A 70,656-nucleotide genomic window follows, 5' to 3' on the forward strand; every position below is an offset into this window, starting at 1 on the left:
TGTACGGCGTCACGGACGTAGACGGACGAGATATTTGTAAAGTGAAAGCGCCTCCACAAAATCTTTCCTAACCACATCTCGGAAAGCCAAGCATGCTATTGGATCGCCACACTATGGACAGCCAGCAAGATGAGGCGGGACGTGGCATCCGATAATTCGCTAGTCCTGGACCATTAGACCAATATGTTTCTGCCACGTCAGAGGGTACTTTGACCGGAGATGAGTGGGTGCTTCACAGCAAATTACTCCTCGGAAACGGCCTTGTGCCCCACCCACCCCACCCCCCGGGGAAAAAAAAAAGGTTTCTTTTTGTGGCGCCTCTTAGTCGGGCCGTTGTATGGTATGCGTCCACAAGCCGTGTCTTCCATCTCTCTGAAAAACCTCACAAAAAACCTAACAGTCGCCGCGGTCCCCGAAGCAGGCTGGAGGGAAGACGAGGCCGCAGCTGGGAAATAAAAGGTAGCTTTTAAACCCTGTCTAAAAATTAGAAATCCCTACTTATTACCCCCCTAGTTTCTGTTAGTCTGTCTTCATTAAACGCTGAGAGATAATTTCGAAATAAATATCGGGAAATAAATCCAACCAAATGACAGAAATGGAAGGAGAGAGAAGCCAATCGATAAGCGGTGGAAATCCTTGAAATTTCCGCCCTTTTATAACTCAGAGATGAGTTTCACTTTTTAGGGCAGAGAGAGGGCAGAGAGAGAGAAAGAGAGGGAGAGAGAGGATTCCCATTTCAGATCTATACTCTTCTCTTCCACTTCAATCTCTTCTCCCTTCCAGCTGCGATGGAGGGGGAGCAGAAGAGACACATTTCTTCGGACGAGCTTCGAAAACACGTTGTGGCTACGGATCTGTGGATCTCGATCCAGGGCAAGGTGTACGATGTCACCGGCTGGCTGAAGGACCACCCCGGGGGCGACCTGCCGCTCCGCAACCTCGCCGGCCAGGACGTCACCGACGCCTTCGTCGCCTACCACCCCGGCTCCGCCTGGAAGCACCTCGACCGCTTCCTTATCGGCCACCTCTCCGACTACCAGGTCACCGACGTCTCCAAGGACTACCGCCGACTCCTCGCCGAGTTCTCCAAGATGGGACTTTTCGAGAACAAGGGCCACATCTCGGGCGTCTCTCTTGTCTTGATAGCCATCCTCTTCTCCGCCGCTGTCTATGGTGTTCTCTTCTCCAGCTGTGCGTTGGTCCATCTGGTCTGCGGCGGGATGATGGGGTTCCTCTGGATCCAGTCCGGCTGGATGGGGCACGATTCGGGGCACTATCGGATCGTCGAGAATGCCAAGCTTAATCGCTTCACCCAGATCCTGACGGGAAATTGCCTCACGGGGATAAGCATTGCGTGGTGGAAGAGGAACCACAACGCCCACCACATCGCCTGCAATTGCCTCGAGTTCGATCCAGATCTCCAGCACATGCCCCTTTTCGCCGTCTCCTCGAGGTTGTTCAGCTCCCTCACCTCTTTTTATTATGACAGAAAAATGAATTTTGATGCAGCTGCTAGATTCTTCGTTAGCTACCAGCACTGGACTTTCTATCCTGTCATGTGTTTCGCAAGAATTAATCTTTTTGCTCAGTCGATAGTGCTTCTGCTGTCGAAGAAGAAGGTGCCCAATAAATGGCAGGAGATCCTTGGGCTCATGGTTTTCTGGGTCTGGTATCCGCTCCTTGTCTCATGCTTGCCGAATTGGGGTGAACGGTTGATGTTCGTTGTTGCGAGCTTCGTGGTCACTGGAATTCAGCATATTCAGTTTTGTCTGAATCACTTTTCGTCAAGTGTATTTGTCGGGCCTCCAACCGGAAACGATTGGTTCGAGAAGCAGACGATGGGTACGCTTGACATCTCTTGCTCCCCTTGGATGGATTGGTTCCATGGTGGATTGCAGTTCCAGGTGGAGCACCATCTTTTCCCTCGCCTGCCGAGATGTCATCTTAGAAAGGTTGCTCCTTTTGTGAGGGAGCTCTGCAAGAAGCATAAGTTGCCTTACTCGAGTGCTTCATTCTGGGAGGCAAATGTGATGACTGTCAGGACTCTTAGGGCTGCTGCATTGCAAGCTCAAGACTTGGCAAAACCAGTTCCGAAGAATTTGGTATGGGAGGCTGTTAACACTCATGGATGAAAGGTTCTTAGGCCTCCTCTGCTGCTGCTAATACTGCACTTGTGCTTTGATTTCCTTGGTTGGTTTTGATTAGGCTGGGATGACTGACGATCATTCTCTATCTTACTGAAGTTCTTGTTTTGGTTCATGCTTCCAGTTTGACTCTGAGCAATTCTCCAATGTATAAGCTATGGGGATTGTTTTAGTTGCATTTCTCTTTTATTAATAATGGTGTTGTGAATTTATATTCTGATAGGGAATTTTGGTTATAATGGAGACCAGATTTACTGTCAATTCAGCGAGAGTTTGCTCTTGAGCTGCTTTTGTTACTAAATTTTCTGGCACTGTTTGTTAGGCCAGCAACTTCCATTCTCATAGTCCAAGGGATGTAAAGGATTAGCTACATGGTTTATTATCAGTCCTTTTCCTATGCAGTGGTTATCTGTTTTGGTATCTGGTTCTTACTGATATCTTTACATGATAATGGTTGTTGATGTTTTGCTGTCATTTTAAAGTGGAGAGCTGACTCTTGCAGTATAATGATTCATGAATCTTATATTCATACTTTGATAGGTAAATAGCAGTGGTTTTTCTTTTTTCCCCAGGTAGAGACATCTAATTAGTTCTCACGTCTTATTGTTATCCCTAGGGAATATGTGGACTCCCTGTAGTTTATTGATGGAAGAATCCTTTAATGTGAATTAGAACGAAGTTTGTCTGAAATAAACCAATTTGTCTAAATGTTTGTTTCTTATAAAATTTGATTTTATTCCTGGATTGGAACTAGTTTGAATTGATAGTCAATAAACTTGTTGCCATCTAATGGCTTCTAAGCTCATGCGAACTGAATTAGAACAAATTTTGTCTGAAGCAAACAAATTTGTGTAAATATTTATTTCATGTAGACTTTGATTTTATTCCTGAATTAGAATTAATTTGAATTTGATAGTCAATAAACTTGTTGCCATCTAATGGCTTCTAAGTTCATGTGAACTGTTCTGCGGTCCTTTAACTTATGAACCATCCAGACAGGTCCGCATTGTCTTGCTTCGTTAACCTAAAAAACATTAAAATTTACATATCCATGACTGCAACTGATCCTGTTGCTATCTTATATAACCAAATTAAGAACTAGCATTGGACCTAGATGTTTATTGGTGATGTGGCTTGTTTGTAAGACGTGAGTCGTTACAAGACAAGGACTGGATTTTTCTTCCCCAGACACTAAGACAATTTGTCTAACATGTTGGCACACCTGTTTGGTTGCTTGCAATCTGAGAAATATGATCCATAAACTTTAATAAATATATATAATGAAGATAATGTGAATTATGAAAATGCTAAAGTACCAGAGATCTTTCGCACAAAAAAAGTTACATAGATGATGCATGTCATTCTTATTGGTCCTCTCCCTGACAGCTTGTGCCATATTGGGTTGTGGCTTACAGTAGAGTTTGCACGGCAAGGCTTAATTTCTTTGTGAGATTTCCTTGATGCTGTAGCACCGCTCTAAGAATTAAGCAGAGTGTAAATTAGAGTTAGAGAAAGGTTGCATATTCTCCATGTATTTGTGTGATCCGAGTCTGCAATATGCTTTTATTTAATAATGTTTTGTTTCTTTCTAATTGCCCCCATAGAGGATTTTTAGGTCCTGATCATTTTGTACTTCAATTTTTATCATGACATTTTTAGATTAAGTAGTCAAACATCTGAAATTAACTCCAAAGTAGAGGATGATTTGTGGCCTCTGCAGCATTGACAAGAGCGTATCACGTTCTCAGCCAATGTGTATTTGGCACTGTAAAAGATACAGAAACCAGCTGATGTTCATTTAGAAGACCTGATTACAACTATCAGAATAAGACAAATCAAATATAGGAGGACAAGTTACCCTGGATCTGGAAAGGAGCTTTAGTTCAATAGCTTGAATGGATTATGGCAGATTTTGATAAGTTCTTCCTGGCATATCGGTAGGTTGAAGTACCATTAAATTCTTTTACTAGCACCAAACCAACCCCTCAACCCAACTTACTAATCTCCCACATCTTCCCTTTCCTGACGTGATTTAGGGGTATGATGAGGATTTCTTTATGCATATTATTCATGACTCCATGATCAGGCAGCCCATGCATGTTGGAAAAAAATTCAATTGTCGGCGTAATCATCCAACATATCTTGTGTGGCACACTGTGAAATGATTTTTTGGAATAACCGTAAATCGGTGAATAGTCCTATGTAGTATGTGAGAATGTATATTTCATTTCTTAGATTTTTTAGTATAAGGTTCATGGCTGTATTGATTTTGTTTCTTGACTGTTCTACCGATTTGTTTCTGATATCTTTTTCAATCTCAATACCTTGTGTATGTTGAAGACTGCTTAGCTATGGTGGAATCCCTTCATAAGTCAATGGAAGGATGCCAGCATCTGTGATGTTTTAATTTTTGATAATGCCCTCTAGATTAATAGGGACCTTGTCTGTCTCTATAATCTCCAAATGAGACAATGAGAGTGTGATGTTTTTCCACATTGTTTTGTTGATCATCTCTCTAAAAGTGATGCAGAATCATCTATCTAAGCTGACCTTTCATGGTGCTTAATCTGCATTTCTTCCCACCTCATTGTGAAGCTGATGTTTTTGTGAATTGTTGCTAAAATTGTTGGTGCAGCTGCAACTACATTAGAAATTTGTGATTGTTCAATATTCATGGTCCGAAAAGGATTTGATGGATCTTCATTTTTTTTTTCCATTTTCTGTTTCTATGCCCATCTACATGCACAATTGGCAATGTATTGGAATGACGCCACTTCATGTAGGCCTTTGATTGGAAAAATGTAGAAATAGACATTACAGAGAAGAAGGTATAACTTGAGATACCCAGCTTGAGCATTCAGGAATTTGCTTTGATAATTCCCATCTATTATCTTAGTAAATGATGCAACAAGCCATGGCTCGGCTATTCTTAATGTAAAGCCACATAACATATTTGTTACTACATAATCTTCTTAATCTCATATTCAGTGTTTCCAATTTTTTTTGAGTATCATAACCACCAAATATGTTTACTTATAAATAAAATTCTGAAGCCGAAAAGGAGCTAAAATGATTGTACGATCAAGCTGTGCGCCTGCTAAGGCTGATGACTTTACATCAATACTAATTTTAGGTTTTCCTCATGTCTCTCTCCATAGGCCATGTCAAATCTGTATCCATCTTTATCCAGGTATTAGATTTGCATGTCATATAGTTGACTCTAACAAACTATTTCCTCCAGAGTCGCCAGGTAAGTATTGTTTGGAATTTCAGGTTAATTTAAGCACCCAGATACCCTTTTTTTCCCTTGAGAAAAGCACCCATATAATTCGAAAAAGCTTTTCCTATAAAAAATTTCCCTGTCTCTATGTCCTGATGAACACTGAAGGCAGAAAGGAAAGAGAAAAATAACTAAATTCTAGAATATAAGCGTTTGCTCGTTGACAACTCAAACAAGGAAGAGACGAAGCTCAAGGGGAGAGATAATTTTTTTATTTGTGCAAGTTTAAAGAGAAGCTTCATGAGCAATCTCTCCCCTTTTTTTTAACAGGAAGGGAGGAAAGCCCAAGCTGATGTAAATTATCTGGTCGAAATATTTGGGGACGTAGCACCTAAGACTCAAACCCATGACCTCAAATGTCACCACTTTTAATGATCCCTTGCCGACCATTGGAGATTTTTTCAAACATTTGAACTTTGAGCCCCGGTTGCTCAACTACCAAATTACACCTGTGAGGCCACCCTCCTCATTCCCTTTCTCTTCCTCCGATCATCATGTGCATTTTTTTCTCACAACATAAAGTCCTCATAGATAGCATGCACTCACAAACACCTGCTTATGATCCGAGCTCTTTGAGATCCATTCATCAGCCAACTTCAGTCCATGGCTTCTCATAGTCTCGCCATACTCTTTCTAATGCTTCCTCAGCTCGCTCACTGCTTGACAGGCAGCATACCGCTAAATTCGGAACTGTCAGCACGAGAAAACCAATCTTGGGTCTCTGAGAATGGAACTTTTGCATTTGGATTCACCTCCACAGGTGCTGGCGATCTGTTGCTATTAGCTATATGGTATGCCAAGCTTCCAGGTGATCCAACCATAGTGTGGTCTCCTAACAGGTAACACTTTGATTCCAATATAATCTTTTCCTCTGCGATGATTTCATGAAATGATAACATAGCCCCTGCATTACCTACAGAGATTTTCCAGTTGGGAGAGAAGCCGTGGCGAAGCTGGACGACATCGGAAACCTTGTACTAGTTGATGGAAACAGCACTACAGTGTGGATATCCAATACCTCCAACCTAGGTGTCGAGTATGGCGTGATGTCGGACTCTGGGAGCTTCATTCTATACAACGGAAGCAGCAGCAATCGCCAAGTCGCATGGCAGAGCTTCTGGCACCCATCAGACACCCTCCTACCAGGCCAGCATCTCCCAGTCTCCCTCGAGCTAACATCACCCAAGTCTTCTCTTGGTCTTTACTCTCTCAAAATGCTTCAGCAGCGCACCTCCCTTAGCCTTGCCTTAACCTACATATCTCCAGAGCCCTACCTCCCTTCATTGGGTTCTTATGCCAACTACTCTTACTGGTCTAGCCCAGAAATTTCGAATGCTACAGGCGCCGTCATAGCAGAACTGGATGAGTCGGGCAGTTTTGGTATCAGGTATGGGACATCTTCAACTGGTGTAATGTATGTCCACAAGAATGATTCTGCAGGGAATCAGTCAATTCTTCGAAGGATTACAATCGGCACAGATGGAAATCTGCGACTCTATCGATGGGATAACCAGTGGGTGGCTGAGTGGTCTGCAGTGTCTAATCCATGCTTGGCTGCTGGAATTTGTGGCAGTGGGGTCTGTAATTTGGATAGCAGCAAGAGCAATGCTAGCTGTACATGCTTGCCGGGAACTTCTCCGGTAGGCTCAGGTAGCAAAGGGTGCTTATCAAGCTCGATACCATCACCGCAAGGGAACTGCAGCGGGACTCGAAGCATGCCGGTCAGGATGGAGACTTTGCCACAGACCAACTACTACTTCTCAGGAGCTTCTACAATTTCAAATTACAGCAGCGTGTCAAGAGGCTCGGAGTGTGCTGAATTGTGCCTTGCAGACTGCAATTGTGTGGCATCAGTTTATGGGCTATTGGACGGAGAGACATATTGCTGGACTCTGAGGAGAATGGTATTTGGAGGACAGCAGGATCCGAGTTCAACCCTCTATATGAAGCTTGGGATTAATAGCTCTGGGACACAGGAACAAGGACCGCCAGGAAAAGGGTCTGGTGGGGCAAGATCGGATTCGCTGAAGGGTAGCCAACAACATGAACGGGTGCTTCTTCCCTTGCTTCTCTGCATCTCTGTTCTGGTTGTTCTCCTGAGCTTGCTGTTATGTTACAGCATCCGAAGGAGAAGAATGCAACGGCAGCAGGGAATGATCGGTGGTTCCTTGAGCCTGCCAGGAGGTCCGGTACATTTCAGTTTCCATGATCTCCAGACGGCGACGTCCAATTTCTCTCGATTGCTAGGAACTGGTAATTTACTTTCACTTGCTATCACTGACTGTTTGCTGTGTCTCAAAACTCTCTTTTGTTTTCAGGATTATGTTCCTAGTGATTATTAATGCTTGAACTAGAACTGTGGCTAACTGTTTGGTCTGTTTTCAAGTGAATTAAAAGTCTTGTGGGTTATGTTTATGTTTTGTTTGACTACTTATTTAGTTATTAAATGCATACATAGTTATTTTTATTTTAAAAAAAAAGTTATAGAAAACCTCTTCAGGAATTCTGATTCCTGTCATAGTAATCATATGTACTATTTGCTTTGTGACTCAAAGTATTAATATGTCCTTGTGCTTCTTCTTACCACTGTTATCAGGAGGGTTTGGCAGTGTGTTCAAGGGAGCCCTCAGAGATGGAACTTCAGTTGCAGTGAAGAAACTGGACAAGATGTTGCCTCATGGGGAAAGGGAGTTTATTACAGAAGTAACTACTATTGGTTCCATGCATCACATGAATTTGGTTAGCCTTTGTGGGTTTTGCTCTGAGCGATCGCATAGGTAAGCAGTCCCTCCATCATTCAACTAACAAAAGAATAATGCAAAAGCTCAGCAAAATTCTTAAGAGATCTATTCATTTTAGCCTCACGTAACTATTCATCATGTTTCTATATGCTGCTTCCAATGAAACAAACTAAGTACTTCTGATTGGTGATAGACCTTGAGATGTATATGTTTAATTCTATAATGGAAAATATGAATCCAATGAGCAGGCTCCTGGTATACGAATATATGAGCAACGGATCATTAGACAAATGGATATTTCCTTCATATAATGGGCAAGAGAGATTACTGGACTGGCAAACTCGCTTCAGCATAGCCACTGCCATTGCTCAAGGGATTGCATACTTCCACGAACAATGCAGGAATAGGATCATCCATTGTGATATCAAGCCAGAAAACATTCTATTAGACGAGAAATTCTGTCCCAAAGTATCAGACTTCGGACTAGCAAAACTAATGAGCAGAGAACACTCTCATGTGATCACCATGGTTAGAGGCACAAGAGGCTACTTGGCTCCAGAGTGGATAAGCAACCGGCCCATCACCGTTAAAGCCGATGTTTACAGCTATGGCATGCTACTTTTGGAGATTGCTGGAGGTCGGAGGAATCTCGACATGTCATTGGATGAAGAAGAATTCTTCTACCCTGGTTGGGCTTTCAAGGTAATCTAAACCTCAAAATATGCATGCGCTATTTCCTTAATTTTCTTATAAAACCTATAAAAAAAAGCTCATCTTGTTTAATTAATCACTTCAGGAAATGATGAATGGGACACCATTAAAAGCTTCCGATAAAAGACTGAGGGGGATTGTGGAAGAAGCAGAGTTTCTCAGGGTTCTGCAAGTTGCCTTTTGGTGCATTCAGGAAGACGCATGGATGAGGCCTTCAATGGGAGAAGTGGTTAAAATGTTGGAAGGATCGGTTGAGATCAATGTGCCACCCATGCCTCAAACAGTACTAGAGCTGGTTGAGGAAGGGTTGCATGGTGTCTACAAGGCCATGAAAGGGGATCATTTTAGTCAGCCAACAACTTCTTCCGCGATCACCTGCCACCGATCATCAAAGGCAACCTATAGTTACTCCACCATGTCACCTAGATAGGAATGGCTCCAGTGAACTGTACCATGAATTAAATAAAAGCTTATTTGTCATAGACAAGCATATCAGCAATAAAGATCATGAGATCAAACCAACTCGCAGCCTGATTTCTGAAAGTTGGTATAAGGAGGTCTAAGTCCGAGATTCTGTCATAATTTTTTTTAAACTTAGCTAGAGCCCCTTTTTTTATGAAGAACCAAGGGAAGATGCGCACGGTTTCAGGGTCTGTTTTAGTTTCCATTCACAGAATTTTTACTTGGTTAGGACTCTAAATTTTAGGAGAAGAAAGGTCTATTTGAAGGAGGTAACGTCGTGTTTAGATGCAGTCTTGTTTTGATGAATAAAATCTATTTTTTCAAGTTTATGAAGTTTTGGAAATTGTTATCAGAATTACTGGTTTCAGCATTCGCTGAAATTGATCGTTGAGTCTTATTAATTCAGCGTTTGCTGAATTCTTTCCCCATCATTTCCACTGTCACGCCCCGAACCGAGGCCCGGAACGCGAGCAAACGCCGCGCACCTGTAGGACAGACCCCGCAGGCACGCAAGGCAGATAAATCAAATCAACATTCATTAACTAAATAAAGATAAATTCCAGTTTTCATATCAAATGTCCACATATACATATCAAAAGAAAAGCCAATATCTACTAGCTAAATACATCATGATCACTCCATCCCGTAATCCCTATAATCATATATCATCACCTGCAAAAATGTAAATAATAGGAGTGAGCTAACAGCTCAGTAGGCAACGTCATGCAATAAAGTTATCATATAACATGTCATGGTGCATATACAAAGCAGCTAAAACTCATGAATCCAAAAATCCACACGACAATCTGTAAATCCGATCCGAGACTCAAAATAACTCAACCGCATGACTACGGCCACATCACCCAGTGGTATGGTTACACCGAAGTGCCAATACAACTCTCCGCAGAGCCGCTCCACTGAGCCAACGCACCACTGTGCCGCACCCCCTGGTGCTAATCTCACGCTCCATCGAGCCGCTCCGAAGAGCAAAACGCACCCCTGTGCCGCCACAATTCTATCACCGGTGGTCGCGGTGTCGGAACTAGTTCCTCAGTACAAGTCAACAGGGCCAACGTATCATCCCATTGGCGGGGCCTAGACTATAGTCACGCGAATTTTTTAAAAAATCAATAAATCAACTTTCCACATGGTAAATTTCCAAATTAAAGTCATGATCATACTCCCAATAGTAAAGTACATAACAGTTTATGAAATTAAATATTTAATTCTAATTCTAACACATAATGCCAATAATAAATCATAACATCAACATATGCAAGATACATATTAAAATTCTACTTTAAAGCAATAAGTCACCTACCTGGGCTAGCTTAACAATCCCTGCCACAGATATCACGAAACCCTGATTAAAACATAAACATTAATTATTTAATTAACTAAGAAACATAATTTAAACTATTTCCAATCCCTTAAACTCCTAAGTTCATAGATCCAAGAATGGGCCCCCAAGATCAAACATAGACCCTAAGGAACAAGTAAGCCAAAATCCCAAAATCAGAATCCTTTAAACCCAAAACCAATTGTGGCCCAAAACAGATTAGGCCCAATTGAACCAAACCAGATAACAGGTCCAGATCAGATTTCGGGCCCAAACCAAACCAGCCCACAGATCCAATTAGGTCCAACTCAGCCCAAAAACAGATCCCCAGCTCAACCCAAACCAGATCTGATCAGACCAGATTAGATCAAATCTTGACGAACCAGATTACACTCAAATCAGACTAACCCAAATTTCTGACTCAAATTCAGTGTCACGCCCCCGCCTCTGCGAGGCACGTGAGGCACCTAGTGCCCACGTGGGGGCCACATGAGGGGGGAACACGGGGCTCCCCTGCCAGATATTGTCCGGTTCTAGGGCTTCACGCAAGCGTCCTTCACCCCTCCCCGGTTTTGTTTTCCTCCCAAAACGCGTCTACAGGATTTGGAGACACCCGCCTCATATGCCCAGGCTCTGGAACGAGTCTTTCCGATGTGGGACTATTGGGCCTCACACCCTTCCCACCATCGGACAAGAGCCGTCCTCGGCTCTGATACCAAAACCACTGCCGCCGAAGAGGAAGAGAGCCGTCGAAGAGGGTCATCACAGTTCACCCCCGAAACCAGGTAAGCCTCCCAACCACCTCATTTTCCCTTTCCTGCATTTTCTCCTCCCAATCCACTCGGGAGGATAGATCATTTCAAAAGAAAAGAAAAGAAAAGAAGAGGAAGAAGAAGAAAAGGAGAAAGAAAGAAGAGAGGGAAGAGGGGGCTTACCCGTGTGCGGCTGCGAGTTTGTCGGCATCACGGGGAGCATCCACGGACGTCATGGAAGCCTCCAGCCTCGGCTCGGCCGTGCGCATAGGCCGCGAGCATCGGCTGCAAACGCGATCGAGGGCACAGCGGGCTCGGCTGGAGGCACTGCCGGTCATGGCCTGGCCCCTCCCAAGCTCGCCTTCTCCCTCCGTAGGAGAAGAAAGGAGAAGAAAGGGGGAGGGTTGAGAAGAATATGAGAAGAAGAAGGGAAGAGCTGAGAGAAGAGAAGGTGAATCGGGAACGGAAGAAGAAAAAAAAAAAAGGAAAAGAAGAAAGAAGAAGCGGGGAAAGGAGAAGAAACAGAGAAGAGAGAAGAAGAAAGAAGTCGGAAGAAGTTTCTGGAGAGAAAGAGAAGAAAAGAAAAAGAGAAAAGAAGAAGAAGAAAAAGAAAAAAAAAGAAAAGAAAAGAAAAGAAAAGAAAAGGAAAATAATTTAATAATAATAAAGAAAGAGAATGGTTTACGGGTATGAACCCAAACTCGGGGTGCTAGGCACTCCTGCGGGGCCAGCCATGGGAGGATATTAAAAATTTAAGTCTTTATATATATTTATTGTGATGAATTTTAAAACATGAATACGATTTTTGAATATTAGGTTCTGGAAGGGATTTGTGGAATTAATTGGATTTGTCGTGGATCGCGTTCGCAAGGTAAGTGATGTAACCTCTTTACTAGATTTATCGGCAAATTATGTATATGTTTTACGAATTGAATTGTTCGTGATTTCGAATTTGATGCATGGATATATGTGTATTTTTAGAATATTATATGATTATGATTGAACGTATTTGGTTCTGATTTGAATTGTGTTTAATTGCTCTGACATTGTACCTTTTGGCTTGGAACACTAAACATAATGTAAGAAAAGATTATGACTTGAAATAGATTCAGACTTGCAGTCGGGCTATGTTGAGGACCCTGCCAATGGGGGCTAATACATTGGTACCGCAAGATGAATAGTCGGTGATATGACCCTACCACAGGGAATATGTGGTCATAGTTCCTGGCTATTGAGTTGAATCCGATAAATTGAAAGAAATTAAGTTATGAACGACATTTGGTTTTGACATTGTATGATTTTTCTTATATATAACTGAAATATGGAATAGAGAACAAACTGAACTATCGACCTGGCTATGTTGAGGACCCTGCCAATGGGGGCAGATACGTTGGCAATTGACTGTCCTGAAGGACTCACCGCAAGAAGATTAGTCGGTGTTGATGACCCTGCCACAGGGAACATGTGATCATAGTCCAGGATCGACATGATAAATTGAATATGTGAAAGAATCTTGAAACCGCGAAAAGAATCTTTTGAATTTAAGAAATATTTGACTTATACTTTGGAACTGCATATTTATTTATTTTTCACATATTAGTGCTTGATTTATCTAGCTAGAGTGTTCATTACTTACTGGGCTGTCTAGCTCATTATACCATCTCTTGTTGTTTTACAGATTTCGAGAACTAGTCTATTGGGGATTCAAATTGGGAGAGCGACTAGAAGGATTGTGGCATAAGTTATCTTAGATTAGGGTTATTTAAGTTGATTTGTTATTATGGACATTTATTATGATTGGTGGACTTTTATTATTTTAAGAACTAGGTTTCTGCATGTTGGTAAATGATTATTCCGCTGCATATTTAGACTTGTGAGACATTTTGACTTGAGTTAGTCAATGGAATAAGATTTCAATTTATTCTGTTAAATTATTTTGGAATTTCATAATTGAGGTGTTTGGTTTAGATGCCTTGCATGCTCGTGGGGAGAGTTTCCTACGGGTGTGCGGCGGTTGGCGCGACCCCCGGCCCGCGATCTCGGGACGGGGGCGTGACAACTTAAGTGGTATTAGAGCATAAGTGGATAAAATCTAAGACAAAGAATCTGACATAAGATGAGTGTAGGTGGATAAACACTAAGGGCATTGGACGTGAATCCATGTCAATTGCATTGTAAGCTACTTTCAAGATTTTCTATTAAGCCTTGTGATAGATTATGTATGAGAAGGTTACTAGGAAATTATGATTGAATTTACTTATGAGGTTTGATACATTATGGAAGATTGGGCAATCTATGAATCAAGTTATAATTAGTTAGATTTGGATCTAGATTAAGTGCAAAAGGATTGGCCATGGAATATTATCATGCATTGTGATTATTTATTATTTAAGTGAACTTGTAAACTCAAAAATTGATATGGAGGTATACTATGATTTTGCTTAATTTTGAAGACAATTTTTTTAGAGGCAAATTAAGATCCATTTATATAAAGTTGTTTAAGATTTGGGCTATGAAACCTTTTTACAGTGCTTGATTAAAATATTCTTCGAGGATTGAAAATTGTATGTGGATCATGTATGAAACTCCTGTGTAGATGGAGAATATATTTGGGATAAAATTCTAGAATTAATTTAAAATTACAATATAGATTGGGATTATGATTGGAAGTAATTTAGTAAATTATGAGAATACTGGTTGTTTAAATTATTTTAAGATGATCAACGATATTAACTCTATGATTGGAAAATATTTTCTGATGGGTTTCCTTGTTAAGGAGAATTTCGTTGTCAAAGAAAAGAATAGTATTTTTGATTTTGACTGGATATTTTCATGTTATTAATAGGTTCTTCTATCTGTTGTAAAAAAGAGAGAGAGAGAGAAATCTGGCATCCCAAGTCTAGGATTAATTTAGCTGATCTTTTGGAATGTTTTAGCCTAGATCTCTTTTCTCTTAAATTTGTAGCTTATGCTTTTGACAGAATTAAGAAATAATTATCAATCTTGAAGAAATAATTTTATTGGAGATTTTAAAGTATTCATCTCTGTGGATTATTATTAATTTAAATTATCGTCTTTGGATCCAAATAATAGATCTTGTTCCTGTCTATCAGAGACTATGTGATGTATATAAAACTTCAATTCAAAGTTTGGATTTAAGCCGATCTAGGGTCTTTTGTCAATATTGTTGCGGTTGCTGATAAAAATCTAGATTTGCATAAAGAATTTGTATTTTAGAGGCTTACATGGTTATGATGAAGGATCTATGATAAATGCTAAAGATCTCGATGAAGAAAACGTTAGGAGGGATGGTTGAGTTGGTTTTACTCATTTGTATTGATTTAACGCCTTCTAATTTGGACGAGCATTGAGAGAATTCTTCTGGTTGATTTTACGTGGAGTTTGACTTAGAATCCTCTAGTTGAACTGATAAGAGAATTAAGATTCAATTAATTTTGACCCGAGGGTGAATCTAGACGGATGGCTGGAGGTAAAGTAGGGGACGAGAATCAAAGATTTCTTTTTAGGCTTTACGTGGAAATTGAAATTTTGGATCTCTTTAGTTCATAATACAAAATAGTATTTTGATCAAAAAATTATTAGTGAATCCAAAGAATTTTGGTAGTTTGAATCAGAGTGCGCAACGAAAGCGTAGTGGTCTGAACTATTTTTCTAAGTTGGTCAGAAGTATTATTCCTTTAATTCGGCAAGTTTTAATAACAAAAGACTTGATTTGATTTTGAATTTTTGGATGTCGCTGCACTATCTTAGGTTCTCTAATTTTATGTCATGCTAAGGAAATGATTAACATCTTGAGACTAGAATTAATAGATCATCGATTTTGATTTTGGATCTGGAATATTTTGGTGTAGACCTATTTCCTCCTAAATCTGAAGCTTGTACTTCTTCAATTAATATCAACCCTCTATTTGAAAGAACTTGAGGTTGTCAAGTGACTTTGATGAATATTCCACTAGGGGTGGATTAGAGTTATTTATGACCTAATTTTGTGATAGATCGATTAATCAAGAGTAGTTGATATTTTGACAAAGAAACTTGATGTTCTTATTCAAATTAAGACGTTGATTTTTTATTTATGAGAGAGAGAAGTTTGATTTACATCACCTATAAAAGAACCAAATCTGGAGGTATTGGACCTTATTCTTATGATAAGATGAAATTATATTGATAAGTAGAACTGTTGGAAGACTGAGGTTAGTCTTCTAGTAGAGAAGAATGTTGTTGGTTCTATGAATAATCTGAAGGTAGCTATGTAATTTTCATCAGTGGGGTTTTCTATTGTTGACAATTCTTGGGAGAATCTTGGGCATCTTAAATTTAGTATTAAGCGGATTGATGGTTACTTGGTTGGACTTAGACCTGGAATACTTTAACATGGATCTCTTATTCCTAATTCTGACGTTATTAATCTATCTATTTGAAAGGGGTTTGAGGTTTTTCTAAGACAAAGGTTGATCATTATATGAAAAAAAAAGAAAAAATGAGGAGCATTTGATGCTAAAGCTTTCTCCTACTTACATTTAACCGATTAAATTTCTACGTAGAATTAATCAAGAGCAATTAATTTTTTTCAGAAAAAGAATTATGGCATTTTAATCCAAGGATGGAAGGTTAGTCTTATTTCGAAAGAAATCAAAAGAACTTGCTATGAATCATGGATGGAAAAGATTGAGTTTTGAGATGCCATATTTTTGCCAAAATCTTGTGAGCCTGCATTTCGAGATGGGGATTGTTTATAAGCTCAGGAATAATATGATGTTTTCATACTTTTCAAAATTTGAAGCCTTAAGTGAGTTAATTTCGAGGACGAAATTATTTTAAGGGGGGAAGAATGTGAGACCCAAGCCTTTTGGCCTCACGTGTGTCGCACGTGAAGGCACACGATGAAAGGGGAATCATCACGATCGCGCGAGGAGATGGAAACCCCTATTTTTTTTAGGGCTTCTTCTCCTCATTTGAAAGCCACCTGAGGTAGAGCCGCCACGCCGAGTCCCCCTTCCGGTTGGGTGATCTTCTTCCTCGCTTGCAGCTGAAAAAAAAAAAAAAAAAAAAAAAAAACTCCACTGCCGCCGGAGAGGAAGAGAGCCGTCGAAGAGGGTCATCACAGTTCACCCCCGAAACCAGGTAAGCCTCCCAACCACCTCATTTTCCCTTTCCTGCATTTTCTCCTCCCAATCCACTCGGGAGGATAGATCATTTCAAAAGAAAAGAAAAGAAAAGAAGAGGAAGAAGAAGAAAAGGAGAAAGAAAGAAGAGAGGGAAGAGGGGGCTTACCCGTGTGCGGCTGCGAGTTTGTCGGCATCACGGGGAGCATCCACGGACGTCATGGAAGCCTCCAGCCTCGGCTCGGCCGTGCGCATAGGCCGCGAGCATCGGCTGCAAACGCGATCGAGGGCACAGCGGGCTCGGCTGGAGGCACTGCCGGTCATGGCCTGGCCCCTCCCAAGCTCGCCTTCTCCCTCCGTAGGAGAAGAAAGGAGAAGAAAGGGGGAGGGTTGAGAAGAATATGAGAAGAAGAAGGGAAGAGCTGAGAGAAGAGAAGGTGAATCGGGAACGGAAGAAGAAAAAAAAAAAAGGAAAAGAAGAAAGAAGAAGCGGGGAAAGGAGAAGAAACAGAGAAGAGAGAAGAAGAAAGAAGTCGGAAGAAGTTTCTGGAGAGAAAGAGAAGAAAAGAAAAAGAGAAAAGAAGAAGAAGAAAAAGAAAAAAAAAGAAAAGAAAAGAAAAGAAAAGAAAAGGAAAATAATTTAATAATAATAAAGAAAGAGAATGGTTTACGGGTATGAACCCAAACTCGGGGTGCTAGGCACTCCTGCGGGGCCAGCCATGGGAGGATATTAAAAATTTAAGTCTTTATATATATTTATTGTGATGAATTTTAAAACATGAATACGATTTTTGAATATTAGGTTCTGGAAGGGATTTGTGGAATTAATTGGATTTGTCGTGGATCGCGTTCGCAAGGTAAGTGATGTAACCTCTTTACTAGATTTATCGGCAAATTATGTATATGTTTTACGAATTGAATTGTTCGTGATTTCGAATTTGATGCATGGATATATGTGTATTTTTAGAATATTATATGATTATGATTGAACGTATTTGGTTCTGATTTGAATTGTGTTTAATTGCTCTGACATTGTACCTTTTGGCTTGGAACACTAAACATAATGTAAGAAAAGATTATGACTTGAAATAGATTCAGACTTGCAGTCGGGCTATGTTGAGGACCCTGCCAATGGGGGCTAATACATTGGTACCGCAAGATGAATAGTCGGTGATATGACCCTACCACAGGGAATATGTGGTCATAGTTCCTGGCTATTGAGTTGAATCCGATAAATTGAAAGAAATTAAGTTATGAACGACATTTGGTTTTGACATTGTATGATTTTTCTTATATATAACTGAAATATGGAATAGAGAACAAACTGAACTATCGACCTGGCTATGTTGAGGACCCTGCCAATGGGGGCAGATACGTTGGCAATTGACTGTCCTGAAGGACTCACCGCAAGAAGATTAGTCGGTGTTGATGACCCTGCCACAGGGAACATGTGGTCATAGTCCAGGATCGACATGATAAATTGAATATGTGAAAGAATCTTGAAACCGCGAAAAGAATCTTTTGAATTTAAGAAATATTTGACTTATACTTTGGAACTGCATATTTATTTATTTTTCACATATTAGTGCTTGATTTATCTAGCTAGAGTGTTCATTACTTACTGGGCTGTCTAGCTCATTATACCATCTCTTGTTGTTTTACAGATTTCGAGAACTAGTCTATTGGGGATTCAAATTGGGAGAGCGACTAGAAGGATTGTGGCATAGGTTATCTTAGATTAGGGTTATTTAAGTTGATTTGTTATTATGGACATTTATTATGATTGGTGGACTTTTATTATTTTAAGAACTAGGTTTCTGCATGTTGGTAAATGATTATTCCGCTGCATATTTAGACTTGTGAGACATTTTGACTTGAGTTAGTTAATGGAATAAGATTTCAATTTATTCTGTTAAATTATTTTGGAATTTCATAATTGAGGTGTTTGGTTTAGATGCCTTGCATGCTCGTGGGGAGAGTTTCCTACGGGTGTGCGGCGGTTGGCGCGACCCCCGGCCCGCGATCTCGGGACGGGGGCGTGACAACTTAAGTGGTATTAGAGCATAAGTGGATAAAATCTAAGACAAAGAATCTGACATAAGATGAGTGTAGGTGGATAAACACTAAGGGCATTGGACGTGAATCCATGTCAATTGCATTGTAAGCTACTTTCAAGATTTTCTATTAAGCCTTGTGATAGATTATGTATGAGAAGGTTACTAGGAAATTATGATTGAATTTACTTATGAGGTTTGATACATTATGGAAGATTGGGCAATCTATGAATCAAGTTATAATTAGTTAGATTTGGATCTAGATTAAGTGCAAAAGGATTGGCCATGGAATATTATCATGCATTGTGATTATTTATTATTTAAGTGAACTTGTAAACTCAAAAATTGATATGGAGGTATACTATGATTTTGCTTAATTTTGAAGACAATTTTTTTAGAGGCAAATTAAGATCCATTTATATAAAGTTGTTTAAGATTTGGGCTATGAAACCTTTTTACAGTGCTTGATTAAAATATTCTTCGAGGATTGAAAATTGTATGTGGATCATGTATGAAACTCCTGTGTAGATGGAGAATATATTTGGGATAAAATTCTAGAATTAATTTAAAATTACAATATAGATTGGGATTATGATTGGAAGTAATTTAGTAAATTATGAGAATACTGGTTGTTTAAATTATTTTAAGATGATCAACGATATTAACTCTATGATTGGAAAATATTTTCTGATGGGTTTCCTTGTTAAGGAGAATTTCGTTGTCAAAGAAAAGAATAGTATTTTTGATTTTGACTGGATATTTTCATGTTATTAATAGGTTCTTCTATCTGTTGTAAAAAAGAGAGAGAGAGAGAAATCTGGCATCCCAAGTCTAGGATTAATTTAGCTGATCTTTTGGAATGTTTTAGCCTAGATCTCTTTTCTCTTAAATTTGTAGCTTATGCTTTTGACAGAATTAAGAAATAATTATCAATCTTGAAGAAATAATTTTATTGGAGATTTTAAAGTATTCATCTCTGTGGATTATTATTAATTTAAATTATCGTCTTTGGATCCAAATAATAGATCTTGTTCCTGTCTATCAGAGACTATGTGATGTATATAAAACTTCAATTCAAAGTTTGGATTTAAGCCGATCTAGGGTCTTTTGTCAATATTGTTGCGGTTGCTGATAAAAATCTAGATTTGCATAAAGAATTTGTATTTTAGAGGCTTACATGGTTATGATGAAGGATCTATGATAAATGCTAAAGATCTCGATGAAGAAAACGTTAGGAGGGATGGTTGAGTTGGTTTTACTCATTTGTATTGATTTAACGCCTTCTAATTTGGACGAGCATTGAGAGAATTCTTCTGGTTGATTTTACGTGGAGTTTGACTTAGAATCCTCTAGTTGAACTGATAAGAGAATTAAGATTCAATTAATTTTGACCCGAGGGTGAATCTAGACGGATGGCTGGAGGTAAAGTAGGGGACGAGAATCAAAGATTTCTTTTTAGGCTTTACGTGGAAATTGAAATTTTGGATCTCTTTAGTTCATAATACAAAATAGTATTTTGATCAAAAAATTATTAGTGAATCCAAAGAATTTTGGTAGTTTGAATCAGAGTGCGCAACGAAAGCGTAGTGGTCTGAACTATTTTTCTAAGTTGGTCAGAAGTATTATTCCTTTAATTCGGCAAGTTTTAATAACAAAAGACTTGATTTGATTTTGAATTTTTGGATGTCGCTGCACTATCTTAGGTTCTCTAATTTTATGTCATGCTAAGGAAATGATTAACATCTTGAGACTAGAATTAATAGATCATCGATTTTGATTTTGGATCTGGAATATTTTGGTGTAGACCTATTTCCTCCTAAATCTGAAGCTTGTACTTCTTCAATTAATATCAACCCTCTATTTGAAAGAACTTGAGGTTGTCAAGTGACTTTGATGAATATTCCACTAGGGGTGGATTAGAGTTATTTATGACCTAATTTTGTGATAGATCGATTAATCAAGAGTAGTTGATATTTTGACAAAGAAACTTGATGTTCTTATTCAAATTAAGACGTTGATTTTTTATTTATGAGAGAGAGAAGTTTGATTTACATCATCTATAAAAGAACCAAATCTGGAGGTATTGGACCTTATTCTTATGATAAGATGAAATTATATTGATAAGTAGAACTGTTGGAAGACTGAGGTTAGTCTTCTAGTAGAGAAGAATGTTGTTGGTTCTATGAATAATCTGAAGGTAGCTATGTAATTTTCATCAGTGGGGTTTTCTATTGTTGACAATTCTTGGGAGAATCTTGGGCATCTTAAATTTAGTATTAAGCGGATTGATGGTTACTTGGTTGGACTTAGACCTGGAATACTTTAACATGGATCTCTTATTCCTAATTCTGACGTTATTAATCTATCTATTTGAAAGGGGTTTGAGGTTTTTCTAAGACAAAGGTTGATCATTATATGAAAAAAAAAGAAAAAATGAGGAGCATTTGATGCTAAAGCTTTCTCCTACTTACATTTAACCGATTAAATTTCTACGTAGAATTAATCAAGAGCAATTAATTTTTTTCAGAAAAAGAATTATGGCATTTTAATCCAAGGATGGAAGGTTAGTCTTATTTCGAAAGAAATCAAAAGAACTTGCTATGAATCATGGATGGAAAAGATTGAGTTTTGAGATGCCATATTTTTGCCAAAATCTTGTGAGCCTGCATTTCGAGATGGGGATTGTTTATAAGCTCAGGAATAATATGATGTTTTCATACTTTTCAAAATTTGAAGCCTTAAGTGAGTTAATTTCGAGGACGAAATTATTTTAAGGGGGGAAGAATGTGAGACCCAAGCCTTTTGGCCTCACGTGTGTCGCACGTGAGGGCACACGATGAAAGGGGAATCATCACGATCGCGCGAGGAGATGGAAACCCCTATTTTTTTTAGGGCTTCTTCTCCTCATTTGAAAGCCACCTGAGGTAGAGCCGCCACGCCGAGTCCCCCTTCCGGTTGGGTGATCTTCTTCCTCGCTTGCAGCTGAAAAAAAAAAAAAAAAAAAAAAAAAACTCCACTGCCGCCGGAGAGGAAGAGAGCCGTCGAAGAGGGTCATCACAGTTCACCCCCGAAACCAGGTAAGCCTCCCAACCACCTCATTTTCCCTTTCCTGCATTTTCTCCTCCCAATCCACTCGGGAGGATAGATCATTTCAAAAGAAAAGAAAAGAAAAGAAGAGGAAGAAGAAGAAAAGGAGAAAGAAAGAAGAGAGGGAAGAGGGGGCTTACCCGTGTGCGGCTGCGAGTTTGTCGGCATCACGGGGAGCATCCACGGACGTCATGGAAGCCTCCAGCCTCGGCTCGGCCGTGCGCATAGGCCGCGAGCATCGGCTGCAAACGCGATCGAGGGCACAGCGGGCTCGGCTGGAGGCACTGCCGGTCATGGCCTGGCCCCTCCCAAGCTCGCCTTCTCCCTCCGTAGGAGAAGAAAGGAGAAGAAAGGGGGAGGGTTGAGAAGAATATGAGAAGAAGAAGGGAAGAGCTGAGAGAAGAGAAGGTGAATCGGGAACGGAAGAAGAAAAAAAAAAAAGGAAAAGAAGAAAGAAGAAGCGGGGAAAGGAGAAGAAACAGAGAAGAGAGAAGAAGAAAGAAGTCGGAAGAAGTTTCTGGAGAGAAAGAGAAGAAAAGAAAAAGAGAAAAGAAGAAGAAGAAAAAGAAAAAAAAAGAAAAGAAAAGAAAAGAAAAGAAAAGGAAAATAATTTAATAATAATAAAGAAAGAGAATGGTTTACGGGTATGAACCCAAACTCGGGGTGCTAGGCACTCCTGCGGGGCCAGCCATGGGAGGATATTAAAAATTTAAGTCTTTATATATATTTATTGTGATGAATTTTAAAACATGAATACGATTTTTGAATATTAGGTTCTGGAAGGGATTTGTGGAATTAATTGGATTTGTCGTGGATCGCGTTCGCAAGGTAAGTGATGTAACCTCTTTACTAGATTTATCGGCAAATTATGTATATGTTTTACGAATTGAATTGTTCGTGATTTCGAATTTGATGCATGGATATATGTGTATTTTTAGAATATTATATGATTATGATTGAACGTATTTGGTTCTGATTTGAATTGTGTTTAATTGCTCTGACATTGTACCTTTTGGCTTGGAACACTAAACATAATGTAAGAAAAGATTATGACTTGAAATAGATTCAGACTTGCAGTCGGGCTATGTTGAGGACCCTGCCAATGGGGGCTAATACATTGGTACCGCAAGATGAATAGTCGGTGATATGACCCTACCACAGGGAATATGTGGTCATAGTTCCTGGCTATTGAGTTGAATCCGATAAATTGAAAGAAATTAAGTTATGAACGACATTTGGTTTTGACATTGTATGATTTTTCTTATATATAACTGAAATATGGAATAGAGAACAAACTGAACTATCGACCTGGCTATGTTGAGGACCCTGCCAATGGGGGCAGATACGTTGGCAATTGACTGTCCTGAAGGACTCACCGCAAGAAGATTAGTCGGTGTTGATGACCCTGCCACAGGGAACATGTGGTCATAGTCCAGGATCGACATGATAAATTGAATATGTGAAAGAATCTTGAAACCGCGAAAAGAATCTTTTGAATTTAAGAAATATTTGACTTATACTTTGGAACTGCATATTTATTTATTTTTCACATATTAGTGCTTGATTTATCTAGCTAGAGTGTTCATTACTTACTGGGCTGTCTAGCTCATTATACCATCTCTTGTTGTTTTACAGATTTCGAGAACTAGTCTATTGGGGATTCAAATTGGGAGAGCGACTAGAAGGATTGTGGCATAAGTTATCTTAGATTAGGGTTATTTAAGTTGATTTGTTATTATGGACATTTATTATGATTGGTGGACTTTTATTATTTTAAGAACTAGGTTTCTGCATGTTGGTAAATGATTATTCCGCTGCATATTTAGACTTGTGAGACATTTTGACTTGAGTTAGTCAATGGAATAAGATTTCAATTTATTCTGTTAAATTATTTTGGAATTTCATAATTGAGGTGTTTGGTTTAGATGCCTTGCATGCTCGTGGGGAGAGTTTCCTACGGGTGTGCGGCGGTTGGCGCGACCCCCGGCCCGCGATCTCGGGACGGGGGCGTGACATTCAGACCATAACCAAAACCCATTCCCTCAAACTTAGGTCAAACCCAATTTACGGAATAGGTGGAACCGGTTTATAGCCTCAACCGGTTCAGGTTCTGATCCACAATTGAGGCATGGAAATCAAAGCAAGAACAAACCCAGGGAGAAGAAAGAAGAAGAAGAAAGAGAAGAAGAAGGGAGAGAAGAAGAAAAAGAAGAAGAAGGGGAAGAAAGGAAGAAGGGGTGGCTGGTGGTTCCGATCGGCCTTCGGCGGCCGACCGTGGCCCTCGGCGGCGGCGCTCGGCCAGCAGCCGTCAGCCACAACGCTATCACGAGCGGCGCAGAAGAGAAGAAGAGAAGAAGGAGAGGAAGAAAGGGAGGAAAGAGAGAGACCGGGGCTGGGAAGCCCGGCCCCCGTTCGCCCACCTCCGGCCGAACTCGTTTCGGCCTGATTGACCCCGGCCGACCACCGTCGGCCGGCCGAATCTCACAAAACTTCCCCGAAACAGGGGAAGTGCAACCGATAACATCCCTCATTCCTCTCCCCTTAAATCCATAAAAAAAATAATGAATAGGTTGTCTTTCTCACCTCCGGTTGTCGACGAGTGGATTCCCGGCGGCGATGGCGGCTCCGGCGGCGACGGTGGCTCCGGCAATCCTCTCAAGAAAAGGGGAAAAAGGAGAGGAGGAAAGGTTTAGTTTTTTAGAGGGATGGGGGCTCCTCTGAGAGTTCACGAAGAGAGAGGGAGAGAGAGAGAGAGGGAAGAGGGGGGTGCAGGGGTTTCGCTGGCCGTTCGGCCGGCGTGTTCATCGTGGGGATGACCATGATGAACAAACTGAAGTCGGCATCCCTTGCCGACTTCAGTTCGTTGGGCCCAAGGACGGGCCCAATTCGGATCTTTACATCCACTGCATCACTTTTGAAAAGCTTGAACCTTTGCAACACTTCTGCAAATACACTAACTCTTCAGAGATTTAAAAATATTAGTGATTTTCCAACTTGTAGTAAGTCCTGTGAAGCAAAAATATTAGTGACTTAGTGAAATTTTTTGAGGCAAATGCTTATCCTGATACCACATTTGTAGTGAATTTACAGTCCATAGATACAAACTACCAGGCACACAGAGCTGGTGATAACTAGCAATTTACTGGACTCCAAAAAATAAAACTACCCCAAAGTACACATGATTTTTTTTAAAAAAAAAATCTTTGGACATTCCGCGGAGGCTTCACGACGACATCGATTCATGTATTAATGTTCTGAGTATTTTGAAGCTCATTCGACAAAGTCGGTAATCGGTAGGATATTCTACGCCATCATCTCTTAAGGATATTCTCCACTGTAATCTCTCAATAACTATGGCACAGGTTCATCTACATATTTCTGCTGGTGTCAATTTTTGACATGTATCAGACCCTGCAGCATTTCTGGATGCTTAATTGGACCCAACTGACAAAAGTACTTCTCTTTTTGAACCAAAATCTCTACAGAGAACCAATAAACTCCAACCTTTGAATAGTGTCCATTAGTGTCCCCAAACGGCTGTTGTTCTTTACGACCTTGTCACGCCAATGAGGAGTAATAACAAAGAGCTACATCTGTGTGTCACCATTTGATCTAGATCCAATAAGCTCGATTGCCTCATATTAATGCCCATCCAAATGTTTTTTTTTTCTTTTCTTTTTAATGTAGCAGTACTATTCTTTGAACTAATGTTCCATCCACATTCCCGTGAAACCAATTCAATGCATCCAAATCCACACTTCATTAACTCCCATCCCCCCGTTCCCCGTGACGGCACTTAATTCTCCTGAACCCGCGGGACTGGGAGCCTATTCCCTTCCCGCCAACCCAATCATATAAATTGCCACCTTCCCTCCATTCCCAACGGTCTCTCTCTCCCAATTCCAACACCAACAGAGAAAGATGACGACTACTCTCTTATCCCTCCCATCAATCTTAGCTCTAGTGATGCTGGCGGCGATCATGCCGTGCCGGGCCGAGTTCACGGTGGTCCTGCCGGACTCGTCGGCCCTCGTCGACGCCCCCCAGAACGGGTTCTCCAACTTGGCCCGGACCGACCCGGCCGAGCAGCGCGCCGTGTACGAGATCATGGCGGCCACCGGCAATGCATGGGCCACCGCCATCCCAGACGTGTGCCGCGGCCGGTGGCATGGAATCGAGTGCATGCCCGACCGCAATGACGTCTATCACGTCGTCTCCCTCTCCTTCGGCGCCCTCTCCGACGACACTGCTTTTCCGACCTGCGACCCCGCTCATGCCACCCTCTCCCCAGCCCTCCTCCACCTCCCCTACCTCCGTTCCCTCTTCCTCTACCGCTGCTTCTCCGGCGACCACCCCCAGCCGATCCCGACCTTCCTCGGCGGCCTTAGCCCCGCCCTCCGATCCCTCGTCCTCCGCGAGAACGGCCATGTGGGGCCAATTCCGGCCGAACTCGGCAACCTGACGTCCCTCCGAGTGCTCGATCTCCATGGCAACCAATTGAGCTCTTCCATCCCCGAGTCCCTCCAACGGCTAACTCATCTCCAGTTTCTGGACTTTAGCTATAACCAATTGAGCGGACCAATTCCGAGCCTTAGAAATCCCACCTTGAACGTCCTGGACCTCAGCCATAACTTCCTCCACGGCCAGATCCCGGCCACCTTCGGCCAATGCGATTCCCTCATCAAACTCGATTTGAGTAGGAATCGCCTTACAGGTTCCATTCCAGACTCTCTCGGCAATCTAGCGAGCTTAATTCTACTTGATTTGAGTCACAACTCACTCTCCGGTCCTCTGCCGACCTCTCTCGGAAAATTGATTTCCCTGAGAGCACTAATCCTCAATGGGAATTATATGAGCTCGGCGACGATTCCAGAGGATGGTTTCGCTGGGCTAAAAGAGTTGATCACGTTGGTTCTATCCAACATGGGGCTGCAAGGACCGATACCAGAGTCCATCGGAGGATTGCCGAGCCTTCGAGTTCTCCATCTCGATGGCAACAAGCTCAATGGTTCGATACCGCAGAGCTTCCGGAGATTGGAGAAGCTCAGTGAATTGAAGCTGAATGATAACCGGCTGTCGGGGCCAATTCCTTTCAGTAGGGAGATGCTATGGAGGATGGGGAGTAAGCTGAAGGTCTATAACAACTCGGGGCTTTGTTATGATGCGAGTAATGGAAGGTCTGAGGGCATTGATTCGATGTCGGGCATTAGTTATTGCGAGCCACAGACCAAAAAGGTGGTGGTCGGAGCTGCGAGCGCTAGTATTAGCGACCGCAAGACGAAGCATCTGTCGTCGAGGACCAATCGCAGGCCACCTACCAGACTCAGCTCCCATGCTCCAACTCATAGATCTGGAATTCTCCGACTGCTTGTTCCGATCGCTGGGCTCCTGCTCTCTGTTCTTCCATTGTTGTAACCTCCTTTTGAGCACCGTGGACGTACTGGTTGTACGTGTAGATACATCTTTCTCCAGAGAATGTAGCAAGCACCGGAAATGTTTAAAAAGTACAATTACTGCGTTTCCTACAAATAGTTTGAGTATTTTGAACCACAATCTTGAGAGTTCGGCTGCTCGGTATGAGAAAAAAAGAAAAAGAAAAGAAAGGTTATTTTGATGTTGAGCAAAATAGCTAAGAAATATGTTCTTGCAGTCACTTGGGTTCAGCTTGACTCCGCCCACATGTGATATAGACATGCATGATGTAGCATAAGGTATAGCAAAAATTGAGATAAAATTGGTTACGCTGAGATTTCATGCATATGATTACAATAGTACTTAGGCATTAAATCAAGACAATATTGTACTTTAGCAGTCAAATAGGCTGGACTGTTTATGTATTATGTTTGGGCTTAAATAAGAAATCTGGCCTAGTCTTCCTGCTTTCATGAGCCCAAGCTCAAGTTAGAGCACCATGGGTGGGAGTGGAACTCGCCATATTGGGAAAAGGATCAGCTGGACCAAGCTCGGACCAGGCTCCCGCCGTATAGGTGAACCTTGAGATCACCTCTACCCTTTCGCATGAAGGAAGAATTCACCTTCTTTCACTCAAATCTATTGTTGGATCGTCCACTACTCGCTTTGAGATGTTTGAAGAGTGTTCAAGAGCTGTGCCATGGGAAACCGAGTAAAGCCACTACCTCTTAAAGAACCAGCCAGGCTCGGAGTGGACCCACACGGCAGAACCTGGTTTGTCGCCAAACAGAATCAAAAAAGGACTCACTCCACCGCGCTATTCGCCCATCCCCCATGGACCGATGTACTCGCCATCCTCCATGAACCAACTCCGCCACCGCCGGCACCTCTCCGCCACCGCAACCATTATACCGTGGACCACGTGATGCCAGCAGAAAGAAAGAAATAATGGTGGACAATGGTGGCGGCGGAAATGGTAACGATTACAGTGACGGTGGTGGCCACTATGTCATGGCTGCTAGATGTGTTGGTTTTTAATTTTTCCGAAATAAAAGCGAGAATGTGTCACCATTAGGATCTCTCTTAGACCATACGATGAGAGGAAAGTTTCAAAAGAAAGAAAAAAATTAATTTCTAGTTCAATTCCTATCTAATTTGATTCACATCTAATCCGATTTTTACCTGATCTGACTGCATCCGATTGCCGTTTATTGATGTGGACATCCATGGCGCGATTGAACCATCCAACCATCTGGTGCCACGAGACAGGATTATGAGCGCATGTGGCAGCTTCTGCTAAAAGGCAGACTCCTGTAGTTCTCAGGACCCTATATAATTGGTTAATCTCCATCGTAAAGAGAGAGGGGACCACAGTTGCCGCGCCGGAGTGATGATGATGATCTCTTTGCCAAGAGATGCTCCATATTTCGTCAACGGAAACTTTGGACTGGCATCTTTAGAAAGGGGGAAGCACCAAGATGCATGATAGCCTAGTGGTAAGGAAGATTTGGACTCTATCTGAGTTGTTCGGATTCGAAATACGCGGACATCGATTAAATCAGAGAACCGCATACTCTATGTCCGAATGGCTCTGTATGAATATACTTTTTTTTTCAATCAGTACTGAGATGGCGCTGGAGTGACGTACTCATACGTGAATAGCCTAGTGAAATTTCCCACGAATTGAAAAGAATATGCGGAAACTTGCGATCCGCATCGAATATTCTGATGGGAGAGAGAGGGGTTCTGTCCCTCTCCCTTTCCGCCTATTTTTTCACCAAAAAAAAAAAAAAAAACTTGGCTGGGCTCGGCAGCAGCTCAATTCGATTGGCACGGATTGGGGAATTGACTTTCCCATCCCTCTAAAGACTCCACTGTAACAAAAAGTCCTTGTTAATTAAATCTAAAACAACCGGTCCAGAAATTTTCCAAACTGTAATTCCCGGTCCCTGAGCCTCTTTTATTTTGAAATAAGATACCGAAAATGCCCCTTCCCTCATGATCTCCCATCCTTCCGAAGAAGAAGAATTTCAGAGACTTTCCAAACTGTAATCTCCCAGCCGCGGCTGCTGCCGACCGCGGCCTGCCCCCTCCCACGGCCGCCGCCGGCCCGGCTCGCCTCCTCCCGAGCCCCCTCCCGCGGCCGCGCCGCTGGGAATGCCTCCGCCCCAGCCCCTATGGTGGGAAGGTGCCGAAGAAGAGGAAGAAGGGCGCCGTCCCGCGTCCTGTGGCTGTCGCCGGCCACGACCCGCCCTCCTCCAGCGTCCGCCGTGGCCCAGCCCCTTTCCGGCGCCGCCGGCCTCGCGGGAAGAGAAGAAAGAAGAAGAAGGGAAGAAGAGAAGAAAAAAAAGAAAAAGAAAAGAAAAAAGTTTGAACTGGGGTCGACTCCTGCTCTGCTGGGGTCGACTCGTGAGAATCTTGGGTCGACTCGCTCACTTCTACAACAATTTTCTAAGAACACTTAACTGTGTGCACAGTCCTGTTAACTGTGTTCGCAGACAACTTAACTGTGTGCCGCCAGCTCGCGGAAGGAGAAAAAAGAAGAAAGAAGAAGAAGGGAAGAAGAGAAGAAAAAAAAAGAAAAAAAAGAAGAAAAAAAGGAAAAAATAAAAATAAAGTTAAATAAGCTTGGAACAATTAAATAAGTTTGGAACACACTTAATCTAACATGACACACGGTTAAATAAGCTTGGAACATATTTAAATCATCCCGGAACACACTTATTCTACCCCAGAACACAGTTATTTCGACTGTGCACACAGTTAAGTGTTATTAGAAAATTATTGACCCCTGAAGAGCTGGGGTCGACCCCTAAAGAGCTGGAGTCGACCCCTGAAATCAGGCAAAAAAACAGCTCTCTGGAAAGCCTGAGAGAGTCGACTCCAGGTGAGCAGGGGTCGACCCCAGGTCTATGAACACAGTTAAGTTGTCTGTGAACACAGTTAACTTGTCTAGGAACACAGTTAACATGTCTAGGAACACAATTAAGTTGTCTGTGAACACAGTTAAGTTGTCTAGGAACACAGTTGTTTAGGAACACAGTTAAGTTGTTTGGTAACACAGTTAACTTGTCTGGGAACACAGTTAAGTTGTCTAGGAACACAGTTAATTTGTTTAGGAACACAGTTAACTTGTCTAGGAACACAGTTAAATTGTTTGGGAATACAGTTAACTTGTCTAGGAACACAGTTAACTTGTCTAGGAACACAGTTAACTTGTCTAGGAACACAGTTAAGTTGTCTGTGAACACAGTTAAGTTGTTTAGGAACACAGTTATCTAAGAATACAGTTAAGTTGTTTGGGAACACAGTTAACTTGTCTAGGAACACAATTAATTTGTCTAGGAACACAGTTGTCTAGGAACACAGTTAAGTTGTTTGGGAACACAGTTAACTTGTCTGGGAACACAGTTAAGTTGTCTAGGAATACAGTTAACTTGTCTGGGAACACAGTTAAGTTGTCTAGGAACACAGTTAACTTGTCTAGGAACACAGTTAAATTGTTTGGGAACACAGTTAACTTGTCTGGGAACACAGTTGTCTAGGAACACAGTTAAGTTGTTTGTGAATACAGTTAAGTTGTTTAGGAACACAGTTATCTAAGAATACAGTTAAGTTGTTTGGGAACACAGTTAACTTGTCTAGGAACACAATTAATTTGTCTAGGAACACAGTTGTCTAGGAACACAGTTAAGTTGTTTGGGAACACAGTTAACTTGTCTGGAAACACAGTTAAGTTGTCTAGGAACACAGTTAACTTGTCTGGGAACACAGTTAAGTTGTCTAGGAACACAGTTAACTTGTCTAGGAACACAGTTGTTTAGGAACACAGTTAACTTGTCTAGGAACACAGTTGTCTAGGAACACAATTAAGTCGTCTGTGAACACAGTTAAGTTGTTTAGGAACACAGTTATCTAAGAATACAGTTAAGTTGTTTGGGAACACAGTTAACTTGTCTAGGAACACAGTTAATTTGTCTAGGAACACAGTTAAGTTGTTTGGGAACACAGTTAACTTGTCTGGGAACACAGTTAAGTTGTCTAGGAACACAGTTAAGTTGTTTAGGAACACAGTTATCTAAGAATACAGTTAAGTTGTTTGGGAACACAGTTAACTTGTCTAGGAACACAGTTAATTTGTCTAGGAACACAGTTAAGTTGTTTGGGAACACAGTTAACTTGTCTGGGAACACAGTTAAGTTGTCTAGGAACACAGTTAACTTGTCTGGGAACACAGTTAAGTTGTCTAGGAACACAGTTAACTTGTCTGGGAACACAGTTAAGTTGTCTAGGAACACAGTTAACTTGTCAGGAACACAGTTGTTTAGGAACACAGTTAAATTATTTGGGAACACAGTTAACTTGTCTAGGAACACAGTTGTCTAGGAACACAGTTAAGTTGTCTGTGAACACAGTTAAGTTGTTTAGGAACACAGTTATCTAAGAATACAGTTAAGTTGTTTGGGAACACAGTTAACTTGTCTTGGAACACAGTTAATTTGTCTAGGAACACAGTTAAGTTGTTTGGGAACACAGTTAACTTGTCTGGGAACACAGTTAAGTTGTCTGGGAACACAGTTAAGTTGTCTGTGAACACAGTTAAGTTGTTTAGGAACACAGTTATCTAAGAATACAGTTAAGTTGTTTGGGAATACAGTTAACTTGTCTAGGAACACAGTTAATTTGTCTAGGAACACAGTTAATTTGTCTAGGAACACAGTTAAGTTGTTTGGGAACACAGTTAACTTGTCTGGAAACACAGTTAAGTTGTTTAGGAACACAGTTAACTTGTCTGGGAACACAGTTAAGTTGTCTAGGAACACAGTTAACTTGTCTGGGAACACAGTTAAGTTGTCTAGGAACACAGTTAACTTGTCAGGAACACAGTTGTTTAGGAACACAGTTAAATTATTTGGAAACACAGTTAACTTGTCTAGGAACACAGTTGTCTAGGAACACAGTTAAGTTGTCTGTGAACACAGTTAAGTTGTTTAGGAACACTGTTATCTAAGAATACAGTTAAGTTGTTTGGGAACACAGTTAACTTGTCTAGGAACACAGTTAATTTGTCTAGGAACACAGTTGTCTAGGAACACAGTTAAGTTGTTTGGGAACACAGTTAACTTATCTGGGAACACAGTTAAGTTGTCTAGGAACATAGTTAACTTGTCTGGGAACACAGTTAAGTTGTCTAGGAACACAGTTAACTTGTCTAGGAACACAGTTGTTTAGGAACACAGTTAAATTGTTTGGGAACACAGTTAACTTGTCTAGGAACACAGTTGTCTAGGAACACAGTTAAGTTGTCTGTGAACACAGTTAAGTTGTTTAGGAACACAGTTATCTAAGAATACAGTTAAGTTGTTTGGGAACACAGTTAACTTGTCTAGGAACACAGTTAATTTGTCTAGGAACATAGTTGTCTAGGAACACATTTAAGTTGTTTGGGAACACAGTTAACTTGTCTGGGAACACAGTTAAGTTGTCTAGGAACACAGTTAAGTTGTCTGTGAACACAGTTAAGTTGTTTAGGAACACAGTTATCTAAGAATACAGTTAAGTTGTTTGGGAACACAGTTAACTTGTCTAGGAACACAGTTAATTTGTCTAGGAACACAGTTGTCTAGGAACACAGTTAAGTTGTTTGGGAACACAGTTAACTTGTCTGGGAACACAGTTAAGTTGTCTAGGAACACAGTTAACTTGTCTGGGAACACAGTTAAGTTGTCTCGGAACACAGTTAACTTGTCTAGGAACACAGTTGTTTAGGAACACAGTTAAATTGTTTGGGAACACAGTTATCTTGTCTAGGAACACAGTTGTCTAGGTACATAGTTAAGTTATCTAGGAACACAGTTAACTTGTGAACACAGTTAACTTGTCTAGGAAAGCCTGAGAGTCGACTCCAGGTGAGCAGGGGTCGACTCATGCTGTTAAGGGGTCGACTCCAGATGAGCAGAGGTCGACTCCAAGTCTGTGAACACAGTTAAGTTGTCTGAGAACACAGTTAACTTGTCTAGGAACACAGTTAACTTTATTTTTATTTTTATTTTATTTTATTTCTTCTTTTTCTTTCATTTTTTTTTTTTTTCTTCTCTTCTTTCCTTCTCCTTCTTTCTTCTTCCTTCTCCTCTCGCGAGGCCGGCAGCTACGGAAGGGGATCGGACGGTGGCGGCCGCAGGATGGGGCCACCGGGGGGGCAGCGACTCCTCTTCTTTGGCACCTCCCCACCGTGGGGGCGGAGGTATTTCCGGCGGCGCGGAAGGGGGCAGCGGGTGCGGGAGGGGGCGGGCTGTGGCCGGCGGCAGGCGCGGGAGGGGGTGGGCCGTGGCCGGCGGCTGCCTTTTTCTTCTCCTTCTTCGGTGGGAATGGGAGAGGCGGGGGCATTTTTGTCCCATAAAGCAATGTTGAAATATATATGGACCGGTTGTTAAACAACCGGTCAACAGGGATTTAATGTTAAAGTTCGGTCAATAAATGGACCGCTGAGCAAGTTCCCCGCACGGATTTGGTGGAGTTTTTGTCCTATTATTTATGGCGTCATGAATGTTTAGCTGCCAACCCACAGGTGTAGATGAGCCGAGGCCAGTAAGTGCTAGCTGGACTCCAGTAAGTGTTGGCCCGCCCGCACGGTCCCAAACCCCACACGTCAAAGGATCCGCCGAGGGAGATAGAATGGTTGTCATGGGATCATCTTTGGACGAGTTCTTACTCTGCAAGTTCATACGTCTTTCTTTTTTTTTTAATTAAAGAAATCCTCTACCAGTACTAGTGTATCTCAAGAATTATAGTCTGGATCAATATAAGTTTCAAGAAGCATGCAGTGTGACAAATATATCAGCACAAAATTGGCAGCATTACATGGACATTTGAGTTGCATTTCCATGGATCACAAGTTTGTATAAGAATTGCAGTATTTACTTATGTGCAAAATTCGCTTGCAGGTTTATCGAGGTCGCTTCTGCTTTGAAACAAGTTAAAGAAACTATGAACAAAGTTTTTTAGCTTATTCTAATTTTTTTAATTTTAAATATTTAAAATAAAAAAGGTGTAAAAATATTTTTTGTAGGTAATACCAAACATGCTACGTACTTTTCATTGGCCAATAGCCAACTTGATTTTGGTTTTGTCATTCTATAAAAAATATTGCTACATTGCCTTCCATGCGTGTGCATGCATCTAAACTCTTCATTTTTGTCACTCGAGGGACACCTATCAAGTGTAATACTCAAGCCCATCTAATAATATGTGCTCTAATGAATATATTCTTTATTCTTTTTTTAAATTATATTGTACAAATAATAAAACATAGCATGTTGTTGACACAGGCTTTGTCGAGTCATCCATAAAATAAATAACCGAATTCAATGATGCTATTGTATAATCACGCAATCAACCAATCAATTTTATAGACATGGTGAGACCAAAGGTGATGTCGTTTTCAAGGCTTAGTTACTAATTAGCCACCCTTTATGCCATTATATCTCTATATATCTATTAAACGGAAGGAGAGAGAAAGTTCTATACTCTCCATAATCTAAAAACAAATTATAAAAATTATTAAAAAATTAAATATGCCATATAATAAATTTTAGAGTAACAAGAATCTTTTTCCCATCCCAGAGACAAAAAATACAACCTTTCTAGAATTTGGGTGAAATAAAAGTTTCTTAATCTATTTTTTATTAAAAATTTCACTTATTCAAAACTCTCTTTACTACAACTAGATTTCTATTATCAAAAAAAATTATGCATTAAACATATAAATTAATATACATATATATATATATATATCATTTTAAAATAAATATATTTTTACATAAAAAATATTTTATCATTGCACGTGTACTCGCTAAGTAAATACCACCCAAAATTTCAGATGCCATTTGACACATTTGAGGTTGATAATTGCCCATTAGAATTAGTATCTTCTTGGATCGGGGTTGTATTTTTCACAAGAATAAAAAAAGATTCACCTTTTTTTTTCGCACATCTCTACCAATGGATAGGAGTGGCAAAATATGACCCGACCCGCCAATCCGACCCGTGTTCGACCCGCCATAAACAGGTTTGGGTTTGGCCTAAACAGGTTTGGGTCGTAAACAGGTCGATCTGTTTAACCTGTTTATTAATTGGGTCGGATACGGATTTTAGATGTCTGACCCGTTTAACCCGTTTAACTGTTGGGCAGGTTAAACAGGTCTAAACAGGTTAAACGAGTCTAAACAGGTCTAAACAAGTCGGGTTGGGCAGGTTAAACAGGTTGGATTGGGCAGATGAAACATGTCTAAACAGGTTAAACGGGTCAGGTTAGGCAAACAGGTTAAACAGGTCGGGTCGGTTTGGGTAAACAGGTTACCTGTTTATTAAATAGGTTAAACGGGTCGGATCGGATTACCTGTTTAATAAACAGATTAGGTTCAGGTTGTAATTTCTGACCTGTTTAATAAACAGATCGGGTTCAGGTTTATGATTTTCTGACCCGACCTGCATGTGACCCGACCCGTTTATGACCCAACCTGACCCGATTGCCACCCCTATCAATGGATCGTACCACAAATCGTTTTTGGATTTATACAAATAAATACATTAAAAAAAGTTTAGAATGCTTTGCGATATGTGCAGGGTGATTGATGTAGCTAAAGAAGATCCAACATTTTTTTCGCGTGATCCCATTCCTCGCGGCAGCCTTGGATTTTAAACCGGAATCCAAACCGCACGATAAAATCCTTCGCGGCGCCGAGCCGCTCGGTTTCTCCGACCGTACCCAGTGTTCAGTCGACGGTCCACCACTTAATCAATGCCTCATCAACCAAACCAACCCCACCACCCTCTCATTGCCATCGCCATCTCCATCTTTTCAATAAAGCCACATGTGGTCCAACCATGAGATCCACACCATATGGCACGAAATAATTGGCTCTAATTCATCGGTCTGTGAGATAACAATAGTAATGGAATCATTTTGGTAGCAGGATTGGGGCCCCAAAATATTTTATTTTTCTTGCCCGTGAAAATCTTAAAACCTCTTCCCGGTACTGCTTCGACTTGACTTCCTTCTCCTCCCATTCCTCTTTCTTCCTCCATAAAAACTCTCTTCACAATTCCCACAAAAAAAGGGGGAAAAGGAAAATTCCAGCCTAAGATTAGATTAATGAAGCCCACTTAACTGGCTCTACTTCCCTTCTTTTTCTCGGGGTTGGCCAGATCGCGGGTTTGGTAGCGGCGGGACAAGAATGCAGCAATGGCGGCCGGAGAACGCGGCCATGACCTTCGACGAGGTATCCATGGAGAGGAGCAAGAGCTTCGTCAAGGCCTTGCAGGTTCCCTGCTTCTCTCTCGATCTGATTTATTTTTTTTTTTTTAAACCCCCAGATCTGATCGGGTTTTATCTGTTCTTTGCTTCGGATCTTCCGACCTTTTCTTGCCAGTTCGATTTCAATTGTTTCTAGGGTTTCTTTGCTTCTTTTTCTATTTGCATTTATTTTCCTGGTATTTATTAATGAATTCCTCCTTGGGACAAACTCTTTTTGGAGCTCAGGGCTCCATTTTTTGTGACTCAATAGCAAATAAGATTTCTCTTCAGATCTCAGGTTATTCCCAACGCCTCATTGATTTTTAGATTGGACGATTTAAAAAGGGTAATTGGTCTTGGAATCTTGTCCTTTATATAGTTATGGATGGGTCAAAGATTGGTTTCCTCTTGAATAGGAGATAGCTGCAAGAACGAGCCATGGAGTTGTATGTAAATTTTTATGGTATCATTTCTTGTTTCTTGGCTTTCCCATGTATGCGGTGTCATGTATTTTATTTATTATGTCTTTAGGCGATCTTTTTTTAATATCTTAAACAGTCTTAAAAATTATTAATGCTGTCCTTCTTTTTTTTAAAAATTATTTTATTATGTCTTTATTCTGTTTATGTACTATTTGAATGGTATATGCTGTTGTTATTGACTGGGTGCAGGAACTGAAGAACTTGAGGCCTCAGCTTTACTCTGCTGCTGAGTATTGTGAAAAGTCTTACCTTCACAATGAACAGAAACAGATGTAAGATTTCTTGTTGCACGAATTTCCTTTATAAGTAGTTGTATTGATACTTTATCTGCATTCCGTCATGAAAAAAATTATATGCATGAATTATAAGTATTATGCCTGCCTTCTAGTTCCAGGATTGGAAGAATATTTACTAGGCTAACCATGTTGACAAGTGTTTGCTGTTCATCAAGATGCCATTTATGTTTTTATATTTGAAAAACATCGTGATCAGCATGCAATTGAATATAGATGTTGCAATGCACAATCTCAAGATTAAGCATCAATTTTTGGATTGGATCTGGTTGTGAAATTGATAGGTATACTGTAATCGAACATTCTATCGTTCTTTATCTTCTATAACCTATCATGCTCCACCCTTCCCTCTACTTGCATTGGTATGATATCAGAGACCAACCTGTGAATACCATGGGAATTGAATATGCAATTTTTTGATGTTTCCAGTCCAAGGAAATACGCGAACTCTTGGGATTTAATGTACAATGCATGATTTTCCTCTTTGAAATCTGCAGAAAACATTTTCTGTCAGCACTGTCCCACCTGAAGTGATGTTCTCTAATCAAGGTCTCCTCAAGCATGTAAACTTATTCAAAAACGTAAATTTAACTGTTATTTTCTAGTGGCATTTCAAAGTTATGTTTGGATCTGAAATACTGTGAAGGATGTTCTATAATGAAGAAAATGTAGTTGGCATTGTTTTTGGTTGGCAGATGGTTCTCATATATATTAGTACTCCTTTTATACACATATTTTATAAAGCACATACTGATTCTGATGCAATTTTCCTCAAAAAATGATGCCGACTTAATAAATGAATTGTAAACTGCAAGTAGCATCTATAGGCGCAAAATATATGCACCCTTGAGGGCAAATACTTCAAAAAGATTGGGTTGTGCTCAACTTTTAAATTGAACTTTTTGGGCTGTTTAATAATGTGAATAAGTGCATTTTAAACATTCATATTCATTTTTTATTTTAATAGATACATCATACATCATGTATAGCTCATTCATGCATTTCTACTTCCAGTAGAAGTCACTGAAAACATCATAATCCATATGAGGGCTTTAAACTACAAACCAACAGTTTTCAGAAAAATAATGCTATGGACAGCAATTTTTACAAGAAATATGCTATAAAAGTTTTAGTGTGACAATTATAGATCAAAGAAATGTGTATAACAAGGTTCTTTAGTTACAAAAGCATACTAGCCTGTATACTATGGTTAAAATTATACTCTCTATTGATACATAGTTAAATCTCCCTCTAGTTATTGAGTGGTATGTTTGCTTTTGTTATGGCATCAGGGAGTATGACACCAGAAGTATGGCAATTGAATTTTTTGGACTGATAACAGAATTATGTAATTCTAATTGATGGCATTGACATAAAAACTAAACTTTATTTGGCCTCAGAATACAAATTTCTAAATTTTGGTATAAGAAAAGTCCTAGGAATGCAAGTTCAGAATTCTACAACGTAAATTTTGAGAATAATGAGTGTTTATGTCATTCCAAGACAAGCTGCTAATAAAAGAATCCATGCAACAAAGTGCTTCATTGTCTCTGGATCACTGCATTGATCAAGTCTCTTACCTCTGGTTGCATAATATTTCTCTTGGACTAACATAGACTCACTGATCTGCAACAAAAATTTAGAATCATCTGAATTCTCTTGAACTAACATAATGTCACTCATTTGTGAGAATATAGCCTTTTCTCTTATTTGTGATGGATAAGCAAAATGACCAATAATTTTCAAAACATAAATCTAAACATGGTTGGCAATCACAAGTACTGTTGAATTTTATGATTGAACTGAAAGACATACATTTCTTTGGATTCTGCAGTGTTTTTGCAAAATTCAGAATATTTCACGTGCATATAATATTTGAATGATATCTGAAATCATGGTGGTGCTGCCACGATAATCATCTATTGAATTTGTGTTAAATATCTAGATTTCCAAATGCACATTTCGCTTGCTTTAGTGTGAAAATGGAACTACATATTTTTATTAGGGTACTGGATAATCTGAAAGATTATGCTGTTCAAGCCATTGTCAATGCAGTAGATCACCTTGGTACTGTTGCTTACAAGTTGACAGACCTGTTTGAACAGCAAACATTGGATGTTTCAACTGCGGAGCTAAAGATTTCATGTCTGAACCAGGCAAGTATTCTATAATAGCATGAACTTTCCCTTAAAATATCTTGGATGGAAACTAATGTTACTGTCTTGTTTTCAGCAAATTCTTACTTGCCAAACATACACTGATAAAGAGGGTCTTAGGCAGCAGCGAATGTTCACAAATACTGCAAGACATCACAAACATTACATTTTACCAGGTAGGAGTAACAACTGATTATATCTTCTTTGAAGAAATGACGAGGAAGTATATTTTTAACTTCTCATTTCAATTCCCAAGCTAGATTCTGTCAGCAGAAGGATGCAGAGTTGTTCACAACTACAGATTGATGCCAATTTAATTCATGTTCAAGCAAAACCTCGTCCTGATCCTCCAGGTGCTGGGTATCTGCACTTGATGCTCTTTCAATTATTTCTATTGTGTCTCTCCATATATTTGTGTATTCATGCTCTATATCATGTTGATTGGCTTAAAGGCAGCCCTGCATCAAAAACTCTTTCCTGGCTTCTAGCCTCTGAGACCAACTCTGCATCAGATGGAGCACCTCGTGAAGTATCAGGGCAAGCTTATGCAGCTTTTTCTTTTATCCTCTCATCCCTGTTCCTATTGATTTATTAAGGATACAGAAACCCCAAATAAATGGTTCTTTTTTTTTATCTCTGAGCTAAAAGGATTTTTTTTCTCTGGGTGCAGCACTGGAGATGCTAAAGCTCCTAAGATAACTTCTGAAGTCTTCCATCTTTTGAGTATCGTCCATTTGGAAGCTTTCAACTTAATATGTCGCTTTGTTTCTTCTTATATTATGTGTATCGATAGCTGCATAGCTTTGGAGCTATTTTCAATATTTGTATGTGACAAATGTTTTATTTTGAATTCATGTAAATTTCAGATGCAGAAGACGCTGCTGCGCCAATGCCCTTATCAACTCATCTTCGGTCAGCCAGTTCAAATCCCACTTCTTATACAGCTTTGCACTCGTTTGGCATTAGGGTAAAAAGTTAACCACTGCAATAAGTTTCGTTTTGCAAATCTATTATTGAGGGAATTTGTTTTTTACTACATTTGCAAAAGTTCGTATTCACGGGAAGAAAGTCATTGTAAACAATGGGAACATTACTTACTCTAATTGCTTGCAGTTACTAGTCCTTGCTGCCCATCATCTTCACTGAAAGCTGCATTCCTTATCACTACTAGATCAGCTAAATCCTTTCTCATGGTCTCCATCCAAGTTGTCTTAGTATTATCTTGCTTTTACTTGACCATTTAGCCAATGAAGTAGATGCTCCACTTCTTTATGTAAAAGATTTATTACAAAGCATATCCTAAAGTGCAGGTGAGGCCCTTTACTCTGTTATGGTCCCAGCAATCTGGTGTCCTGAGAGGGGCAGATTGGGGACTGACCTAATTTTTGGCCCTTTTTTTAATTTTTGCACAAAGGGGCTGCCTTAGGACTCGAACTTGCACCATTGTGCTTGTCAGCCCAAGCACCGTTCTATAAAGTGAATATGGAATTTCCTAATTTATCATGAGAAAAAGGAAATATTGATGAACTGGTGTAGAAATTCTTTGGCATTCACATTTCATGTCTCTTAAAATTTAATTAGCTAAAGTTGGATAATATGACATTTTTCTCATCTTTTGCTGAAATATTACAAGATAATAAATTAACTTGCAATTTCATTTTGTAAGCTATGCTTTATATCTGCACGTGCATTGCTGTGTGTTAAATTATGCATACGTTCGATATGTTTCGCACGTAGATACTTCTGTGCACGAAATGAGCAGTTGTCTCAAAGCAATGCTTATCTTTTTTGCTTTCTGTAACTCAAGCATTGTACAAGTAGAAAGTTCGCTTGTCCATGCTTGTTAGATTGGCCTGGGGCATAATTCTCAAAGTGATGTACTGTGAATTATCTTACATAAGAGAAGGGAAGAATAGGAGGTGCTGCCGATTTAACTGCTATTACTTCTGTGATTACATAACAAAATCTATGTTTCTACTGGAGGTAAGCTCCCTATGGTGGAAAGCTACCACTGCATCTTATGAGTAGCTGTTTTATTTCTTGTCAGGATCCTGTGGAGCCTTCAAAACCTTTAATCACGTTCAGATCCTTTGACAACCCTGGACGGCTTCAAATTTATCGGCCTCCTGTTCGCAGTAAGAGCTTGCTGTCAGCATTTTTTGCCAAAAACAAATCCTTAAAGCCAAGAAAGGCTTCTGTCTTGTGATGGTTTTCTTCACCAACCAACGCACTCGACCTGCCAGATTTGCTTGGTTGAATGTTTTTTGCAAATAGGCCTAATTGGTGACGTTGTCAGTGCACTCTGTACAACTTTCTGTGATTGCTGGATGTATTTATCTATTAACTGGTTATAGTTGTGTGGCTGCTTTGTCACTCTATATCTCTAGGTCTTTTGCAGCATGCCCTAGTTGACGAGGTGTTGCAAATCATAGGACTATTTTTGTGTGATATTTCATTATTGTAAAGAGGCTTGAATTACTCTATCAAGATGCCAGAAACAGCCAAGACATCGTAGTCTAATTCTTGAGGATCTGTACTTGTATTAAAGCTGGCTCAAGTCGTGCATATCTATTTCTACAGATTTAGTTATATTTGAAGCCTATATTCATTTGGGGTGTTGGGATGCTGCATTAAAGGCCTTTTGGCACGTTTATGCTTTTAAAATTGATTTAGAAGCTGCAGTTCAGATACCAATTCCGCAAGAAGAGTAAAAAACCTTCTAGATGATTTAATTAACAGAATCAAAGGATCTGGATACAGGGCAGCTGCACAGATTAATTTAGTTTCTTTTTTAGGTATGCTTTTCAAGAGTTTCTAACTTTATTGTGTTCAGATGTTTCCCATTTGGCAAGAAGACAGTATTTTCATTGTAGTTATTGTTTAGTTTAATTGACAGAGAGTTATTGTCTAGCTACATTCCCTTCAACTAATGTACCTTTTAGCCTTGAAGGGGACTCCTTTGTCCTAACAGGCTTATACTGTGTCTCCATTTTTTTGAGCAGTCTTCAGCCCACTCTGTCTACCGATCTGTCCTAGCAGTGACGGATGTTTCTGAGTTGGTCGGTTCTGAAAGCATGGATACGTTAGTGTACTGGAAGACCTGTTGACCTCTTTTTTGAAGCCATTAAAACCAAAATCCATTTGTGTCATTTGTCCTCGGTAAGTGTTATAACTTATTTCTCCAGCATATTAAGCTACCTGAGCTTCACCTGTAGCCTATGAAGGTCATCATGAGATGCCCCCCGATGGAAGGTTGAGGAAGAAAACCTAGCCACGCGATGTCTCCTTAGGAGTGGAAAGCGTACGAGGAAAAGAGGTCGGAGTAGAGATTCAGATATCGGATACACATTGGATTCCGATAAAAATTTTGGTGTCCGATCGGATCCACATATAGATTACGGTATCTACTTATAAATCTTGCTGGATTTGGATATGGTTAGGTTTTAAGGATTTTTAAGTTCCAAATCTGGATATCCAGTTCAAAAAAAAAATGTCTAAGACAATGCTAGTTAGAGGATGGGTAATATAAGATTGTCCATTTAACCAGTCAATCACCATGCAAAAAGTGTGAATATCCTTTCTCGATAAACAACCCAAAGGGTTGGATCACCGTTTGATACATTTTCACCTTTTGCTTTATTACTATCCCAGCGCTTTTCCAAGAACCAGGGACGAATGACTGACTAGTGTTCATCCGTCAAGCTACAACAATCGGTTTTGTTTGTTTTATATAGCCAGTTTATTCTACTTATTTAAAATATATCCACATCATTAAATAGTCATTTAATGTGCATTTTGATATCCATATTTAATCACTATTTTTTATACAAGTATATTTTTTTTCTTTTTTAATAAAAATGAAAATTGAATATATTTTATTTTATTTTTATGATATTCTATTCAAAAATTATTAATAATATATTTACATTTATATTTAATTTTTCTTACAAGCTCTTTAAAATAGATAATTTATAATTATTTTTATTTATACAGTGGTTAAAGAATATCGGTGGCATTTGATAAAAAATTATTTATATTATATATCTGACGGGGGGCAAAATGGATCGTCTTATTTTTCGGCATAAGTCATCTAATTTTGGCCAAGCTGAGCTCAGAAGGCCGAGCTCAGAGGGCCGAGCTCAGAAGGCCGACCTGAAAAAGCTAACCCGAAAGGCCGAGCTCAGAAGGCCGACCTTCAGAAAGCTGAGCTCAGAAGGCCGAGCTCAGCAGGCCAACCCGAAAGGCCGAGCTCAGCAGGCCAACCCGGAAGGCCGAGCTTAGCAGGCCAAACTTAGAAGACCAACCTCAAAAGGCCGAGCTCAAGAGGCCGACGCCAGAGGGCCGAGCTCAGAAGGCCAACCCAGAGGGCCGAGCCTAGAAGGCCAATCCCAGAGGGCCGAGCTCAGAAGGCCAACCTCAGAAGGCCGAACTCAGAAGGCCAACCTCAAAAGGCCGAACTCAGAAGGCCGAACTCAGAAGGCCAATCCCAGAAAACCGAGCCCAGAAGGCCAACCTCAGAAGGCCGACCTCGTCGTCCACATGCTGCGGCTATGCCCTGCAGTAGCCTCACCACACCATGCTTTGCTTGCCAGCTATGCTACGACATATCAACCAGGGACCATACCCTGTTACGACTGTCAACGCCTCACCATTTCCAAGAACGGACTGCACCGTGCGCCACAAGCAAGCTCTGATTGCGCGCCATCCCCACTCATGATGGAAACGAGCCATACCTCTGCTACCTGGACGCCCCTACCAGGACTATAAATAGCTCCGTCATGTAACACCTAAGGGACTTTTGGCTGGGCCTACTAAACTTCACTCTAACTTGGGCGTTGGAGGGCCCTCACCGGAACCCCATCGGTGAGGCTTTGTGCAGGTCCGCCGCCGCGCGGGAGGTGGCGCTCGTCCTCTTCTTCCACTCACCGGCAGCTCCCTCGACTCCTCCGGCGTGGTTACCCTCGGGCCAGATTTGATCCACAACATTTTTGGTGCTAGAGGAAGGGCCTGAGTCGTGATCATGAAGTTGAGGGGTTAAGGAGCTTCAAATGCATCGAGGAGCCAGGCACCACCTCTCAGCAACTCGCTCCAAAGTCCATCCCTTGCAGAACCGACGGACCAAATTTTTCAAGTCCAACTAGAGCAGTTCAACCTGCTTGTCCAACAAGTCCAAGCACTCACTGCGGCCGTTCAAGGCCTACAGCAAGTAGAAGATCAGCCTCTACTCCCTCCTCACGAGCATGAGTCCTCAGGACGTCGCTCGCAACATCATTTTTCTGTAGAACGTCGCCACCACAGAAGCTCCCACCGAGCTCGGGAGGGCTTGTCGCGCATCCATTATCCTAAGAGCTCGCGTCGAAGCCTGATGCCTCGAGCACGGGAGCACCCATCCGAGGCGGGGTCTGCCCCATGCCGAGCTGCAACAGGAACCCCACCCGAGCTCGGCAGAAAAGTCGAGGACTTGGAGCGGCAGATACAGACGCTTCAAGACCAAGGCCCGAAGCAAGACGCCGACCTTGACTTTACAATAGAGTCTCCATTCCCTCAATGGATCATGGATGAGTCAATCCCTCGAGGGGCAGCGGCGCGGCCCAGAGCTCAACACGTGCTGCCTAACAGCCTCCAACGACTCTCAGCCGGTGCTGAGCCAAGTCCTGAGGGATCTCGAAGCTCGGGAGCTATCAATATGTCTCCAAAAGGTACCTCCATCTCCAACATCGCCCCCCCTCGTCTATGTTCTTGGGGTGATGCTTACCCTCGAGCTGCATTCTTCCGTTCTCGAGCTCGTCTAAGTGCTCGAGCTCTTCCATACTAGAGCTCATCTAAGTGCTCGAGCTCTTCCGTTCTCGAGCTCCTCTAAGTGATCGAGCTCTTCCGTTCTCAAGCTCGTCTAAGTGAACGACGCCATATTCGACGCCATTCGACGCCATTTCAACGCCAATTCGACGCTATTTCAACGCCAATTCGAGGACATTCAACACCAATTCAACGCCATTTCGATGACATCCAGCGCCAATTCAACGCCACTTCAACACCATTTTGATGCCACTTCGACGCCATTTCGACGACATACAACGCCATTCGACGCCTTCTACGATGACGCGCCCTGATCTAAGTGGGGGCACCCTGCTGAGTCGGCCACAAGCCAAAGAAGGCCGCTGAAGTCGACCTCAGAGCAGAGTCGCTTAGCTTGGCTTGGACAGCTCGGCCTAAAGCCCTTAACTCCAACTGCACGAGAGATACACCTTATTCAGCACATATATCTCCATAGACATTTGGTTATATTACAGGATGATCAACGACTGGACTACTTCCTTTGCCCGAGCCAAAAGACAACTTGGACTCGGAAGTCGGGGGGCAAATGATGGGGGGAAAAATGGATCGTCCTATTTTTCGGCATAAGTTACTTAATTTTAGCCAAGCCGAGCTCAGAAGGCCGACCTCAGCAGGCCGAGCCCAGAAGGCCGAGCTCAGAAGGCCAACGCCAGAAGGTCGAGCTCAGAAGGCCGAGCCCAGGAGACCGACCCCAGAAGGCCGACCTCGTCGTCCACATGCTGCAGCCATGCCCTGCAGTAGCCTCACCACACCATGCTTTGCTTGTCGGCCACGCCACGACATATCAATCAGGGACCATATCCTGCTACGACTGTTAACGCCTCACTTCACTGTTCCCAAGAACGGACTGCACCGTGCGCCACAAGCAAGCTCTGGTTGCGCGCCATCCCCACTCATGATGGAAACGGGCCATACTTCCGCCACCTGGACGCCCATACAAGGATTATAAATAGCCCCGTCAGGTAACACCTAAGGAACTTTTGGTTGGGCCTACTAAACTCCACTCTAACTTGAGCGTCGGAGGGCCCTCACCGAAACCCCACCGGTGAGGCATTGTGCAGATCCGCCGCCGCACGGGAGGTGGCGCTCGTCCTCTTCTTCCACTCACCAGCAGCTTCCTCGACTCCTCGGGCGTGATCACCCTCGGGCCAGATTTGAACCACAACAATATCTTTTTTATTTTAAATAGTTTTAATTTTTAATATTTCTAATATAAATCTAGTTAGATCAGTGATCGGGATACCTATTTATCTTACAAATTTAATAACCATGCCTTACACTTTTCGTTATATGTGCCACACATGCGATCTGAATAGTAAATTTTACTCCCATTCTTCAAACAATGCAATTAGTATTTATTTTTATTATTAAATTTAACTAAAAATTTAATTTACATCCAAATAACAATCGACTTATATGTATGTTTGGATTAAAAAAATAAGTATAATCAACGTCTATCTTATTAATCTACACGGACCGAGTGGTCAAAACTGCAGACTCGCTCCTTGACCAGCCTGACGTGTCATCAGGACTCCATACGGACCAAGTACAGAAGCGGTCATAAACTTAGACTGGAAATTAATCACAAATCCGTTGTAACGTAAAACTAAAAAATTAGCTAGCGATGTTAAAGTGCAGGTTCTTTCATAAAAAAAATGTTAAAGGTGCATGCAGTGTCCAAAAAAAAAAAAAAAAAAAAACCTATAAGACCACCACCATAAGGAGTGCCAACCATATTGGAACTGGGTGAAACGGTCCTGAGACCTGAACAAAGGCCAAACGAAGAACCAATTTTCTTTTTTTATAAAACTACAAGTAGAACCAGTCTGTTCAAATTAGTTAGGGAAGAAAACTGGGTGATGACCAATCACAGTTATAGGGGAAAGTTTTACTTAAAGACCAAAATCAACAAGGCATCAGTACTAATCACACAAAATGCTGGAACAGCCTCATGTTCGGACCGCTTTATTTGCAGCAGGCTAAATGCTCAGAAATTGCAAGCATTACTGAATCTATCCCTGCCAGACAACTACTCCAGGAAATGAATCATGAGCTTTGGTTGCTTTTCCTCCTCCAGGAATGAGACAACTAAACATCAGAATTGCCTAATCGGCGTCATGAACAACATGACTCTCGTTTGCTGTTTGCAATGATCTCTGAGTTGTCTTGCCTCATCATGACCACAAACTCCTCATAGTTAATTCTTCCATCCTGCAACATGAGTTGAAAATGATTAGAGCTGCTGCACATAACATCATCGAGCATTGCCGTGTACTTTAATGGTACAACTGATCCTTTACAGAAGCGGTAACATGGAAATCCCCAGTTCTTAGAGAAAGAGAGAGTGGAGGCGTCATTAATTTGACCCCCGTAGAAACCATCTTTTAAAACAGAAATTCTTCGGGCAATTGAATGTATAAGGGTTGTCCCGATTTAAATGCTGTCTACATTCATAGATTTTAGTACAGCCTTTTTTATTAAAATACGGGACGAGTTTCCCAATTAAACCAGTCCAATGAGTTTCATGAACAAAACTAGCACGGATTAGGGCTCGTTTAGAGTTCAGCATCTCATAGCAAAATATGTTAAAATTAATTGACATCACAAATTAACTTACGAAGCTCATATATAAGCATTTGGTCAGTCACTCTCGTTCAACGAGCCACCTAGGATTGGTGGATCCTAGGTGGATAATTTCCTTGAACTATGAAGTTTTCCCCCTTTATTATATATAATTCTAGCATAATAAATTGCTGTAACTGCTGATTATGCATTGTAGTTTTTATTGTTAGTTAATAGGAATCACTATTTCTCAACTGTTTTCATCAAAACTCTACAATAATAAACGGCAACACCTTCAAGCAAATTGGAACAACTCAGAATATTTGAGGAATTTTCGCAGAATATAAATCTTTATTGTAGATATGGAAGAAGAAAAATTAAGTGACAGAAAGTTTACATGATCTGTATCTACTTCTGTAATGATCTCTTTTATTGCTTTCTTATCGACCACATTGTACTTCTCAAGAGCTTGCTCAAGTTCCTTCAACGTGATGTACCTATGCAAAAAGGAGTCGACAAACATTTAGCAAATTAATTTAATATTTAATATTAAAAAGCATTCAACACTTGCAAAAGAGAGGTTACCCGCTCTTGTCTTGATCAAAATACTCAAACGCTTTAAACAAACGATCTTCCTTTTCCATTCTATTCATGTGCATTGTGGCTGTTATAAATTCAATATAATCAATGGTCCCGTTTCCATCGACATCAGCCTGTTTAGAAAATCAAGAAACTACATTGATTACAGCCGCACCAGTATCCAACAATAAGTTGAGATATCACTGAAACCAATAAGCATGTCCTGATATAAATAGGAGTTCGTAGGCAATGGGATGGAAATCCAAGTTTTTCATGAAAATCATTTCATGCAACTAAAATATGCATGCGTGTTTCAAAAATATATGTTTAGAGAGCCATTCAAGGCTCAATACAAACACAAGTTTTTATGTTGAAAAGTTATGTAGAAAACCAAACCTTTTCTTGCCCTGAATGTAAACGTCAGAGTGGCACTTTCTTTTTCAACAGATGGCAAAGAATCTAACTACACATAATGAGCTACAGCATTAGAACATCATATTTCAACCCATTATAGTTAATAATGCTGCTGGAGAACAGACATAAATATGCCTGATATGATATGATGTACTAGATAGAATGTCTATAGTCTCTCTATAGGCTTCATAAGGTTCTGGCCAAGTAAATTCTCTTGGAATTGATTTCACCTTGATGTGTTGCCAATAGTATCTGTCCGAACGTACAGCTTCTATATCAAAGAAAGAGGTGGGAAAAAATATACAGAAAGCATAAGAAGATTCAAATGTGTCTGAAGGAGAAAGACTAGAAACCATACTGCTTCCATCAGCTGCCTAACTTCAGATTCAGAAATCTTGGTACCAAGTTTGGGTATACCAGCATTTAGTTCTTCAAAAGTAACTGTCCCACTGTTGTCGGTGTCCATAGATTTAAACATTTCTTTTAAACCCATGATTTCTTCCTCCGACAGGTTTTCTGCTATTACCTAAGCAAGAATGCAGTACAACTCTACTAATTATATTGGAATAAATGAATCCAAATAGACAATGTAGAAAGTTAGATGCAATCAATCACCTTCAAGGCTACTTTCTTAAGCTTGTTCGTGGCCATGAACTGTTTCATTCTAGTTAGAACTGTAACATCAAGTGGTTTATCAGAAGCTTCCCCATCTTCTCTGATCCATGGATGATCTGCAGTTATTTTTTAATTGTCAAACTGAGTTAACTGAAATATCATAGCATGGGGGGGGGGGGAACAAATCCCAGGAAATTTCCTAGCAGGAATTCATTTTCCGTCAGCAAAGTTTGATAATTCAGTGCTTAGTTTTTGCTTTGGAATTAAGAAACACGACTCTAGAGCATTTGTCTATTAGACATGGGAGATCTTATATGAGAGTAACACCAATAATGCTCGTGTGACAGCATGCTGCACACAGAATGGAGAAACTTTAGAATTTAAAGCTGCGAGCTCCTCTAAAGAGATATGGAAACGACATTAGTTATGATAAAATATTGAAGCTATGAATTCAAACAGACATAAATTTGTCAGTAACCATAATCAGTGCTGAGAAAACCAACACATAAATGTTACTCGGCATCTTAACTCTAAATAATTTTTGGAAGTATAGTTGACGTCATACTACTATCATAATTAATGCTCATAAAACAATATTTCATTAAAATAAAAAACAGAAACAAATCCAAAAAAAATCAGGAAAATGCAGTACCAGTCAAACTCAAAAAAAGTAATTCTCAAAATTACATAAACAGAAAAGCTGTATTCAGCCAGTTTTGATAAGTAAAACATATACATGCACTTGGAAAAATAGAAGCTTTTATGCCTTGAAGTTGAACTTGTGAATGTGTTTACAATTTTAAGACTTACTCAGAATTTGAGCTGCAGTTAGCCGCTCTTTTGGATCTTGCCTTAGCATATTCTTGACTAGTTCCTTTGCACCACTAGATATAGAAGGCCAAGGATCAGATTCAAAATCAACATGCCCATGTAAAACAGCATCAAATATGCCCTTTTCATCCTCTGTGCAGATAAAAAAAAAAGTACCTTGGTGATCTTACTAAAGTTACAATAGATACATTTGAAACAGTTTATAAATACAATGTGCAAACCTGCCCAAAAAGGAGGAACACCAGACAGGAGAATGTAGAGTATCACTCCTGCACTCCAAATATCAGCCTCTGGTCCATAATTCCTCCGCAATACTTCAGGAGCTATATAATATGCACTCCCAACAATATCCTTGAATACTTCTCCTGCAGCAGAGAGTTTGCTATTAGAATAATCAGAACCCTCAAAAGCTCATAAGTTCAATTAAGCTAAGTCAAAAATAGTTGAAATATACGACAATGTTAGATATGCTGTCACAAGCATTTGCATCAATGACTCGTAATTAAAAGTTTAATGGCAAAAACAAAAATTTACGAGCATAAGAAATACTGAAAAGAAGATAATACCTCGCTCTGGAAAATTTAAGGGTTTTGACCATATTAGTTATTAAAGACATCATCTACAGTAAGTTGGTTCCTTCCCCTCAAACGAATTTGATAGTAGCGTTTATAAAATACCAAGGTCTCCAGATGCATCATATAGTGAAGTGAAACTTCAGATCCCTTTTCACCATTCCCACTAACAGAAGTTATTTAACAGAAAAAAAGTTGAAAAGCAAGCTATAGATAGCATATTGTACATCATTGTGCTAAGATTTGCAAGTGTGAAAACCAACATTAACCACAACAATGTCTGATGTAGAGTTACCTAGACACATGGCAGGGGTGCCAAGCCTCTAAGTGTCCTCAATGTTGAGAGTCATCATATGTCCTAGTTCTACTAGGATCTTTTATTTTAGTTCAGCAGATTATCATGTCCATAATAAGTCCTATTTTTATTAGAATTGTTTACTTTAAGTAAGCAACTACTAGTGTCCTTTATTGAATCTGAGGATGAGTAGTCTTTAGATTTTATATAGAGGGTCCCCATGACTTGTTAGAGGTAGAGTTATCTGGTTCTTGGTGTGTGCATTATTGGAGAGAGAACTTGTGAGGCATTCTTGGAGTAGGCCAAGAACTTTGACCCAGTTTTTGTAAGTTTTATTTTTTTTTCTTTTTTAATCCACTTCTATATTATCATTGGTGCTTATTCTTGGTGATCGTGGGCCGACCGATCTAATTCTGCAAATAATCGTGTCGTTCTACATGATATCAGTCAATGTGTAGATTTTCTATATGGTATTGAAGCTATAGGCTTTGAGATTGGTAGCTTGTATATTTGTGGCTCAGCATGGTTGAAGAGCTTCTAATAATTCTTTGTGCATCAATGTAAACATGTGGACTCTTGTTTGTATGATTCAATTGGTGACTCATTATGGCTAATGTTACTACCATCTCTCTCAATAAATCAAAAAATTGAATAGCACCAATTGTGCTTATTGGAGTTCTTGTAGGAAGCCATGTTTGATTGAGCAAGATTTGTGGCAGATTGTTAATGGGGCGAAGATGATGATGCTGCCTGACCAATAATAAAAAAGCGAGAAGAAAGTGGAAAATCAAATCTGTTAGAGCAATGTTTTATCTTCTAGTTACAGTAGACAAGAAGAATTTGGTGTATATTCAAGAAATAGAAGAGCCAAAGAATGCAAGAGGATTTGATTTCATGTTTAGAATTAGTCAATTATGTGCAAGTGAATGGGCTAAGCCATGTGGGTGAAAGTATGCTAAATGTGCATAGCTATGCAAGTGAAGATGCATGTATGTCAAAGCAAAGGTGCTATCAATTGAGGCGTGCAGCACATGAATATGAAACCATGCATGTGAGCATGGATCATATTGGTTCAAGACCAAGGGTGTGCATGGGATATGATCAGACATGGGTTTGTGGTTGCAAGCAAGTGCAGGAGTGGTTGTTGAAGCTCACCACTACAAATACAATAGCAAATATTGATTGGAAAATATGGCTGTTATATATTCGTTGAAAATAGTCAACTGGATGTTCGATGAAATCTTGGCATGAAGACGATGGAGTCAATGCTGAGAAGGAGTGTTGAAGTTATCCTCGACTTCGACACCAACACCCAAGGAGACGAGCTGGTAAGAAGTGGTGTGTTGTCCATGTAAAAAGTTGTCAAAATGCTCCATGTAAAAAGTTGTCTACATGGACTACGCAATGAGAGGAGTGTTGAGAGTCATCGCATGTCCTAGTTCTACTAGGAATTTATATTTTATTTCAGTTGGTTATCATATCAATGATAAGTCCTAATTTTATTAGAATTTTTATTTTAAATAAGCGAGCAGTAGTGTCCTTGTTTGAGTTTGAAGAGGAATAGTCTTTAGCTTTTATATAAAAGGTCCATGTGACTTGTTAAAGGTGAGGTATTCTGGTTCTTGGTGTATGCACTACTGGAGATAGATTGTTGTGAGGCATTCTTGGAGTAGAATCTCAGAACTTTGATCCAGTTTTTGTAAGTTTTATTTTATTAATAAATTTATATATTTCTCTCCAAATTATTCTCCTCAATTTTATTCTTCTTGCAATCCCCTTTTGCATTATAATTGTTGCTTGCTCTTGTTGATGCTGGGCCAACCAATCATATTCTATAAGCGGTCATGTTGTTCTATATATTATTAGACTATATAGATTTTCTACACTCAAGTAATGAACACAGTAACCTGCAAAAGCTTTGATATGGAGACATGATGATCTGATCGGAGAGAAAAAAAGATTTTCTTCAACCCACTCAACTCAAATCTCTCAAAAGATAACTAGATGAAGATAGAAGAATTTCAAAAGTAGGGCTTAAGCCCTCTTTTCTTTTATTGATGATTAAAAAAAATGAGGTACATAGCCTCTATTTATAATATGAGGTCCGCCCTTACACAATTTGGGTCGGATTTTTCTTTTCAATCCTAGTAGGACTCTCTTTCCTAAAATAGACATCACTAATAAAAATCTTCTAGAAAAAATTGAAAAGCTAAAAATCTTGAGGAGATAGATTTTGACTTCTATATCAACTATGCCTTCTGTCGCTCTACATGATTCTTCTCGGATAGAGAGCTACGCCCAATCAAAGTCTTATCCGAGAAAAAAATTTCGGTTTGATCGCCTGTTTCAAGCCCTAAATGATGGAATCTGAGCTCAATCGTTAGGGACGCCCCCCCAACTGGTGGTGCATCACGTCATACATCTTGAAAAACTGTTCGATTTAAAAAAAGAAAAGATCATCTCAATCAAACGTCGTATGACCAAGTTATAATCTCCGAAAGTTTGGCCTACAACTCAACTTTCCAATGTGACGGATCTTGCTCTTAGACCATATCCAGCTCTGCTCGTAGTAGCCAAAGTGATGCACATCGATCTGGGGATCCTTCTAGATCGCATGGCATATAGAGACATGTATACACATATATATATTACATACATTTGTGCATGCAAATACGTGTTTATACATTTTGATGCTTATTCGAAAAAAGAGAAGCTTGATATTAGAGAAACTAACTAACAAATAAATTCGATGAAATATCCATGAGTTTCCAAGTTATTTTAAGTTATTCAATTGATTTATTTAAGTTAATTAAGATGTGTTAAGATACTTAAATTGACAATTATGATTCATCTATATTTTAACATAATGATATTTTGCTCAAAATGTCTAGATAACGGTAACAATTTTATATTAAACATATATTGATTTGCTTAAATTGTCTATATACTTGATAACTTGGATTTAGAAGGTGTATGTTAAGCTGAGAATTGGCAATAAAAAGTTCTCGAATTTCGATGATAAAGCTTTCACTCGAAGGTTTAAGGTCACTATATCATTTTTTGTGAAATGCCATACTAGGAACTCTTAGTTTTAAGTGTTGGGCACTTCAGTTGGAGTATCCTGAAAGTTTTTTGGACACTTCAAGGAAGTGTCTTTGTACTCTTTGAATAAAACCTTCAAGATAGCATGACACTTCTTAAAAAAAAAAGTGTCAAGTGATGGACCTTTTCCTAATGTCAGCAAGACAATTCAAAGTGGAGAGTCTGGCTATATTGTATCATATCGTGTCCAAGTGTCCAAAAGTGACAACACTTCCAAACATCTTAAAAATGAAGTGACCAGGTAACATAGCTAATGGTTAGCACAGTTTTCCAACAAAACTTATTTTTCTTAGGATAACTATAAACTAGCCTTGAAACTTCAAGTGAAAGCTTTATCATCAAAATTCGAGAACTTTATATAGCCAATTCTCAACTCAATGTCAACCTTCTAAATCTTTTTTTCTCTCTTTGGATAGTGATAAAGTAACCTTAAACTTTCAAGTGAAAGCTTTATCATCAAAATTCGAGAAGTTTTTATAGCTAATTCTCAACTTAACATCAGCCTTCTAAAAACTAGTGCGGCATTCTTAGCTGATACAACATTACCTTGGATGAGAAAGAAGCCTGTCAAGAAATAGATAGTAGAAAAGAATACTAACTTTATTGACTACAAGACTTAAGCTCATACAACACAAAATAATGCCTGAAGATTCCAATAGGCTTGGAAAGAATTCTATGGAAATAGGGAAAAGTGCATATACTTATGAGGCACAAACTACATTGCTGGACAGCAAATTTGAAATATAATCCCTGGATGATTAAATATTTTATTCAGCTCCCTCCTTGACTAACAAGAATTCTGGGACAAGACCCTGACACAAAAATGGAGGGCTAGAACACTAGAACACAATTAGAGCTCAGCATCAGATGTCCGATCAGATAAATCATAAGCTTTGCTATCTTCAAAGTAATTGAGATTAGTCTTAAATTAGCAAAAAATAAAGATATGTATTTCAGGTTCTGTTTGATTTTTAGACATATGGCTGCTTGACATTTTTGACCCATGACTCTAATGCGGTTCAAGAGTTAATCTCATGCTCTTTCTAATGGATAGGCCTCAATTGCAATTATCTAATAAATGGTACCCTGATTTTTCTTCTTTTCTCTATGGTTGTAAGGACTCAATAAGTGGCTCCTACCATGCTCCTATGGCTGCTCCTCCACCAAGTACCTCTGCTGCATGCTGGCTTCTCCTCAAGCTCAAAAACAGAACCCTAAAGACTTTATATTAAACTATAGGCTTATGAACAAGAAAATAGTAACTCACTGGTAACTATTTATCTCAATCTACTAATTAAAAAGGGTTCTCCATTCCACAACTGAAACCAATAATAAGCAAGTTGCCCCATTCAGGTACTTTGGGTTCAATGCGGCACATCCTGCAATGATACACCACGAATATCCTAAAGTAAAATACCTCCATTCATGGAATTTGGTCTTCAAGTTATAGGTGCTCTATGCTGTATCCTATTTAGTGAAGGAAAAGAATTACTGCCTTGAACATGTCATCCATTATTCCAAAAGGACTACATTTTTGTTAACTAGTGGTTAACCCAATGTGTAATTTATCCTGCATCAATCAATCTATTTAGTATCCACCTGCTCTTTTTTTCAAAAAAAAAAAAGTACCAAAACAAGAAGTAAATTGAAAGGGGTAAATATCCAATTTGTGAAAAATAAACTTCAAGAGAAGGTGAAGGAAATCTTACTTAAGCATTGTATCAATCATGTCCAAAAAGTCAAAAGACTACATTTTTTATCACACTAGAATTTAATCTAAGCATCAAATTTTATGTTCTTCAAATTTATACAATAGAATCCGTGTACTCTCATACTTTTCCAACTCATAAACAGATTCAGAAAAGGATCTTTACCGGGCTTAAAGAAGATGGAGAGCCCGAAATCGGTGGCCTTGAGTGGCGAATCCTCCCTCGTGTTCAAGAACAAGAAATTCTCCGGCTTGAGGTCCCGATGCATCACCCCCATGGAGTGGCAGACATGGACGACCGTCACGATCTCGCGGCAGAGCGCGGCGGCAGCCCGCTCCGAGTAGTGGCCCTTGGCGATGATCCGATCGAAGAGCTCCCCGCCCTCGCAGAGCTCCATCACCAAATTCACCGAGTTCCTGTCCTCGTACGCCTCCTCGAGCTCGACGATGTTCCGGTGGCCGGTGAGGTGGTGCATAATCTGGACCTCCCGCCGGACGTCCTCGATGTCATCGCGGTGAAGCAACCTCCACGTGGCGATCGACTTGCAGGCGAAGAGCTTGCCCGTCTCCTTGTGGGTCACGAGGTAGGTGACGCCGAACTGGCCGCGGCCGATCTCGCTGCCGAAGGTGTAGAAAGCGCGGACGTCGTCCATGGGGCGCTTGAAGACGCGGCCAACGTTGGGAATGATAGGGCGGGGGACGGCCAACGCCGCCGGCCGGTGGCGGACGGGCTTAGGCCCGTAGCCGTAGCCGTCGCCGGGTTGGGGAGAGGGAGGGCGGTCCGAACCGCCGCGGCCGTAGTCGGCAGCGCGGTCAGTCCCGATGCGGGAGCCGTGGTTTCCCATCTGGTCGTCTTTTGGGGTCGGTTTCCGGGGACTGCGGGGTTTGTAGATTTTCGAGGGGTTCTAGGACACGAAAACCAGCGGTCGCAGCTCTTTGCGGTACGACGATTCTTTGTTACATTACGGTTCGCACATGCGGGTCCGGGTCTATTATTAATTCAGACAGCCGTCCGATATCCATGTGCCCTGTAGATGGAGTGCCTGCGACAAGAGGGAAACTTCGTGACCGCAAACGAGACTACGGTCGTTTGGTTGGGCGTGGAGAGCCGCTGTGTGCGTATAAATCGGCAGACACGATTCCTGGCGTAACGCTGCCGCCGCGGAGCCGACTCCGAGATCCATGGACGATGCTACGACGGCATACGGATTGAATTGAGGAACGCCCGGTCGCTGGACTGTTTGTTCCCTTTTTCTTTTTTTTTACTCTTTTTGGCTCCCAAGCATGGTACCTAGGTGACTTTGAAAATGACGGTGTCTCAGGGGATCACTCTGGTTCGCTCAGTTCTTACCTCGATCCCTATCTATCTACTTTCCAATACTCTCATTCCAGTTACAGTCCTGAGGTCTCTTGAGCAGCTGTTCAGGAACTTTATTTGGGGGAGGTGCAGTGGCAGGAGGGAGTCCATTTATTGGCTTGGGATGTTGTGTGCCAGCCGGCTAGCTATGGAGGTTTGGGGTGCAGTCCCTGGTGGCGACACGGGAGGCACTGGTTGCTAGACATGCAGTTAGATTTGTGCTTGAGCCAGAGGGTATGTGGTCCTCATTGATGAGGGCCAAATATGGTGCCTTGGTTCCTGGGGTGCGAGCTGGTCGTCACCATTCTCCGATTTGGAGGGAGATTTGCACTCGAGCAGGGGTGGTACTTCCAGAGATTAGATGGATCATAGGCGATGGTCGGTCTATTGATGTGCTGGAGGATAGCTGGGTGACCGAGATACCGATCTGTCGTATGCCGACCATGGTTGATGCGACGAGATTAGCTGGTTGCAAGGTTAGCGAGCTGTTGACATCAGAGGGGGCTCGATGGAGGGAGGAGATGATCCGGGAGGTCTTCGGGGAGCAGTTGGCGGAGTCGGTTCTGTCTCTTCCGATTCCCATCGGTGGGGGGGGGGGGGCGACAGGCTAGTATGGGTTCCGACGGGACGGACGCGAGTGCGTGTCAGAGACCTCCGTGCATTGATCGGTAGGGAGCCAGCTCGTCACATTGAGGAGGGCTGGATATGGAGATTGCGGATTCACCCGCGAGTGGCTTTATTCATCTGGAAGGTGGCCTGGGGCTGCCTTCCTACGAGGAGTTTGTTAGCCTCGCGTGGCATGGCGGTCTCTCAGTGCTGTGAGGAGTGTGCAGATAGTGAGGAGACGATCGAGCATGTCCTTCTGCAGTGTCCCAGAGCCAGAGAGATATGGAGGAGATCACCGGTCCTACTACCCGACTCGATAGTCTCTGCGCAGGATATGATACAGATGTTGAGATCCTCAACGTCGAGCCCCCGATCTGTGGAGGTAGGGATTTTGGTGGCATACCTGTCCTATCACATTTGGTTGGATAGGAATGCCGGCCTATTTGAGGGGAGAAGGTCGTCCCCGAGGAGGGTGGTAGATAGAGCGACGCTATCTGCGAAGGAGGTTCTTGCGGCTACCATGCGTTTTTCTTCTGGGATAGTCAGGAACATCTGGGGTACTCTCCACGCTGCTTCAGCGCCCCGTTTTGCCCTTGTTTCTTGGGTACCCCCACCCCTTGGCTATCTCAAAGTAAATTTCGACGGCAGTCGGTCAGTGGATGGTGTGGCTGGAGGGGTTGGTTTTGTGGTTAGGGACCACCTTGGTAGGATGATAGCAGTAGGAGGGCGGCGCACGCCTGGACTCACAGTGGTTGGAGCAGAGTTGCGGGCGGCTTGGGAGGGTATATCCTATGTGTGGCAAGTACTTGGTGTGGAGCGGGTCTGCCTTGAGGGAGATTCATCTGTGGTTGTCGACTGGCTTCGAGGGGCGGATCGGTTTGGGGATGGTCATCCCCTTATTCGGGAGGCCCGGAGGATGGTGCGGTTGATGCGCGATGTTCAGATAGGACATGTGTTCAGGGAAGCGAACAGGGCTGCAGACTGGGTCGCCTCTTATGTTGCCCGGCACTCCGGAGATTTTACTTGGACGTCTGACTATGACGTTCATCCTTATTTGCATCTTTTACTTTTTCGCGATTTAGCAGGTTGTACTCACGTTAGAGTTATATGAAATGAGTAGCCGCTTTTACCAAAAAAAAAAAAATGACGGTGTCTCCAGCCGGAACTTCCCAACTGCGGGAAGGCCCAATATATATATATATATATATATGGGCAGCCTTTTTATTTTATAGTATTTTTTTAGTGTGACATTGTAGAACTTATTTGATCTGCATAAAAAAATTAAAATATTTTTTTGAAAAGCTAATGTTTGAATATATAATATCTAAAATAGTAATTTTTGTATATTTAGTTAAACATAAAAAAGTGACACATTTTAGCTTATATTTAGTTGAACATATACTTTTCTAATAAGGTTATGTAAAATATTTGTTATATTTTTAATAAAGAGAAAGACCTTGCCCCATTATATTAAAGACATTTTTGAAAAAAAAAATCTTAATTTTCAACCGATGAGAATTGGACTTTTTTCATATCCTATATGGATTTTTCTTTTCTATGAAATATGGAAATCCCATATAGAATATAGAAAGAGTCCATATTCCTAATTATTTGAAAATAAGTTACTTTTTCATCTCTCTTTTGAAAATTTCAACCAAACATAAGGTATTCTTCCATTTTTTCGTTGACCTTACTTTTTCTTCTCCTCTTTTGGCAAACCAAACAAGTCCTTAAAAAAGAAATCTACAAGTCAAAGACTCCTCTACCGGTGGAGTCGTTGGTCTCATGATTACGAAAAAAGCTCGACATCCTCTTTCTTTCTTGTTTTCAGAACGTATTTTTTATTAGTACATACTACATAACTAGGTAATATACATCAAGTAAATTAATTATTTACTAAGTTATTACACACCTCTAAAAAAATCAATAAATTTTTTTAAAACATGGTGTCACCAGTATATAGTACACGATTAGGTGATACATACTTAGCAAATTAGTCATCTAGTAATCCAACACATATCTCCAAACAAATAGATATATAGTTTTTGGAATATTATATTCACCAATACATACTACAAGGTCAGGTAATATATACTATGTACTTTTTGGTATATACTACAAAAATCTTTAATACACACCCAACAGTGATCCAATATGCACCTTTAGGTGAATCAATGCATAGTTTCTAGAACATGTTTTTTTTTTATACACACTACGTAGCTAGGTAATATATATCAAGCAAATTAGCCATCTAGCAAACCAATATACAACTCTAGATAAATTGATGCATAGTTTTCATCAGTACCAGTACACAATACAGAGTTTTTTAGCTTTATCTAGTTTGTTAAATATGCATCACTTGGCTGTGAATTATGTACTGTTAGTACAATTTTTAGAAACTGTGCATCGATTTACCTAGATGTGCGTATTGACTTACTACATCATTAATTTGCTTGCTGTACATCTGATTTTGTGGTGTGCATTAATAAAAATACGTTCTCAAAAAGAGGAAGAAAAAGAATGTCACATTTTTTTTTAAATCACGGGATTGACCACTATATTAGTAAGAGGAGTCTTTGACTTTTAGAATTTTATTTTTTAAGATAGGTACTAGAGGAAATATGGTAAAATAAGAAGCTTGCCCCATATTTTTTTCTAGCTTCGTATATTATAGTCATCTTATAGAAAAAAATTGATGCCTTTAACTTGGAATTTTTTTATCACCGAACTTGGTATTGCACGTGCAAAAGCATGACAGATAATGTTAAAATGATAGTAGCCAACATCTAATTTAAGATCTGGCGGTTTCTTTTTTAATTATAGAACTAGGGCTTATGTTGACAGTAGAACAATAGCTCGTATTAACTATTGAGCTATGAACTATAAAAATATACGTCAACGTATCTCATCCAAACCTATGTTATTTAGGCCCTGTTTGGGGGAGCTTTTGGAGGGCCAGAAAGCACTTTCTGGCCCTCCAAAAGTACTTTTAGATCAAAAATTATGTTTGGTAAATTTTTCAAAAAGCTGTTTCAACTTTTGCGGGAAGCTGAAAACAGCTTTTGAGAGAAAGCTCCAATTTGGAGCTTTTGGGAGGAAGCTGTTTCAGCTTTTTCGGAAAGCTGTATTTTTGACAAAAATGCCCATATTAAAATAACATAATTATATAGTTTGTCCCTTTATAAACCTAAAAATCTGCTTGAGCCAAGAACCCTAGCCGTCAGACTCCCTTCCGTAAGAAAATGTATTTTTCTTTTCAATTTTTGTATGCATCTCTTGAACCACATTTTAGAAGAAAAATTTTTTAATCCTTCTCCATACCTTCCAAAATCAATCTATTGTTTTTTTTTTTTATCATCAACCTCGCGGCCCACGCTGAGGTCCTTCTCGAGCGTGGACCACGAAGAAGAGCCCCTGGACCGCGAAAAATTATTTTATGGGTAATTATGAGAAATTATTTTATACTAATAATTATAATATTTTATACCTTTATTTTTGTATTATACTATAAATATAATATCATATTATATTATATCATAATACATTAATATGTTATGTTAAATAATTTAATATTATGTTATATTATGGAAAAATTAATTTATACTAATAATTATAATATTTTATACCTTTATTTTTGTATTATACTATAAATATAATATCATATTATATTATATCATAATATATTAATATGTTATGTTAAATAATTTAATATTATGTTATATTATGAAAAATTAATTTACACTAATAATTATAATATTTTATACCTTTATTATTGTATTATACTATAAATATTATATTATATTACATTACATTATAATATATTAATATGTTATTTTAAATAATTTAATACTATGTTATATTATGGAAAATTAATTTATAATAATAATTATAATATTTTATACCTTTATTATTGTATTATACTATAAATATTATATTATATTACATTACATTATAATACATTAATATGTTATTTTAAATAATTTAATATTATGTTATATTATGTGAAATTAATTTATACTAATAATTATAATATTTTATACTTTTATTATTGTATTATACTATAAATATAATATATATTACATTATATCATAATACATTAATATGTTATGTTAAATAATTTAATATTATGTTATATTACCAAATATTAATTTACTCTAATAATTATATTACTATTATGCTATATTAACATAATATTATTTTATATTACAATAATATTATACTATATCGTATATTTATGTATTAATTTATATTATGTTTTATTATGTTCTGTTGTATAATACTATGCAATGTCCTTTATGGTAATTTTGTCATACAAAAGTACTTTCTCGGTTTGTTTACCAAACACAAAACAAAATACCACAGCACTTTACGAATGTAGTTACCAAACAGCAAACAGCTTTTTATAACAGCTCTACTTCAGACAGCTCTACTTCCAACAGCTCTACTTCCAACAGCTCTACTGCCAACAGCTCCCCCAAACAGGGCCTTAAATGGGTTGGTCAGGGTGAACTTGATGTTGTTCGGCTCGGGCCGTTGGGCTTGTGAAAATTTTGCATGCATTTACCCAAGCTCAGCCCATTAGCATCCACGGTTCGAGGGCCACATGTTGCAATGTTCGTTAGAACTGCCAGGGATCACAAGTTCATTGAGCTAGATAGTTGTCATCGAAGATAACTATTGTGTGTCTGGAATCTCACTCTCCAAGTTATCTGGTCAAAATCTATGGGACAAGATGGCTATTAGCCTATTCTCTTAATACTACCACACCTATTCCCTCTTTTATGTTTTTTTTTTCCTGAGAATTTTCACTTCTTTTTGGATAAAAAGGACAAATACTTGATGATTCATGACATGATAAAAAATCGCTATACTTCTATCTACTGAGTTTATCTTTGCAACTTCGTTGGAAATTAAGTTCAGATATCCCTAAATTTGGTTCCAAATTTCTTCCTATTCTACATGTTTGCATGTTTGATAAGTTGAGGTGATATGAATTATTTTCTTTTTCCTTATATCTCTATTATTATAATGTAAGATGATCTGCAATCAGGCTCTCCTTTGATGCCTGGACTCTTTATGTAGTTGGAAATTTTCCACTTACTAGCGTTGCTGGTGCGGTGCTGGGGTGAAAGTTTTGTATAAAAGTATTTTTATATGATTTTAAATAAAATTATATAAAATATGCATGAAGAAATATTATGTATGTTATGTAACGTGAAGAAGGGCACATTACCGGCCCCATTAGGAGAAGGAGAGGCCCTTTATAATTTTGTGCTACTTGGGAAGGGCGTATTAAAGTCTTGTTAGGAGAAGGGAACTTTCTACCCATTACCTAGGGAAGAGGGAGAGCGGTGGAACGTAGTCTCCACTTCTCTTGTTGTTTCTTTTTTCTTTTTCATTTCTTCTGATAAATCTAAATTATTTTTCCTAGAAGGAAGAGTCTCATTATAAAAATAAATTAACATATAACTCATGTGATGTGACATGTATGATCCTTTCGATTTTTTTTGGTAGTTTTTGGTGCATGATATAACAATATAATAAATTATAATAAATATAAGACTTCAATAATTAAATTTTTGTTGCATATAATTAATAAATTTTAATGATGATCGAGCACATTAGAATCAATGTTATTAGTATTTATTATATTTTAAGTAATAAACTTTAATGATCACCAAATATATTAATATCAATGTCATTAATACCGGCTCCTTATTAATATTCATTATATTTTAAGTAATCAACTTTAATGATAACTAAGTATATTAATATCTGCATCATTAATACTAGCTCCAAATCGTTATTAATATTTATTATATTTTAAGTAATAAACTTTAGTGATAACCAAGTGTATTAATATCTATGTCATTAATATTGGCTCTGAATAAAGAACTTCGCGCAAACCGATCCTCCATTACTATATATATATATATATATATATATATATAGAGAGAGAGAGAGAGAGAGAGAGAGCTAGATTTGGTTATATTCAAGTAAATCTTTATTCAGATCTAATCAGGTCTAGATTGTATATTGAGGGTTTTATATCATAAGATGAACTGTTGAATTTGATCCAGTATATCTAAATTATTTACATGCTAAAAATAATATGATTTGGAGACTTCTAGCATATGAGGAAGTAATAAAAAAATTTGATAGTCTAAATAATGTTAAATTATATATATATATATATTATCACTCGATATATAAGCTAGGGATCGCCAAAACACTGATGTGTAAGTAGTTTAGAGGTAGTAAATTATATCTAAGGGATAGCAATTATGAAGGGCTAGATTGTATATGAGTCGAGTCAGATGCAGGTCGGATAAGAAAATTTGAAACTTAAGCTCGACCTATTTATGAAAGAAGTCAAGATTTGAAACCTAAATGCATGCATTTAGTAAGTAGGTAGCTTGACCCAATCTACTCAACCTGTTTAATAAGTATGTCAGATCGAGTTAGGTCAATAGTAGACCTTTTTGGTCCACTGCATCTAATATACCTCCTAATATATTGGATCAAGCTCCTAATATAGGACCAATAAAATACGATTTAGAGGAATAAAAATGAAGAATAAAAACCTTCAGTTACCTAGTTCTAAAACTGGTTAGATCGGAGCCAATCCGAATTCTTCTCTATTCTCCCTTGTTTGATCTCAATGGAATTCATCGACTTTTGTCGAAAAGGAAGTTAGCTTCAAAGGGATGAACTCCACCGCCCATCCATCACCGCCTCCTTGCTACTCCTGAACCACATACTAATGCTCTCCATCACGACAATTAAAACCACTACTACAACCAAAAATCACCACCTAATACCAAAAATAAAACAAAAAACCGAGGAATAAAAGAGGAGAAAAGTCGGTTGAGATGTGACTCCAAGTCAATGCCTCAAAGGTAGAGGTAGGTCGAATCGAGTATAGCATATGATGGATGATAAGATGTAGATGCAATTTAAATTCTAGAACTTTCTAAATCACAGTTATCTCAGCATGAAATCCTTCCTTATTTTTTTAATATAAAATTTCTTTCTAGAATTGGATATTATGGAGGAGATTGTGGTTGCAATCAAAGCCATAATGCTTTCAAGAAAATTGGCCTCTTGATCGTGCTCCACGTTTCCCCGTCGAGATAGACAGAGGATTCAACTGATATCGGTAAGTGATATGCTGACTTTTTTGTATATTAACCTTAGTACCATTGGCGGCACACAAAGATCCTATTTGGCAGAGTTTTTGAAGGGTTAAAAAGCACTTTCTCGCCCTCCAAAAGTAATTTTAGATAAAATAGGGTGTTTGGTACAAAATATAATATTATCTTATACTATAAATATTGTATAATCATAAAAATATTATATTATACTATAAATAATATATTATACTATAATCATGAAAATATTTTATACATTTATTATTGTATTATACTATAAATATAATATTATATTATATTATATCATAATACATTAATACGTTATGTTAAATAATTGAATATTATATTATATTATCAGAAATTAATTTATGCTAATAATTATATTATTTTATATCTTTATTATTGTATTATACTATAAGTATAATAATATATTACACTATATTATAATTCATTGATATGTCATGTTAAATAATTTAATATTATATTAAATTATTATATTATAGTATACAATATTATATTACTATATTATAATAATATTATTATATTATATTTTAGTAATATTTTACTATATCATATATTTATGTATTAATATATATATTATATTTTAGGATTTTTTGTGTAGATATCCTCTTAAATATTGAAATTTGCATGAATACCCTCCTAAAATTGATATTTGCACGTATACCCTTATAAAATACTTGTTTTGCGTACATACTCTTTATTTTTTTTCTTGCATATGTGCCCACTGAAAGTAACCCTTGCGGGCTGCATGCATTTATTTTCAAAAAAATTACAGCGAAAGCATTTAAAAATTAAACTATTTAATTTTCATGCATGCTAGAGATCAAATCTCTACAACAAAATTAAGAACCATGATTTAAATGTTTATGTAAAACATAAAACAATGAATGTATGTCTAGCATACAATTCTGAAATTTCAGCAACCATGTTTAAGATCTAATCTTAACTTTAATAAGATCAAATCTCATACCTGATTCCTTAGAGATCTTGGATGACTCCTTGATCACGCTTTGCAGCCGCACACGTGTTCGGCTTCTATAGATTGTCCACGCGAAGCCCTAGGTAGATTGTTTTCTGCGGGAGTGCTAGCTCGCGCAGGAACGCTGCAATGGCTGAAGCTTTCTCCTTCCAAACACTCAACCTTTGATTGTTCTTCAAGAAGATGGAGGATGGACATGAGGAAGAAGGAGAAGAAGGGATGGAGGCCCTCAGAGAATTTTTTCAAAATTTTTTGAAACCTCTAAATATTGTATATCTTGAACCCTAGGCGTGGGGGTCTTTTATAGCCAAAAGACCCCCCCACGCCTCACACCTAATTTAGCCAATTAATTTGGCTGATAAAATCCCGAAAAATTATGATGATTTGACAGCTAATAGGAGATAAACATATCCAAATTTTGTACATTTTGGATCCCTAAAAGATAGGAATTCATGCATTGAAAGTTCAGCCGCAGACCACCCTATTTCATGTGCCATGCAGTCCCTACAAATTAGGAAATTCATATAAATATTTTTAGGAAGATTTGAGGCACCATTTTTATAGAAAATATAGCCCCACGCCTCCTCTCTTGTCATGCCAATTTTTGGCTAAAAATAAATAGGATAGGCAAGGAAAATCTTGGGGATAAGTCAAGGTGTTATTCTTCTCCAAGAAGATAAGGATGGGTTCCTAAAATTTAGGGATTCTTTTTCTTATTCAATTCTGATTATTTGGACTCAAAATTCTCATCAAATAAGGTATTCTAATTGATTTGGATCAAGCCCAATCCAATTGGGTCAAATCCCATCAATTGGGTCAAGCTCAATCTACTTAGGTTGAACCCAATCCAATTAGGTCAAACCATGATGCAGCCCAAATTGAATCCTATTCAATTTGGCTCAACTTAAGCCCAATTACTCAATCAAATTGAGTTCATTAGCAATCTAATTGTTAATTAATCCTCCAATAATTCAATAATTATTTTAATGCAACTTTTGCTTAGGATAATTTGTCAATCGAACTGACCAAATTATCCCTGAATGATTCTTAATCATCAATCAGCCATTCGATCAACCTAGAAACTTTTATGCGTGTGACCCCATAGGTTCGAACCCAAACCGGTAGCATAAGAACAACTTCTTGTACTAATCGAAATGACCATCTAGCAATGGTATCCGACGTCCGGATAGGCCGAATGATTGCAAAGCAACATTCAAGAACCCTGGGACTATGGTTATCGTATAATTCATCCCTTGACTTCTAAATGCCAGGATGACTTCAGAGTTCTGTCAACTCTGTAATAAGTGCATCCATGATGTGATTTAACTTTAGAAATTCTGTGACTCCTCACAAAGATTACCCTGGCCAAGGTTTTGCTAAATTGAACATAAGGTATTATCTCCTGTTTACAGGAGGGGTCAATTCCATCTTGACTCACAACTGACTACGTAAGTATTTGACTGTACCCAGTGACCTTCCGTCATTGAATTAGAAATTCTGGTACTCCGGTACCAGAGTACAGTGAGTTGCTTGCTAGTCACAGGTTGCGGTCTCAGGTCAGAGGGGCAAACTTATATCCATATCCACTCGGAACATCTTTTGACAGTAGAGCGTTCCGGAATTGGTCACGTTCAATGAAATGTACTTCTACACTTTACCTGTGTGATATATCAGTATCTCCATACTCCTTGGTTAAGAGGACAACCAACGTATATGTCATACAACGACCTAATCTCGATAATGCTGTCGTCCTAGTAACAGCATATCATTTGATCGCGAACAGTTTTAAAAATTTGAAGATAAATCCTTCTTTATCATAAAATAAGTCCTAAGGACTTCATCATATAAGAGTTCATTTGAAGATGTACAATGAAATGATGAATAATGCCAAATAACACTTTATTAATTTGTCAATTTATTTACAAAATTCAATCATCAACATACTGACGATTGATATTTAGGATACAATTCCCAACAACTCCCACTTAACCTAAAGCCAATCGGCATAGTATCTAATACCCATCTTCGACTTGTGTTCGTTGAATTCTTTGATGCCGAGGACTTTGGTAAATGGGTCAGCTAGATTTTCTTTTGTATCAATCTTCTGGAGATCAATATCACCTCATTCGACGATCTCTCGAACCAGGTGGTAGCGACATAGAATATGCTTGGTCCGCTGATGTGCTTTGGGTTCTCTTGCTTGAGCTATGGCTCACAGGCACTGAACCATCAATGGAGGGTGTCACTCCAAGCTCAGTGATGAACTTTCACAACCATACAGCTTCCTTGGCGGCATCAGATGCTGCAATGTATTCTGCTTTACATATAGAATCTGCCACTGTATGCTGCTTGGAACTCTTCCAGCAGATGGCCCCATCCTTAAGAGTAAAGATATATCCCGATACGCTCTTGCTATCATCTTGATCTGACTGAAAACTTGAATCGGTATATCCCTTAAGTTTTAAGTCAGAATCATCGTAGGTAAACTACTGATTTTTAGTATTTCTCAAATACTTAAGGATGGTTTTTACAACCTTCCAGTGGTTGCTACCTGGATCAGACTAGTATCTGCTCACTACTCCTAGTGAGTATGCCACGTCTGGTCTAGTACATGTCATGGCATACATTATCAATCCCACTGCCGAAGCATATGGAATTCTATCCATACTCTCTCTTTCTTAAGGGGTTGTCGGACAATCCCTCTTAGAGAGGTTAATTCCATGGCCCATCGGAAGATAGCCTTTCTTAGAATTAATCATACTGAACCTCTTCAGTATAGTATCAATGTATGTGGATTGGGATAATCCAAGTAATCTTCTAGATCTATCTCTATAGATCTTCATCCCTAGAATGTAAGATGCTTCTTCCAAATCCTTCATGGCAAATTGAGATGATAGCCAAACGTTTATTCCTTGTACTGCAGAAATGTCATTTCCGATTAGAAAAATGTCATTCACATACAAAACAAGAAATATAATAACTGAACCATTTGCCTATTTATAAATGCAAGGTTCCTCTTCATTCTTAATGAAGCCATACGATTTGATCACCTTATCAAATCGTATGTTCCAACTCCGTGAAGCTTGCTTTAATCCATAAATGGATTTTTGAAGCTTGCACACCTTAGACTCATTTGCAGATATAAAAACTTCATGTTGCATCATATACACCTCCTCTTCTAAATCTCCATTTAGAAAAGCAGTCTTTACATCCATTTGCCAGATTTCATAATCTAAGTGCGCTACTATCGGAAGCATAATCCGAATGGATTTGAGCATTGCCACAGGAGAAAACGTCTCGTCATAGTTAATACCATAACGCTGACGATATTCTTTAGCAACCAGACGGGCTTTATAGGTCTATACCTTTCCGTCTGCGCCCCGTTTCTTTTTAAAAATCCACTTACACCCTATGGGTTTAATCCCTTCGGGTGGGTCAACTAATGTCCATACATCATTGACCTTTATGGATTCCATTTTGGATTGCATGGCTCCAAGTCATGCATCAGAGTCATACCTCTACATTGCATCCATGTAGGTGATCGGATCCTCATCGTTTTCATCAAGTTCGACAGGATCCCCATCCCGGACCAAGAAACCATAGTATCTATCCGGCTGATGTGGTACTCTACCTGATCGCCTTAATGGTGCATCTAAGATGGGTTCTAGATCTGATCTAATCAAATCCGACTCAATTGGTTTAGTGGATGGTGTTGGGTCTTCTACATGTTGAACTTTCCTAAGCTCAACATTAGAGCTATTAGTTCCTTCACTAAGGAATTCTTTCTCTAAGAAAACAGCTATATTGCTTACGAACAATTTTTGTTCTTCAGCAAGGTAAAAATAATATTCTTTAGTTTCTTTAGAGTAATCGATAAAAAAATATTTGTCAAACTTGGGTTCAAGTTTGTCTGTCTTCAAACGTTTGACGTACGCCGGACACCCCCAAACCCTAAGGTAAGAGAGTACCGGTTTCCGTTCCGTCCACATCTCATGTGGTGTTTTATTCACAGATTTACTTGGAACCTTATTAAGTATATAACAGGCTGACTCAAGTGCATATCCTCAAAAAGATATGGGCAGATCAGCAAACCCCATCATGGATCGAACCATATCTAATAGAGTTCGATTTCTCCTTTCTGACACGCCGTTATACTGCGGTGTACCAGGAGGAGTCCATTGGAAAAGAATTCTATTCTCTTCCAGATATGTCAAAAACTCATTGGAAAGGTATTCACCCCCTTGATCTGATCGAAGAGTTTTAATACTCTTTCCAGTTTATTTTTCTACGTCATTACGATACAATTTGAACATTTCAAATGCTTCAGATTTATGTCTTATTAAATAGACATAACCATACCTTGAAAGGTTGTCTGTGAAAGTAATGAAATATGCATATCCTCCTCTAGCATTTGTGCTCATTGGCCCATATACATTAGAATGTACTAGGGTTAATAAGTCATTGGCTCGTTTATCTTTTCCAGTAAAAGGTAACTTAGTCATCTTACCAAGAAGGCATGATTCACATGTTGTTAATGATTCACAATCATTAACATTGAGAATTTCCTCTTTATTTAACCTACTCATCCTGTTCTTGTTAATATGACCTAGCCTATGATGCTAAAGGTAAACATCCGTGACATTATCTATTCTAGGGCACTTATTGGACTTGTACATTACATGAACAGGCTGTGAC

At 39.4% G+C, this 70,656-nt stretch overlaps 5 protein-coding genes and 3 long non-coding RNA genes across 18 annotated transcripts; 7 read left to right on the forward strand and 1 right to left on the reverse strand.

The window, feature by feature from the left end:
• The first annotated feature begins 317 nt into the window (after positions 1 to 317).
• Positions 318 to 2,564, forward strand: LOC103715999 (acyl-lipid (9-3)-desaturase-like). Of its 2 annotated transcripts, none has more exons than XM_008803820.6 (2): positions 318 to 459; positions 784 to 2,564. In XM_008803820.6, the coding sequence occupies exon 2, from the start codon at positions 789 to 791 to the stop codon at positions 2,130 to 2,132; it is 1,344 nt and encodes a 447-aa protein (XP_008802042.1). In that variant the 5' UTR covers positions 318 to 459; positions 784 to 788; the 3' UTR covers positions 2,133 to 2,564. The 2 variants fall into 2 exon arrangements, with proteins under 2 accessions (XP_008802042.1, XP_008802041.1); XM_008803819.6 differs by having other exon boundaries at positions 328 to 459; positions 594 to 2,564.
• Positions 2,565 to 5,923: 3,359 nt separating this feature from the next.
• Positions 5,924 to 9,764, forward strand: LOC103716031 (Protein kinase superfamily protein). Its single transcript, XM_026808070.4, has 5 exons — positions 5,924 to 6,263; positions 6,344 to 7,677; positions 8,021 to 8,201; positions 8,414 to 8,867; positions 8,962 to 9,764. Exons 1-5 carry the CDS (start codon positions 6,028 to 6,030, stop codon positions 9,304 to 9,306), a joined length of 2,550 nt encoding a protein of 849 aa, XP_026663871.4. The 5' UTR covers positions 5,924 to 6,027; the 3' UTR covers positions 9,307 to 9,764.
• A 1,427-nt stretch (positions 9,765 to 11,191) lies between these two features.
• On the forward strand, positions 11,192 to 13,275 carry LOC149768806 (uncharacterized). Its single transcript, XR_016397836.1, has 3 exons — positions 11,192 to 11,462; positions 12,246 to 12,300; positions 13,108 to 13,275. It is a non-coding gene; the product is annotated as an uncharacterized LOC149768806 (long non-coding RNA).
• Positions 13,276 to 16,362: 3,087 nt separating this feature from the next.
• LOC148715454 (uncharacterized) lies at positions 16,363 to 20,118 on the forward strand. Its single transcript, XR_015971893.2, has 3 exons — positions 16,363 to 16,574; positions 17,358 to 17,412; positions 18,220 to 20,118. It is a non-coding gene; the product is annotated as an uncharacterized LOC148715454 (long non-coding RNA).
• A 1,401-nt stretch (positions 20,119 to 21,519) lies between these two features.
• LOC148715455 (uncharacterized) lies at positions 21,520 to 23,499 on the forward strand. The gene is made up of 3 exons (XR_015971891.1): positions 21,520 to 21,686; positions 22,470 to 22,524; positions 23,332 to 23,499. It is a non-coding gene; the product is annotated as an uncharacterized LOC148715455 (long non-coding RNA).
• Positions 23,500 to 24,477: 978 nt separating this feature from the next.
• Positions 24,478 to 30,327, forward strand: LOC103716032 (protein TOO MANY MOUTHS). The gene has a single exon (XM_008803877.6). The coding sequence runs from the start codon at positions 25,618 to 25,620 to the stop codon at positions 27,109 to 27,111; it is 1,494 nt and encodes a 497-aa protein (XP_008802099.3). The 5' UTR covers positions 24,478 to 25,617; the 3' UTR covers positions 27,112 to 30,327.
• Positions 30,328 to 36,158: 5,831 nt separating this feature from the next.
• LOC103716001 (putative protein ABIL1) lies at positions 36,159 to 41,925 on the forward strand. Of its 8 annotated transcripts, XM_008803824.6 has the most exons (9): positions 36,159 to 36,431; positions 37,075 to 37,157; positions 39,184 to 39,334; positions 39,411 to 39,510; positions 39,595 to 39,687; positions 39,787 to 39,871; positions 40,005 to 40,057; positions 40,201 to 40,301; positions 41,382 to 41,925. In XM_008803824.6, exons 1-9 carry the CDS (start codon positions 36,345 to 36,347, stop codon positions 41,538 to 41,540), a joined length of 912 nt encoding a protein of 303 aa, XP_008802046.1. In that variant the 5' UTR covers positions 36,159 to 36,344; the 3' UTR covers positions 41,541 to 41,925. The 8 variants fall into 8 exon arrangements, with proteins under 8 accessions (XP_008802046.1, XP_008802044.1, XP_008802045.1 ...); XM_008803822.6 differs by having other exon boundaries at positions 39,595 to 39,871; XM_008803823.6 differs by having other exon boundaries at positions 40,005 to 40,301.
• A 5,026-nt stretch (positions 41,926 to 46,951) lies between these two features.
• On the reverse strand, positions 46,952 to 56,811 carry LOC103716002 (calcium-dependent protein kinase 1-like). 3 transcript variants are annotated; one of them, XR_015971897.1, is made up of 8 exons: positions 56,014 to 56,811; positions 50,392 to 50,535; positions 50,150 to 50,302; positions 49,340 to 49,455; positions 48,707 to 49,250; positions 48,317 to 48,444; positions 48,129 to 48,228; positions 46,952 to 47,380 (listed from the first exon to the last, which is right to left on the reverse strand). XR_015971897.1 is itself a non-coding variant. In XM_008803828.5 (8 exons), the coding sequence occupies exons 1-8, from the start codon at positions 56,690 to 56,692 to the stop codon at positions 47,285 to 47,287; spliced, it is 1,584 nt and encodes a 527-aa protein (XP_008802050.2). In that variant the 5' UTR covers positions 56,693 to 56,811; the 3' UTR covers positions 46,952 to 47,284. The 3 variants fall into 3 exon arrangements, 2 of the variants coding, with proteins under 2 accessions (XP_008802050.2, XP_088564534.1); XM_008803828.5 differs by having other exon boundaries at positions 49,083 to 49,250; XM_088708408.1 differs by lacking the exons at positions 46,952 to 47,380; positions 48,129 to 48,228 and having other exon boundaries at positions 48,313 to 48,444; positions 49,083 to 49,250.
• Positions 56,812 to 70,656: the final 13,845 nt, after the last annotated feature.

The sequence above is a fragment of the Phoenix dactylifera genome, chromosome 1 (assembly GCF_051530095.1).
Source record: "Phoenix dactylifera cultivar Ajwa chromosome 1, Ajwa_hap1_PhDact_Kaust_v1.1, whole genome shotgun sequence".
Classification (NCBI taxonomy): domain Eukaryota; kingdom Viridiplantae; phylum Streptophyta; class Magnoliopsida; order Arecales; family Arecaceae; genus Phoenix; species Phoenix dactylifera.

Bases quoted from the DNA above. Each gene is read 5' to 3' on its own strand.
- LOC103716001 (XM_088708412.2), top strand. From the start codon at position 36,345: ATGCAGCAATGGCGGCCGGAGAACGCGGCCATGACCTTCGACGAGGTA. The intron at 36,432-37,074 runs GTTCCCTGCTTC...GACTGGGTGCAG, and splicing joins GCTTCGTCAAGGCCTTGCAG to GAACTGAAGAACTTGAGGCC. The intron at 39,872-40,004 runs GCAAGCTTATGC...CTCTGGGTGCAG, and splicing joins GCACCTCGTGAAGTATCAGG to CACTGGAGATGCTAAAGCTC.
- LOC103715999 (XM_008803820.6), top strand. From the start codon at position 789: ATGGAGGGGGAGCAGAAGAGACACATTTCTTCGGACGAGCTTCGAAAA.
- LOC103716002 (XM_008803828.5), bottom strand. From the start codon at position 56,692: ATGGGAAACCACGGCTCCCGCATCGGGACTGACCGCGCTGCCGACTAC. The intron at 50,303-50,391 runs GTTTGCACATTG...TTATCTGCACAG, and splicing joins TGTTCCTCCTTTTTGGGCAG to AGGATGAAAAGGGCATATTT. The intron at 47,381-48,128 runs GTAAACTTTCTG...CTCATGTTGCAG, and splicing joins CAGAAGTAGATACAGATCAT to GATGGAAGAATTAACTATGA.
- LOC103716032 (XM_008803877.6), top strand. From the start codon at position 25,618: ATGACGACTACTCTCTTATCCCTCCCATCAATCTTAGCTCTAGTGATG.
- LOC103716031 (XM_026808070.4), top strand. From the start codon at position 6,028: ATGGCTTCTCATAGTCTCGCCATACTCTTTCTAATGCTTCCTCAGCTC. The intron at 7,678-8,020 runs GTAATTTACTTT...CACTGTTATCAG, and splicing joins CTCTCGATTGCTAGGAACTG to GAGGGTTTGGCAGTGTGTTC. The intron at 8,868-8,961 runs GTAATCTAAACC...TAATCACTTCAG, and splicing joins ACCCTGGTTGGGCTTTCAAG to GAAATGATGAATGGGACACC.